At 33.2% G+C, this 72,089-nt stretch overlaps 2 pseudogenes; both read left to right on the forward strand.

Moving 5' to 3' along the window:
• Window positions 1–21,864: 21,864 nt before the first annotated feature.
• On the forward strand, window positions 21,865–48,856 carry LOC149562603 (DNA mismatch repair protein MSH2 pseudogene; annotated as a pseudogene).
• A 624-nt stretch (window positions 48,857–49,480) lies between these two features.
• LOC149562604 (cytochrome c biogenesis protein CCS1, chloroplastic-like) lies at window positions 49,481–58,646 on the forward strand (annotated as a pseudogene).
• The last annotated feature ends 13,443 nt before the right edge of the window (window positions 58,647–72,089 follow it).

Raw genomic sequence — 72,089 nt, forward strand, 5'->3', positions numbered from 1 at the left:
TTGGATCTAGAAATTGTTCCATTAGCCTCACCATGATCTTCTATATCAAGGTTGGGTCCAACTATCTGTGACTTAGGTTCTTCAGACTAAATTTTCATTGGATGCAACTCAGGTGCTTTTGGAGATTTCAAGGACTCGAGAGGTGAAGTTTTTTGACTTCCAATTTAATTTGGCAATTTATCAGGTTTATAGTAAACAAACTTTATGCAATCTTCAGGTTCTTTTCTGCTCTCTTCTTCACTCATTTCTATATTACCATGAGTCCTTACATGTGCACTTTCTATGATTTTATGAGTAGACAAATTCAAACATTTATATGTTTTACTTCTACTGGAGTATCCTAGGAATATACCTTCATCACCTTTGACATCAAATTTACCCTAGTCTCTTTCTGGATATAGCATTTGCTACCAAATAGTTTCAAGTAACTCACATTAGGTTTGTAGCCATACCATATTTTGTAAGGAGTTTGATTTTAGTCTTTCTTTATTCATACTCTATTCAAGGTATGCACTATAGTACTAATTACTTCCTTCTAGTATTTGATTATAGCATTCTTTTCTATCATCAAGGTTCTTGCACAATCAATGATGGATTTGTTTCTTCTTTCATCTATACCATTCTGTTGTGGTGTGCCAAGGGCTAATAATTGTCTTTTGATTCCACTTTCAGTGCATAATTCATTGAAATCATTGGAAATGATTTCACCACCTCTATCTAATCTCAAACACTTCACTTCTTTCCTATTTCCTTTTTTACTCTTGATAGATAACACTTAAAATTTTGAAAACCTTCAAACTTATCTTTTAGATACATTAAATTTTGGTGTAGGATCACCCTTCCAAGAGCTCCCACCAACACTTTTTTTTTTTTTTGAACTTCTTATAAGAAGTATGTAATTAGAATAAGAGCTTAAGATCTCATTTGGTGTGTCTAGGTCCTAGAAGTTCAAGTTTAGTTGGTTACTCCTGGTAAGTGACACAATACCTCCATGAATGCATAAGGATTTCCTTGATTGGTTAGAAGCTTAAGGATAAGTGTTTGGTTTGATTTTAATCATATTTTTTCTTTAGGAGGACCTACAATGGTCATTGGAAGTGTGAGAAAATTTTTCTCAAGCAATAAATGGTTGCTAAAAAGTTGCTAGCAACTTTTTAAAAGTTACTTAGCAACTTTTCTTGTTTTTGTTTTTCCAACTTTACTAAGAGGCTAAAAATCCCTAACCAAACAAAAATACTTATGGGAAGGTTATAAAGGTGATGAGAAACCCTACACCTAGGGTTGGTCAAAGTCATTGTATGGCTAAAGTTCAAAACAATAGACAATATGCAACAATTTTTGAGGAACAATCACTTTCATGACCAATTTAATGTGAATAGAGTGGAGTTTTGTGTAAATTTTCAATACATTATTGCTTAGTATTGTCTTAGCCTTCATTTTTGTGTATTATTTTAGTTTTTTGTAGTTCTGGTAGTGTTTTATAAAATTCTTTTCCAACTTTATAGTGTCCTGCTAGTTTTGGCATACCATGTAAATTAAGGGTTGTATCTTTGGTTTCCACCATGGGAAAGCCATGAAACCTTGGAATCTTGAAGTTTAGGCCCTATTTTGTTTGTAAAAAATTATAGGGCCCTTGTATGCAAATGCAAAATTTTTGTTGAGCTTTCCCTAGGAATATACAACAGTATTCGTTTAGGAGTGGACAACAACAAATTAGCCCTAGAATGCAGATGAGTGGGTTTTAAGCTAAAACCTTTGGAGGGATTTAAGAGGACTGTTAGAAGGTGATATGTGATGAAGGAAAATTTTTCATAACCTTTGGAAGGTGTTGAAAAAATGTTGACAAGAGGCAGCCTTTAAAACCCTTAAAAGCCCTTAATTTTAGCATAATTGTTGTATGGATTTTTGGTGGCCCAAGACCCAAAAAATTCCTTAGAGTTGGTCATTGGAAACAATTTTTCTTATTAATATATTTTATGAAACCTTAAGGAAAAGTTGGTGAAAGCCCTAGAAATCTGTAAGGAGACCTAATAGGGGCTCTTATAGTAGCCCTGTTTATGATGGAACTATTCAATTAGGTATCAACCTAGTTTGACTATCACTTTGATCATGTGGAATAGGTTGTAAAATCTTTATAAAAATCCTTGCAATCCTTGTTAGATCTTGTTTCGTTGAAAAACACTAAATGACCCTTATAAGCATATAGAGAGTTGGTTGCTAGAGAACAAATTTGCAATGCTAAGGAGTTTGAATTCTTGACTTGGTGGGAAGGTTCTTGTAGGTCAAGGGATCCTTGAGTGTGAAGGAATCCTAGAGACCATTAGAGGCATCAAAAGAACACTTACATCTAGTTGAGTATCAAGATCATATACTAGCTATACTATCCCAAGCTTCCTCATCAGATTGCTATCATAGCTTGCAAAGGTGTGGGACAAAGAAAGTGCAAAGCAAGGTGAATGCAGTCACCTAGTGAATCCAATGATTCTAACACAATGGTAACCAATTCTAAATTGGCCAAGAAGGTAGAAGAGAAAGAGGAAGACAATAGGTCTTTGAGAGAAAGATTGGCATAACTGGAATAGTTGTTGAGCAAGGTCCAAGATACCATAGATAAAGTCAAGGAAAAGATGGAGTAGAAAGAAGAGAAGGAACCTAAAGAGAAAGACATTGAGTTGGAAGAAGAGACTCCAACACCAGACCCTATTTTACTAGAAGAGCCTTTTTTGAAGGTAATCAAGGAAATAAACAAAAAAGCCTTGGAAGACATTCCTCTATTCAGTGGCAAGATTGACCCTAATCTCATCATGCAATGGATTGAAGGAATGGAGAACCTTTTTGAATGTGATGGTGTCTCTGATGCTTAGAAGGTCACGGTTGAGAGGTACTACTCTAAATTGGAAATTTGTTCAAATAGAGAGGGAGAAATAAGGAAGAGGTCCTATTGGTACATGGAAAGGAATGGCGGCTAAAATCAAACAAGCCTACATTCCTAAAGATTATGAAATAAAACTGCATAGGAGGAGACAAAATCTAAGGCAAAAAGATATGGATGTACACTCTTATACTGAAGAGTTTCAAAAACTATGCTTAAGGTCTAAAGTGGTAGAAGATGAAAGTATCAAGTTGGCAAGATATTTGAATGGACTCAAATGGTCTATTCAAGAAGACATGAGCCTAGTCACTCCTAAAATAGTTCAAAAATGTTATAAAATGGCCTTAAAGGTGGAAGAGAAAGGAAAATGAAAGAAGAACCGTACTTCTAAGAATAGAGGAAGAGGTAGAGACTCTAGAGGAGGTCAAAGAGGTGGTTCTAGTAGAGGTGGTGAATCAAGAAACCAAGGGGAGAGAAGACTTTTGGAACAAAGTTAGAAATCAGCACAAGAGGATATTTTGGTAGAGGAAGAGGAGAAGGAAGAAGTAGCTCCTACTTTGCCACCATGAAGTGTTATCAATGTGGATAGCTTGGATACCCTGCCTATAGGTGTCCTGATAAACCATCAACTTCAAGTAATGAGAAGAGGGTAGCTTATGCCCAAGAAGATAGTAGTAGCTCATGCACTAATGAAGTCAGCAAATTAGGATCAGAAATGGGTGAGAACTTGATGATTAGGAAGGTACTTATAAGGTAGCCTAATTAAAGTGAACCCAAATAGAGGAGGGCCTTTTTAGAGTCAGGTGCAAGATCCAAGGCAAAGTTTGTAAGGTTATAGTGGATTTAAGGTTAACATATAACATTATATCAGAGGAAGTGACAAAGAAGCTGAAACTTACAAAAGTTTCCCATGAAAACCCCTACAAGGTGACTTGGTTGAATCAGAAACAAAGTGTATTAGTTAATGAGTAGACATGGGTGGAGTTTTCAATTGGAGCTTATAAAGACAAAGTGGTTTGTGATGTCTTGCCCATGGATGCATGCCATCTTATATTGGGAAGACAATGGCAATTTGATAGGAAGGTGATCTATGATTGAGAGGAGAATGCCATTTGTTTCAAGAAAGATGGAAGGACTTTCAAAATTTAGTCGTTAATAGAGAATGAAGGGGAAAATTCTAAGACACCTAGTGTGTTACTTAGTAGTGGTAAAGATTTCTTGCAAGCTTTACAAGTTGAGGAGACTATAGGATGTGCTATTATGGTGAAACCAAAGGAGGAAGATATGAAGTTGCAACCAATACCTATTGAAGTGCATCAGATTCTTGATAATTTCAAGGACATTATTTTAGATGGTAAACTAGTAGTACTACTACCTAAAAAAGAAATCAACCATCAAATTGAATTTGTACCTGGTGCATGTCTACCTAACAAAGCAACCTATAAGCTTACTCTAGATTAGAATAAGAAAGTGGCAAGACAAGTGCAATAATTATTGGATCAAGGGCTGATTAAGAAGAGTATTAGTCCATGTGTAGTCCTAGTGGTCATAGCATCCAAGAAAGGATGAAAATGGAGATTTTGTATAGATTCAAGGGCTATTAACCAAATCACCATTAGGTATAGATTCCCAATTCCTAGAATAAAAGACTTGATGAATTGTTTAGGAGGTGCTATGTACTTTACAAAGCTGGATTTAAAGAGTGGTTATCACCAAATCAGAATCAAGGAGGGTGATGAGTGGAAGACCACTTTTAAAACTATAGATGGATTGTATGAATGGCTTGTAATGTCATTGGGCTTACTAACACCCCAAGCACCTTCATGAGATTAATGACTAAGGTATTGAAGGACTTCACAAGAAGATTTTTGGTAGTGTATCTAGATGAAATACTCATCTATAGCAAAACAAAAGAAGAGAACCTTGAACATTTGAGGTTGGTTATGAAGAGACTCTAGGAAGAACAACTAGCCATTAATCTGGAAAAATGTGTGTTTATGCAACAAGAACTAGTTTATTTGGGCTTTGTAGTGTCCAAGGGTAATTTGAAAACAGACCCAAGCAAAGTGGAGGCAAGATTGGATTGCCCTACTCCTAAGCTAGGGACTAAAGTTAAAAGTTTTCATGGCTTGGCACAATTCTATAGAAAGTTTGTGAGGAACTTCAATGGGATTTGTGCACCAATACTGGACACCATCAAAGGAGGACTTAAAAAAAAGTTCAAATGGACTAAGGTAGTAGAGAAGGCATTTCAAACATCAAAGCAAGAGGTAGCTACAAAACCTATATATCTTACTCTTACCTACTTTTGATAAGTTGTTCACCATTGAATGTGATGCAAGTAATGTAGTAGTAGGGGGTGTATTGAGTCAAGAAGGAAGGCCTATGGCATTCTTCACTAAGAGACTCAATGAGGTAAAGAAGAAGTATTCAACTTATGACTTGGAGTTGTATGCATTGGTACAATCTCTTAAGAAGTGGAGGCATTACCTTGTACCCAAGAATTTTTTTTTCTTTACTAATAATTGGGTTTTAAGCTACATAAACACTCAAGAGAATCTTAGTAACATGCATTTGAAGTGGATGGAGTATCTCTAATCTTTTACCTTCACAATTAAGCACAAGAAGGGGTAGCTCAAAAGGGTAGAAGATGCATTGAGTAGAAAGTTTTTGATTGTCTAAGAAGTACAAGCAAAAAGCATTGGAATAATAGGTTTCAAAGACTTATATGAGGAAGATGAAGACTTCTCCCAAGCCTACAAGTTATTCCTAGAGTTTGAGAACCATTTTCATCGTGAGTTTGTAGATTATACCCTTCAAAATGGATTGTTGTTTAAAGGTAATCAATTATGTGTACCTAAGGGATCCATGAGGGAAAATATGATATAGGAGAAGCATAATAGAACCTTGAGTGGACATTTTGGTATAAAAAAATTGGAGTTAGTACTAAGATACTACTTTTGGCCTAAGCTAGCAATGGATGTACGGAGATATGTGGAGCAATGTGGAATATGCCAAAGAGCTAAAGGAGGTTCAAGAAATGCAAGACTCATTCAACCCTTGCCAATTCCAAATAGGCCCTAGAATGTAATAATTGAATTTTTTGTTGGACTCCTAAAAAAAAATCAGGTATGGATATCATTTATTTTATAGTAGATAGATTCTCTAAAATGAGTCATTTCATTCCATGTAAAACTACTCATATTGCAAGTTATATAGCACATCTCTTCTTAAAGGAGATAGTTAGAATTCATGGTCTCCCTTAGAGTATTGTGTCTAATAGAGATAGCAAGTTCATGGGTCATTTTTGGAAAACCTTATGGAAAAGGATGAGAACTAATCTATCTTTCAGTTCAACATACCATCCTCAAACTGATGGTCAAACTGAGGTCATCAATAGGGTGCTTGCTAACTTGCTAAGGTGCTTGACAAGGGAGTATGGGAAGACTTGGGATCTTATTATATCTCAGGTTGAATAAGCTTATAATGATAGTGTCAATAGGACCACAGGGAGAAGTCCTTTTGAGATAGTGTATGGAAGACACCTTAGAAGAGTGATTGAGTTAAGAGACTTAGGTCCTATGGAGTTAAGAAGTGGACAAGATGAAGGTTTCACTCAAAATATCAAAGAGATTCAAGAACAAGTGAAGAAAAAAATGTTGGAGTCTACCTAAAGACTCAAGGCCAAAGTGGATAAGAAGAGGAAAGAAGTATAGTTTTAGATTGGGGACTATGTCATGGTCCACCTTAACAAAGCAATAATGCAACAAGGTATGCACACTAAGCTCTAGATGAGAAGAGTTGGCCCGCAATATTCTAGCTAAATATGGAGGGAATGACTACAAAGTGGACTTGCCATCAGACTTAGCCATCTCACCAGTGTTTAATGTTGTGAATATGATCAAATTCAAAGGAGATATAAGTCAACAAGGTACAAGTCCACCAAGGGTACTACAAGACATTGACACTAATGCAATGCCCAAGAAGAAGCTAGCCAAAGCAAAGAAAGTTGTTGAATCCAAAGTAAAGAAAGTTACAAGGCATCAAGTCTACATGAAGCATCTGATCAATTGGAAGGATCAACCTGAATCTGAAGCCACCTGGGTTGAGTAAGAACAATTCAAGAAGTTTGGTATTGATCTAGCTCTTCTTGACCCCCAAGTGCCTCAGTTTGTGCTAAGGGGGGGAGTATGGTGTAGGAGAACCCTTCCAAGGGCTCCCACGAACACATTTTTTTTTGTGATAAACTTCTCATAAGAATTCTGTAATTAGAATAAGAGCTTAAGATCTCATTTGGTGTGTCTAGGACCTAGAAGTTCAAGTTCAGTTGGTTACTCCTAGTCAGTGGCACAATACCTCCATGAATACATAAGGAGTTCCTTGACTAGTTAGAAGCTTAAGGATAGGTTTTTGGTTTTATTTTAATAAGCACATTTGTGCTTTAGGTGGACCTAAAATTGTCATTGGCAATGTGTGAGAAAAAGTTTCTCAAGGAACATAAAGTTGCTAGCAAATTTTTAAAAGTTAGTAACTTTTCTTGTTTTTATTTTTCCAACTTTACTAGTAGGCTAAAAATCCCTAACCAAACAAAAATACTGATGGGAAGATTATAAAGGTGATAAGTAACCCTAAACCAAGGGTTGATGAAAGTCATTGTATGGCTAAAGTTCAAAACATCAGACTGTATGCAACAATTTTTGAGGAGCAGTCACTTTCATGACTGATTTATTGTGAATAGAGTGGAGTTTTGTATAAATTTTCAATGCATTACTGCTTAGGAGTTTCTTAGCCTTCATTTTTGTCTATTATTTTAGTTTCTTGTAGTTCTGGTAGTGTTTTATAAAATTCTTTTCCAACTGTGTAGTGTGCCGCTAGTTTTGGAATACCATGTAAATTAAGGGTTGTATCTTTGGTTTCTACCATGGGAAAGGTCTGGAACCTTGGAATCTTGAAGTGTAGACCCCATTTTGTTTGTTAAAAAGTGTAGGTCCCTTGGATGCATGCGCAACATTTTTTTAAGCTTTCCCTAGACGAATACAACAATATCCAACTGGGGTGGATAGTAGCAAATTAGCTCTAGAATGCAGAGGAGTGGGTTTTAAGCTAATCCCTTTGGAGGGATTCAAGAGGAGTTTTATAAGTTGATACATGCTGAAGGATAATTTTTAAAATTCTTTGAAAGGTGTTGAAAAAGTGGGGACAATAGGCAACCTTTAAAACCCTTAAAAACTCTTAATTTTAGCATAATTTTTGTACACCTTTTTGGTGGCTCAAGACCCCAAAACTACTTTAGGGTTGGTCATTGGAAACAATTTTTATTATTACTAGATTTTATGAAACCTTAAGGAAAAGTTGGCAAAAGCCCTAGAAATCTACAAGGAAGCCTAATTGGGGCTCCTCTAGTAGCCCTATTTATGAAGGAACTATTCAATCGGGTATCAACCTACCTTGACTATCAGTTTGATCATGTGGAGTAGGTTGTAAAACCTCTATAAAAATCCTCACAATCCCTATTAGATCTTGTGTTTTTTTAAAACCCTAAATGATCCTTATAAGCTTGTAGAGAGTTGGTTGCTAGAGAACAAACTTGCAACGCTAAGGATTTTGAATTCTTGACTTGGTGGGTAGGTTTGGGTAGGTCAAGGGATCCTTGAGTGTGAAGGAATCCTAGAGACTATTAGAGTTGTCAAAACAACACTTAGATCCAATCAAGGATTAGGAGCATAGACTAGCTAGTCTATCCCAAGCTTCCCCATCACATTCACCATTCTAGAATAATCATCAACAGAAAGAATAAAATATTTATCTCCATCATAGCTTTCAATTCCAATAGGTCCACATAAGTCAGTATGAACCAGCTCCAAGACTTCTTTAGAATGATAGTTTTTACTTTTGAAACTTGTCTTGCCCATCTTACCAATTTGACAATTTTTGCATAGGCCCATATCAGGCTTTCTAAAACTAGGAATACCTCTCACTCTTCTTTTTTCTTATCTTGATCAGATTATCAAAGTTCACATGACACAACCTTGTATTCCATAACCAACTTTCTTCTATGTGAGAAATGAGACATGAACTTTCATTGAGATCTAGGTAGAATAAGTTACCTTTTGTTTGGTTACTAGACCCAACTAGATTTCCTTTTCTATCTAGTAGCTTGGCCTTCCCATTCATGAATTCTACCTTGAATCCAATGTTATTCAACTATGCCACACTTAGTAGATTATGCTTTAGTCCTTCAACCTAGTAATAATTATCAAATCTAAGTTCATTGGGTAGTGAGATACAATCTTTTCCCTTTATGCAACATGGTTCATTATTTCCAAATCTTACACTTCCACCAACATAATGTTCCAAATATTGAAAATTTCTCTTATCACTAGCCATATGATATGACCAACTACTATCAATAATACATGTATCATTTTTGCTAACATGAGAGATAAGTGCTATTTTATCTTAATCATTGGATTCATCTTTTACAACAATATAGATTATTTCATTATCATCACTACTATCTGAATCTTTAGCCATTAAATAGTACTTCTTACCTTTGTCTTTGTAGTCTTTGAAGTTCTTGAAATCCTTCTTGCCTTTTTATTTGTTGTGCTTCTTTTCATATTTTTTCTTCTTTTTTTGGACATGTTGTAACAATGGATCCAACCTCTTCACAAGGAAAATAGATTGAAGGAATTTCACCTTTATATTTTCCTTTGCCTTTGGGATACCTTCTTGCAAGCAATTCTTTAATGGCTTCAAGATCACTATTAGAAATGTCTTCTTCTTCACTTTCAATTTGTTTTCCTTTCTAATTTTTTGGTTTCTTTCTAAGTGACAACTTGGCTTCAAAAGAAGACTCAAGCTTGCTAGAACTAGGAGTATAATTATCATAGCTATCAAGCTCAAATACAATCAATCTTCTAACTAGAGCATCCAAATTTATATTTTTAATTGGATCACATCTCATATCTTGAATAGTAGATAATTTGATTACATAGATAGGAAGAAGGGGATTGAGTACCTTTCTTACCATTGTCACATTTTCATTGTCCCTCCAAAGACTTTGATTGCACCGACAATAGCTTTGATTCTTTCAACATATTTTACAATTTTTTCATGCTCTCATCTTTATATGATCAAACTGACTTCCCAAGCTTTCTACTTCGGCTCTTTTCACATTATCATCACCTCCATAGATGTCCTTTAGTTTGGTCCACATGTCTTAAGAAAAAACACATTCTTTGACCTCATCAAAATAAACATAGTTAAGAGCTGATGCAATGCCAATCATCATAATGCTATGATTTTTATTTTCAACAATCTTCTCCATAGTCAATGTTCTAGTAAGAGCCTTGTAAGTATTTTCCAAATATTTCAAACCTAAATCACTAATGGTTTTCAAGTGCAACTCGATAAGTTCTTGTCATTCCTTGAAGTTATCTCCGTTTAGCTTGGGAATCTCTCTTTTGTAAGACATCATGATCTTTAGCTTAGGTCCTTCAAACCTTTTCTACAAGAACCAAATGCTCTAATACCAATTGTTGAAAATATAAGAGGAGTAATTAAAATGGGAGGGATGAATCAGTTACCACTAAAATAAATCCCACATCCCTTAGATGTCAGCACAAAACATAAATACTACTGAAAAATATTGTCTCTCAACAAACACACGGGCACTTGGTTAATACTAATAATATGTTATAACTTGATAACCACTAAAATAACAACTATAACTTGGAAAATTCTTAACATGAAATCTTCAAGATATTATCTATGATTAACCTTAATTAATTTAGTTGCATAGACATGAAAGAAATAGCATGAACACAAGTGAAACCAGGATTTAATGTGGAAACCCAATTTGGGAAAAACCACCAATGACAACTAGTTATTGGTTTTCACACTTCTGAAGTGAGCCCTATTAGGAGCTAACCATGTTAATGGTTACAAAACACACAGAGATCATTATACAAATCATACAAATTGTAGATGTATATTAATATGAAGAACATACATGTATATGAAAAAATAATTTTATTTGTTGGTTGGTATGTGTTAGAACTTGCACTTACATACATGAACATTGCTCATTCATTAGTCAATATATGATCATACTTGTGCCTGGTTAAGAATGAGATGATAATGGAGAATTATAGGTAGACATTATGTTACAATATAAATAATTCTTTTATGTATAAAAAATGTAGTTATTTTAATTTGTAGATTAAGTTATTGTACTATGAATGCATATGTTTTATGTATAGGAAATTTTAGATTGAGGTCGTGTTTCAAATTCTTTTTGAGTAATCTAGTTTAGGTAATCTTATTTTAATTAGAAATAAGAAAATTTTAACTTTTGTCTCAAAAATATAATATTATATATTTTAATGAATAAACTAACATTTAGGAATTAATTGTTTCTAGAATTAGTTTTATATAATTAAGATTGTGATTGAATGTGCATAATTTTTTTAAATAGGTAATGGGTCAAAGTCTTGATTAATTATTGCGTTGTGTTGAAATTAATTATAATAATAATGTGCTAAGTTTGAGTAGATTCAAATGCAAGACCTTCCACATGAGAGGCTCACAAGCCACCATTGTGTTGTAGGTTTTTTCCTATGTTTGAATGTGCATAATTATGTAAGGTTATGCCTCTTCTTAATAATGTGAAAAAACTATAACTTAATATATGAAAAATATCGCATTCATTATTGAAATGAGAGGATGTAGAAGCAAAATGAGCCTACTAGGGTTAAATCTTTGTGAGTGAAAAATATGAGAGAACTATCAATCGCTAACAACTTTTTAATATGTATATTGAGCTATTTTATGAATATATTTATGAGTAATTCTAGAATTGTTTAATTTTTAAGTTTATGTAGAGTAATAACTACATTTAAGTTCGCATTTGAGTAGTTATATGAAAAGAAAAAAATTAATAGTTGAGATTTTTTTTCTGAATATAATTTATAATTTATTAACTTCAAGCCTTATCATGATAGGATTGTAATCCTTAATTAAATTTAATAGGTTGTTTTGTGTGTCTAATTTTTTTATAAGCCTTCATAGACCTTCATAAATATTATTCAACATATATTCAAATATAAATCATTAGATCTAGCTAGTTAAGAAATTCAAAATGAAAGAGTTAATAAAATTCTATGAAATCATTTTCTTTTGATATTGCTATTACTTACCAACCCAATACCATTAAATTAGTGTTTTTATTCTTGTTTGACATTGATACTTCTTTAGGTTGGCTTCATCTCATTGGAGGCTACACCAATTATCTTTTTATTTTATTTAGTTGTAAAGCATCTAAATTTATATATCTATTTTTGAGATTTTTTAGGGTTATTTAAATTAATGAAAAAATATGAATAACAAAAAAAAAATGAATAACTTAATAAAATTGGCATTAAATAGTGAACCTCACAAGCGATTTTATTCTATGCTTATATTATTCTCTAATGGATCACATAGTGTGGATTAGTTGGTAGGAAAGGCCTTTGATTGAAACCCTTTGAATTGTAAGACATAGATAGGTGGCACATATACAAGCATCCCACTAGATAGACCACCCTATGTTGGTTGTCCAAGGTGCCTACCACTTGTGGCCAAGAGGGTGAGTCTCCATGATTGGAGATTCATAAAATACCACAACCATTCAAAATAAGGACTTAATTAATTCTTAGGGCCAACTAAAATATAAGAATTTGATTATCAACATTTCTTAGTTTATGGACTTACCTAGTTTATTTCAAATTATTTAGGGGATGTTAAAGGAAATTATTCTTTTAAATAAGAAAAATATTAACACATTAGGGAAATAATCAATCATGGAGGGTTATATCCCTTACAAGGGAAATCAGTTTGATGGCAAGTCTCATTTTGGGCATAAACCCATTCTAATAGTTCGCAAGATAGTGCCTACTAGAAGAAAAACACCTCACTCTTTTGAGTTTTTTCCACCTGGTTTCATTTGATCATATTGATATTTTCTATTCTTATCATTTATTAAGTTCTTGCTTGTATTCATTTCTTTTTACATATTACATACTCATGATAACTCTCAAATAATTCATGCGAGAACTTGCATTCATTTAGCTTTCTATAAGAGAGAGAATCTAGGGATTGGACCAAAGAAGTGATTGATTTGACAAACATGTGATACATTTTGATGAATTAATTTGTGGACTCTCCATACTAATTTATATTAGAACAATAATTTTTTGGATAAGTGAGAAGCCTAGCATGTGGTAATGCAATACCTCCAAAAAAGATTTATTAAGCTATAATAAGATATTTCAGGCAACTCAAGGTCTATAATGTCCCTCTTTTCGAAATAGAATTTAATGATAAGTAAGAATAAAATTAAAATATTAAAAAAAGATATTATAAAATATAACATAATTACAAGTGAATGAAATATAATGGAACGTCAATAGACAGGAAATGAAGAGCTAAATAGGGACACTCCAACTCATTATGGAAAAAAGAGAAAAGGATAGTAAGGAGAAATACATTGACCTCATAAATTAATGGCCATAGAATGATTAGAAAAATAAGATAACTTCATCATTGAGTGTCTATCGTTGTAACTCTTGCATCTTCTTTGATGCAAGTGCTAGTTATACTAGAATGAATACTGTAATTTGTATGTAAATATCGTGAAGATGAAATATACTAAGCATGCTTAAGATAATTATCGTCATCCTTCTCTTGATATTTTGAGATGAATTATAATTTATTGAGAAAACTATCTTGTATTACTATAGGAAATTTGCATTTGAGGATATTGTTTAAACTTCTTATGCCTTAATATGGGATCTAGAAAGTGAATTAGCTCCTCGTGTTTGGGAGAAAGTTATTTCTTCAAATTCACTAAATGAAATAATGAATGATTGAGATTTTTAGGATGAATGAGCTTAGTATTGTTTTAGCACATGTCTATATGGAAATATGGTTGTTATTTTTTTTTAAAAGAAATAAATTTATATTGTTCCTTATTGCTTTAATTTAGCAAAGATGTGTATTTATCAGTCACAAAAATGATGAAAATAAATATCCTTTCTAGGATATGAAATATTATTTACTAAAATAAGATCTAAATTTTTTTCTAGCTATTGTATTTCTAATAAAAACAATAAAGAGATAACTACCTAAACTCTAATATATTTCTTAATGACTTAAACATTCCATATTAATCCTCTTAGTTAGAAGTGACTTGGAATAAAGTTTCTATAAATATGATCTTATGTGAAATTGGAAGACAAGTACAACAACATAAAGAAAGAGGGAATAATTAGAAGTGTTGACGAGGTACAACTAACTAGAAGAGAAGAGGAAAATCTAAATAGAGAACAATATAAAGAAATCATAAGATACAATAAATATATAAAGTAAATACTATTGATAAAGAGATCTTTTTAAATAAATATTTATATAAGAATATTAATATCTTAAATATACTAAAGGTATTAATACACATGCATATGTATAGTTATACATATTTAAGAGTAGATTAATTAAAAATGAATGAACAATTAAATAGATATAACTAACAATGGGGAAGAAAGAGGATTTTACTAAATCTAATAAAAACATGGAAGAAAAATTCCACCTTCATTATTAAAGGGTATAGATGGGAAAGAAAGATATGGGATAATTAATGAAAATAAGACTTTACCTTAGATATATATCTATGTACACATTTAATTAAACATATATATTAAATGAATATGTTTAACTATATGTGTACATCTATATATGACTCAATAAAGGGTTAATTGATTAACTATGTCTATGGTTATAACTTATTGTGGAGATTTCTAATTTAGTAGTTAAGAATATGACCTTAACCAAGCCTTTAAACATTTGGGTCTTTTATAAAGAAAATTGGAGTACCATTAGCCCTTGAATTAGCTAATTTGTCAACATATTTATTACCTTCTTTGTAGACTTGATTAAATTTAGTTAGATTGAAGTATGAGAGGAGATCTATGATTCACATAGTTTCTGGTTTGGAGTGGAACCTTTCCTGAGCGCACTACTAATTATTTGAGAACTTCCCTCAATTTCAAATTTTTTTATTCTATGATTTTTACATGGTAGAAATCCTTTAATTATGACTTTCATATCAACAATTTTATTTTTCTTGATTCCACCATGTTTATCTCTTTTATTATAGCTCCATTATTCCAATCGTGTACAATACAATCTATACAAGAACCCTTAAGGTTACCCTAGGAAGTACCCTCAAAATGAAGTTTTTGTTGGAAGTTTACTTGGGAAATTAAGATATTGAGAGAGGCAAGGGGTGAGGGGGGGTGAATCAGGATCTATAAAATGTTTATCCTTTAAAAAAATTTACTACATTCACCATATTGACCATCTCATATCTAGTTTATGTATATCATAACTTGTAAAATCAAATGATGTAATAAATAGATCTAACTATCAATCACATTCATGAAATGTAAGTTCACATGACAAAAAATATTTTGGTTACCCAGAAACCCTCCAAGGTGAAGATAAAACTAGGGTGGGGATGACACCCACAAATCTTCACTACTGTAGTAACAAAGTTAACATGTATGGGTTACAATTTTGATTAGATCTATCCTATTAGGGGTCTACCCTACTAAAAGAATTTAAGACTATTAGGTCTTACCTTGTTAAATAATTTTACAATTTAATGAAGTAAGGGCTATATTAGGAGATTTACAAAGGTATGTTAAAATCGCTTTGTTAAGAGATTTACCCTAATTCAATCTGTTAAAACTGACTTAGTACCCAATCCTTCAGTCTACACTATAACTGTTAATTAAAGATCTCCTCCTTCTAATATCTGATCTAATCTCCAATTTGATATAGCTTTGCTTAGTCCTTCACTACTTCATAAGGTCTCTATACTATGTTCTTCACAACTTTCACATGTAGAATCCAAAACTTATCTCCTTTGCACAATAATTTGCTTCATTCATATAGTTCAGAATCTCTTTTGTGATATCTTATTTCATACTTACAAAAATTAGATTTGGATCTACCTATTTAAAGACTTCTATGGAGTCTTCTAGATGCTTCCCTTTTTACCTCTTCATATGATTGGTTGTTCTTTCATCATAGGGATCGATGATCTACATCAAAACATATAACAACCTCTATAAAAAAATCTATGATCATTAAATGTCATGTCCATGTAGGCTCAAAATGGTTGACCTCAAAGTTTGTATCTTTACACATTTATGTTATCTCTATGTTACTCAATACATAATGTCTTTGATTCTCGATCATAACTATTCTTCATTCTGTTGCTCAACCTTAACTGTACTTGACTCCTTCTATATAACTTGACATTTATGTGCTCTGTCTGCTCAACATTCACTATTCTCAACTTTTAATAAAAATACTCAACAAGAAAAAAATTTCTTGACTCCTATAGAGCTTAGCATATACATGATTATTTACAAGTCTTTATATAAATTGGTCATGTGATGATCAACTGAATCTACCTTATGTATGACTAAGTGTTTGACATTAAAAGATAACAAGGCTTAGAGATACCAACAATATCCCCCTTTGTCATTAATGGAACAAGAACTTTTTCATGATTACATCTTTACATTACAAAGATAATATTACTCCCCCTAAGCCTATGACTCAAATCTTATAGAACTTCAAATTTTTTTCTTTAAAATACAATATATACATGGCTCAAATTAGTTTGATTGTAATTTTGTCATACCTTGTCTTCTTGTTGTCTTTTTGATATCTTAAGCTCATCATTCTCCCTTGATCATTTCACTATATTTCCCCCTTGTAGAGATCAATTATGATCATCAATCCCCATTGTTTTTGACACTTATGTCTATTGCTTTTATTGTTAGGGTTGTGAGGTTGTTGGAATCAAACTGTATTTATCAATGAATGGTTTGTGAAATTTATTGATCATGGAAAGTGCATGATCACATGTGGTTCTTTCTGATTCCAAAATATGAATTTTCAATTCCAAATCCACTGCTAAGTCAATTAAGTTGTCAACAATTGAAATATTGCAATCTCTTTGCACTAGATATTTTGTTGAAATCAACTCTCATTGCATAATCTCCAAATGAGGTATCAATATTGGCTGTATAGAGATTAATTTAGCTTTCATTTGGCTATTTTTTGTATTTATCTTAGCCAACCTCCCTTATGCACAAAATAAGTCGTTATATTGCACAGAGCTTTATTCAATTGACTGAGAGATAGAGCCACTCAATTGCTTTGTATCATTCTGAATCCTTTGAATATTTGATTGGAATTCATTTGTGAACCTTGGCATGTCAAAAAGTATGTTGTATAGATCTTTTAATTTCTTTACAAGTTCTTCCCTGCTCTGTACAAGTGCCTATAATTCCACTTTTCTAATTGCAATTATAGTAAAAAATTTCTTCAATACTCTCTTCTCAAATTTCTTCTTAGAGCATGCCATTAGTTCCTCATTTGTCTCAATATCTTTAGTGTTGACCTTTTCAACAATTTCTACCAACTGAGAGATAATAGGGGCCTCCTCATCAATGCTATGAATACCAAATGCATCAACAAATTTATCTTTGATGGCATGCAATACGTGTTTCTATTGTTGCTCCCTTTTTATTTCTTCTTACTTCTTCTTCCTTGCTAATGTGTCATGTAAGATGATAGTTTTCTCAAAAGTGAGATTAGATAGATCCCATATTGGCATATCAATTACTTCATCTAGATTAATAGTATTATCTAGAGAACTGCCCTTTATCTTCTTTACTTTGTTTGTCCATGGAGTGTTGCTGCTCAACACTGCTAGAGTAAGAGTAGGTGATGGGATGTCACCACTACATTTTGCTTGAACTTCAGTACTTGGAACAAAAATGGTAGCACTAGGCACTACATTATATGTTTCCTCTTCTTCTTGTTTAGTCTCCTTGTATCCTTCATCCCAATGTCCTAAGACATGTGGTCCTTCTTGACTTGTAGTAGAAACTTCTAGATTTTTTTCCTTGACTAGTTAAACAATTTTACACTTCAAATGAAGTAAGGAATTTGTTAAGAGGTTTACAAAGGTCTTTTAAAACCACTTTGTTAAGAGATTTTCCCTAATTTAGTCTATTAAAATTGACTTAATACTTGATCCTTCAGTCTACACTATAATTTTTTATTACAGATCTTCTCCTTCCAATCTCTTAGCTGATCTCTGATTTGATATTGCTTTCCTCAGTCCTTTACTACTTCATAAGGTTGCTATACTCTGTTCTTGACAACTTTCACATGCAGCATCCAAAACTTAACTCCTTTGCATAATACTTCACTTCCTTCCCATAGTTTGCAATCTCTTATGTGATAGATTATTTCATACTTATAAAAATTAGATTTGGATCTTCCTATTTAAAGACTTGGGTGAAGTCTACTAGACGCTTCCTTTTTCACGTCTTCATCTGATTGGTTACTCTATTTCCATAGGGATCAATGATCCATGTAAAATGTGTAACAACCTCTATAACACACTCTACAATCATTAAATGTCATGTCCATGTAGGATCAAAATGGTTTACCTCAAAGTTTGTATCTTTCCAAAAAAAATATGTTATCTTTGTGTTACTTGGAACATACTATCTTTGATGCCTAGTCATAATTGTTTATTGTTATGTTGCTCAACCTTAACTGTACTTAGCACCTTTTGTATAACTTGACATCTATGTGCTCTGTCTAATTGTAATTCACTAGGATCAACTTGTACTAAAAATAGTTGGCAAAAAAATACTTTTTTGATTCCTATAGAGCTCAACATATACATGATTATTTACAAGTCTTTACATGACTCAGTTGCAATGATGATCAATTGACTCTACCTTATTTATGACTAAGTGTTTGACACTAATAGACAACAAGAATTAAAGATACAAAAAATATCCCCCTTTGAAATTAGTGGAAAAAACACTTTTTCATGATTACATCACTATAGTACAAAGATAATAGTACTCTCCCTAATCTTATGACTTGATTCTTATAGAAATTTAAAGTTTTTTTCTTTACAATACAATATATACATGACTTAAATTAGTTTGACTATAAATTTTTCATACCTTGTCTACTTTCTATCTTTCTAATCTCTAAAGCTCATCATTCTCCCTTGATCATTTCACTTTATTTCCTCCTTGTAGAGATCAATCATTATCATAAACCCCCCTTATTTTTGACACTTGTTGCATTGGCTACTTGGGTTGTGAGGTTGATGGAATCAAACTGTATTTATCAATGAATGGTTTGTGAATTTGATTGATTATGGAAAGTGCATGATCCAATTTGGTCCTTTCTAATTCCAAAACAGGAATATTTAATTCCAAATCCACTACTAATTCAATTAAGTTGTTAGTAATCAAAATATTATGTTCTCTTTGCACTAGATCTTTTGTTGGAATTAGATCTCATTGCATAATCTCCAAATGAGGTATCAACATTGACTATAAAGAGATAAATTTGGCTCTCATTTAGCTATTTGTTGTATTTATCTCAGTCAACCTCCCTTATGCAAATAACAAGTTGGTATATTGCATTGAGCTTGATTTAGTTGATTGAGAGATAGAGCTACTTGATTGCTTCATATTAGCCTAAATCCTCTATATGTTTGCCTAAAAATTCATTTATGAACCTTTTCATGACACAAAGTTTGTTGTATAGATATTTTATTTTGTTTAAAATTTCTTCTATGTTCTATATATGTGCCTACAATTTTCTAATTGCAATGATAGTAGAAACTTTCTCTAATACTCTCTTCTCTAATTTCTTCTTAGACCATGCCATTAGTTTCTCATTTTCCTCAATATCTTTAATGTTGACATTTTTAACACTTTGCACCAACTAAGAGATAATAGGGACCTTTTGGCCATTTTTACCCCAAAGTCAGCCCATCACTGATAATTGATTTGAGGGATCTTCAATGGGCTAGATGTTTCATGTGGGTTAACACACTTTTTGGTTGGGGTTAACATCTAGTGTTAACTTGGTCCCTTCATGAGCCAAGTTGGCTCAATTCATTCATTGAATGAGCTAGTTTAGTTTGTTTTTTGACTAAGTTGGCTCATTTTCCTTCATTTTTTGAGTTCATCACAACCGTCCATTGGAGAATGAATAAGATATGCATCTATGTTTAGGTTTTATTTATCTATTGAGGAGATTTTTGTAGCATCTGGGCTATTTATTTCAAAATGAAGATCTACATCAATGACTCATCTTATTGTGGGCAAATAAGATTTATTCCATGTGGGTCAACTCTATAATTTTTGCAACCGGTTAACATTGGGTGTTATCCTATCCTGTATTTTTTGACAATAGTGCAAATTTATTTGTTGTGGCCATGGCACATGATAAGGATTTTTTCTTTAATAATAAAAGAAATTCTTGGGCTTTGTTTGCATGGAACCTTTGCATCTCCATGCCTCATTATTGATTCTAATAATCAAATCTATTGGGATTTGATTTCTTACAACTGGGTTCATTTGTTTTGCCCTTTTTGTCACTTAATTACAATAGATTATATTTTATGATCAAATTTAGTTATGATATTCATTTATTGCTTCTCTCTAAAACTTGACTCCACCTTGGTTGGGGTTTGAACTCCATAGTTTAGGTTTGAGTTATTCCTGAACTCTTTAAAAGGAAGTTGTAAATATTTTTTTCAGCTTCTCCATTTTTATTTTGCAATAGAATTATGATCTAAAATTTTTTCCTTTCATGAAAAGAAAAATTAGCTTCTACCTCATCTTGCTAATCTAATATAAGTCAACCTTCTTCAAAGACTCAACCTCAAAGTGCAAGTGCCACACTTGGAGGGAAGTTCTATGTTACACAAGGTCACTTGAGAGTCATACCTCAAATAGGGTGTTGAATTTTGTGTCAATATTTTTTAGCATGCCTGGTAGGACAATCAACTTCAACTACTCAAGCTACCTTTATCTATTAAGAAATTGGGTACTTTTCTCAATATCATTAGACTTCAAAGGCATTCAATCCAACACCATGGCAACTTTAGTACAATTCTACTAGTTTCAAGATAAAACAATGTTGGTATGTAAAGATCACTCTTGCTCTTTTGTATTTAAAAAAAAAAATTAAAATGAAATTGAAGGTTTTATGAAGCCTTAACCATGGACCCATTTCATAGAAATAGCTACTATTCCTCCCCATATCATGAAATTTCTATTCCTCATCCCTCATATTGCCATTTTCAGTCTCATCCTCAAGTTGTTTATAGCCAATCTACTCAAAGCTATTACTCCCCTCCTATCCCTACTCTACTAGTTCCAACATCCCCATATAAAAATCTTGAAGATACGATGATGGAGCTCCAAAGGAGGATGGACTAGAGGTTTCATGAATGAGATGAGTAGTTGTTGGCCTATGGCAGGCAACTTGATGAGATTACAAGTCAACAAGAGATAGAGTGACAACAATAGGAGATGGTATACTATGCCTATCTCCAACAACAAGAAGAAGAGAGGGAGAAACAAAGACATTTTGAGAAGAATCTTGCAAGGAAAGTTGCTACAGTAAAAGAAGAGGAAATGAGGCTATAATGGATCATTTTCAAACCAAGGAAGCAGAGGCAACCCCTTCTCCAAGGTATATCATTCCAAGCTTTAAGAAGCTCCTTCATCACAAGATCCTGTTATTGTACCCCTAGCACTCCCTACACAAAAAAATGGCCCCATGAACCGTCTGTACCTATCACCATTTCACTCTTTAAGGGTGGATCAATTGTATGGACTCTTGATGGTCTAGCCATAGAATTTTGTGAGAGTGAAACAAAGCCAACAAAGCTTCCATGGAAAGAGTTAAAACTTACCAAGGATGAAAAATATGTAGCTATTGAGAAGAAGGAAGAGGATCCAATCCTCTTATTTGAAGAGCTTCCCTACTTTATTGAGGAAGAAAAGGAAGAGAAGGTTGTTCCTTCTCTAGAGGAACAAGTTATGGCTTTTGATCCTTTAGAAGGGAATGAATATTTTTTGCAAGCCGAGAAAGAGGATAACCATTTGTTGCAGCAGACAATCATCCATGATGTGGAGGATGGAGAAGAGAGCCTCAAGGATAGTTGTGTCCTTGAGGAGGAACTTGCTAGTATGCATGAGGTTGCCCCTCAACCTATACATTTTATTGCAATAGAGTGAGAGGAATTTGATGAAGATGACTTTTGGTATGTGTTGGATATGTTTTGTTCATCCTTGGACATGAAGCAATCTGCCCCTTCATTAGATAATCGTTAGTTGCAACAAGAACAAGTGGAGATTCACACCATACTAGTAGCTCCCAAGGAGGTGGTTCATGAGTAGTAATAAGAAGATGTGAAGATTAATTCTTCACAAGAAGAGGAGGTGTGATTTCCAAACCAGAAGGATGCTACCATTGTAGAGCACAATGATGAGGTTGAGGTTGATTTCTTGGACCTAAAACCATCAAGATAATGCCCCATAAGGCATCTAGCTCTACAACAAATCATCAAGTTTCCTTCAGTCATACTCACTCTTAAGCATGAGGATAAAGATCACAAAATAGGAGCAAGTATGTTTTTCTCCATAAGGTAATGCCCCATTTCTGGAAAGCTTCATTGTTTTCAGCATTGGGATGAAGGTATTCCATGCAACAATATGTTTGTCATGCTTGTTGGTCTTTTCAACTGCCCACATGCATGGAAGAAAAAATCAACTTGTAAGGAAGGGACGTTATTTCAACAAGCTAGTCAATGACTTTTTTTGATTTTTTGTGTAGTAAATACTTGTACACAGTAGAGTACGAGTTTTCTTCTTTCCAAGAAGTGCACTAGCACATTTTCTCTCCTTTCCAGAACTCCTTGGAGTTGTTTTGTTTTCTACTAGTTGTAGAATTTTGTGAAGTTGAAGGTGGAATAACGTGTCAATTCTTATTAGTGACTCCATGCCAAATGGATTTCTTAAGGCCACTAATCTATGCTTAGCAAAAAAACATCCCCTTTGAGTCACCAAGAATGTTGGCCATGTTTGTCCCCAGTCAACCCATCACTGATAATTGATCTGAGAGATCTTCAATGGGCTAGATTCTTTGATGTAGGTTAACATGCCTTTTGGTTGGGTTCAACATCTTGTGTTAACTCGATCTCATCATGAGACAAGTTGGCTCAGTTCCTTCATTGACCGAGCTGGTTCAGTTTGTTCTTTGACTAAGTTGGCTCATTTTCCTTCATTTTTGAGTTGCAAGTTAACACACATTTTATGTCAAGGTTATCATTTTGTGTTAACTATTTTTCTATTTTGAGGAGTGACTTTTCTTGATTCCACAAAATCACAAAATTGTTTCTATCTCTTCAACGATGCATTTGGGAAATGTGCCAACCAATTTTTCATGCCACATGGTAGATCCTTCTTGTGCTAGGGTACTTTTAATCATATGGTGGTTGTATTTTTTCATCATTGCTTGGGCCTCTTACAAAGATATGATGACCATTAGATTTTGAAGCATATTTGGATAGTTTGAGTGCATCACAACCATCCATTGGAGAATGAAGAAGATATGCATCTATGGTTGGGTTTTATTCATTTATTGAGGATATTTTTGCAGCATCTAGGCCATCTATTTCAAAATGAAAATCTACATCAATGAATTATCTATTTCCTTCATTGGTCAAGTTGTGAGTTAACACATATTTTCTACTAGGGTTAACATTTCATGTTAACCATTTTCCTTATTTTGAGGAGTGACTTTTCTTGCTTCCATGAAATCATGAAATTGTTGCTATCTCTTCAACCATGCATTTGAGAAATGTGTTGACCAACAGTTTCATGCCATGTGGCAAATCCTTCTTGTGCTGGGCTACTTTCAATTAGATGGTGGTCATATTTTCACATACTTTCTTGGGCCTCTTGTGAAGATACAAAAACCATTAGATTGTGGAGCATATTTGGACTTTTTTGAGTGCATAGTAGCCTTCCATTTGAAAATGAAGAAGATATGCATCTATGGTTGGGTTCTATTAATCTATTGACGAGATTTTTGCAAAATTTGGGCCTTCTATTTCAAAATGAAGATCTACATTGATGACTCATCTTATTGGGGGAAAATGAGATTTATTCCATGTGGGTCAACTTTGTAATTTTCATGGTGGGTTAACATTGTGTGTTATCCCATCCTGCAATTTTTGATAGTGGTGCAGATTTATTTGTTAGGGCCAAAACATGTGACAAGGATTTTTTTTTAATGTTGAATGACATTCTTGGGACTTGTTTGCACAACACCTTTACATCTCCATGCCTCTTTATTGATTGTAATGATCAAATCTTTTGGGATTTAATTTCTTATGGCTGGGTGCATTTGTTTTTCCCTTCTTGTCACTTCATTACAAAAAAGTGTATTTTATGATTAGATTTAGTTTTGATATTCATTTATTGCTGCTCTCTACAACTTGACTCCACCTTGCTTGGGGTTTGAACTCCATAGTTTAGATTCAAGTTATGCCCAAACTCTTTAAAGGCAGTTGTAAATATTTTTTGTGGGTTCTTCTCTGTTTGTATTTTGTAGTAGCATCATGCTCTATAATTTTTGCCTTACATGAATAGAAAACGTAGCTTCTACCTCATCTTGCTAGTCTTATATATTGTGAATTTTATGCCTTTTAAAGATTATTTCATGTTTATTATGTCATGTTTGCATATCATGTGTAACCTATTCCTAAATGTTGTCATGTGAAGTTGTTTATTTATAACATTTCATTAGTTTTACCTTCATGTGAATTCTGCAAGAATAGATTTGAGCCAAGATATGTGTATATAGGTGATTTATTCATGTTTTGTGAAGTTATAGACAGAGTTGTAACCATTATTTCTATCTGGTGCATTACCCCCCTTTCCCTTTCTATAATTTATTTTAGTTTCCTTCTCCCTTTTCCACTCAAGTGGTAGTATAGGTGCATCTTGATAGTAGGGAATCTAGCCTTCTCTAGAGATTCAGCCTTAGAGCATAAGTCCCACACTTGGAAGTTGTTTCCATATTACACAAGGTTGCTTAAAGGTCATACCTCAAGCAAGGGTGCATAGTTTTGTGTCAACAGGACCTCCTCATCAATGGTCTAAATATCAAACATGTCAAAAAAAATATCTTTGATGTCATGCAACACTTTTTGCTATTATTACTCCCTTTTCATTTCTTATCACTTCTTTTTCCTTGCTAATATGTCATGTAAGATGACATTTTGCTCAAAAGTGAGATTGGCTAGATTGCATTTTAGCATATCAATTACTTCATCTAGATTAACAGTATTATCTTAAGAACTAACCTTTATCTTCTTTCCTTTTCTTTTTTGTGGAGTGTTGTTGCTTGACACTTCTAGATTACAAGTAGATAATGGGATGTTACCACTACATCTTTCTTGAACTTTAGTTCTTGGAACTACAATGGTATCACTCAAAAATACATTCTATGTTTCTTCTTTTTCTTGTTTAGTCTCATTATCTCCCTTGTCCCAAGGTCCTAAGACATTTGGTCCTTCTTGACCTATAGTGGAAACTTCTACATTTTTTTTTGTTGACTAGTTCCTCTTGCTCTCGCGTTACCCTTTCTTTTTCCTTGGCTTATGAGGTCTAAGTTTGTTCATGAAAAAGAGTGTCATGTGTGTTGTCATGGATAGGGGACATGAATCCTTGTGGGATCATCACAATTGAACTTTCTTCATCACTTTTATCATCTTCAATGGTCACATTCAACTTCTTGTTTGATTAATCCAAAAATACTCTTCCATAGCAATTCTTTTTTTTGTACAACAACCTCAATCTTATTTTGTAGAATCATGAATGTTTTGAATTTAGGAAAAAGAAATTTCTATTCTTCTCCAAAAATGTTTTCCTCTTCTTATTTGACAATTTAGGCATAAGTTTGGCCAATGTTCCTTCTCTTATTTCTTTCTCTACTTCTGATGCATGTTGTCATCTTTTATCTAGTCTACTATAAAAATATCTTGGAATCTTCTTTTCCAATTCAATAGGGGCAAGTTTATTTTTAGCCATCATATCTATCATGGCCTCTTATACCTTAGATTTCTCATCATTTCTCAATGTATCATTTTTTACAAATCTTAAACTTGATAGTCGTAGAGTTTCTGATGTTAGCACATATCTTGTCAATATTTCTTGGCTTTGTAGGTACAATGATTTAGTGGTGTCCACATTCATCTGACTTAGTCCTCTCTACATCTTCCTCTTTAATGTCTTTCATCTTTACTTTCCTTCTTCTCTTTGACTAGCTCATAGTGGATGGCATTTATTTCTTTTCTATATTGGTGGCACTAGGTTTGATTATTTTCACTACTCCTCTCTTTACAGTTGGATCAACACTTACTTTTGTCATTTCCCTAGTACTCATTCTTTGTGCTGCAAAAGGAGAGAGGGGATTGGTGTCGACTTATTTGTAACCTTCTTCACCTTAAGCTCTGTGATTCCCACAGTTTTAGCCTTCTTTTCTTGTGGACTGACCACTACTAGGGCTTTGCCCTTTTTCTCTATACTTTATTCCTCTTCCTCATCACCGCTCATTTTCTTCATCTTCTCCAAGATCTTGTGTTAGCTTTAGAGGTTCTTTTCCTTTTCCTTTTGTCTATTTTCCTAGTTTCTCTTCTAGCTCTTCAATCAATTTCTTTCTCTTCTTATCAGTAGAAGCAATCTTGATATCAATTATGATTCTAGCCTTTGCTTCTTTGAAATTGGCAAAGGGCTTGACCTATGTATCAATTTCTTCCTTCAGTAGTGCAATAATACTTTCTCTCACATCATCACTTTTCACTTCATAACCAAAAGTTATAAGCCATGCTTTCCTAGGATGAACTGCCTGAACAAATGTATTATGTGTGTCTACCAAAAAACATATATCATTATAATGCTTCATCACTAATGATGTTGGGATCCTCATTCTCTTTCTCATCATCTATTTTAATTCCTAGAAATATGCATCTAGAAAATCTTCAAAATTTTCTCCCAATTGTGTTATGTACTCACTAATCTATTTTGTAATTAGTTTTCCTTGCTCCCAAACAATATTTCAAGTAGTAGGAAATTAATTCTAAACATAAAATAAAATGCACATAATTAATAATCCAAATTTATACATTGAGTTCTTTTCCATCTTGATTGATGGTAGGTTCTTTGCCAATTGTGACCTTTGCAACTTGTCAAGATCATATCCATGATCCTTCATCACAATCTTCCATGCTTGGTCAATTTCCATACAAGGTACAATACTCAATCTACTTGATTGATAAAATTTGTGAGAGATGATTCTCACTACAAACTGAATCACTATATAAGTGATGGTTGAAATAGACAATACTTGTCCATTCTACTCAGCTTTTGTATTAGTCTCAATTTCTTCTCAGATTAGGCAACACATTGTCTTCTTGTTATCCATTGTTTGATACCTAATAATATTATGAGTGACTTTCTTTGAAATCTTGATAGGTCCTTTTTTTGACCACAACTTCATGTCATGAATTATACTTAGCACAACTTTAATCTATTCAATCTTAAAGTCTTATGAAATCTAGGGCATGAGTTAACCCTTTCCTCTCAAGAATTTTAAACTCATCCTTCAATATACCTTTATCACATTATTTCTTGTGTGCCACACAAATCTCATAATCTTTGACTTCACCAATTTTGCACATATAACATTTCCATACATCATGTATCATAATAAACTTGGGTGCTATCAATGATAACACACCCATTAAATCTCCTTTCAAAGAAATATTTGGAATAACATGAAACCTAGGTGGAGGAAAAGTGTCACTCATCACCAATTGATCATTTCTTACCTCTACTCCTTGATTCTTTAGTATAGATGATGAAGATGCCATATTTTCATGGTAGGGTTCTTAAAATTTTCTTTTTGAATTGTTTGGCACAACTAAAGATCAATACTTGATCACTCTTTCACTACAAGTTCACTTCCAATCATCTTTGAAACCACTTCACTAATTTCTCAAATTTCTCTAAGCTCTCAAAATTTGAATGCAAGGTGTGTAAAGTATCTTTAAATTCTTGATATATATCTCCATTCATTTAAGTTAGGGTCTACATTAGTGCTATATCCTCTATTAGGTGGAATCTAGTTGTCTCGGTCAATATAAACACTTTTAAACTTGGTCTCCATTATACAACTTGGTCAATTCCATCTAACTTGGCCTATACATTAGTCTAACATTGGAGTAATTGATCCATATTGCAATGCTTGGTCAATATAGACAATTTTTTATGATGTTGGCACCCATTGTGAAAATGATTCTTTTGCACTATTCTTTCCATAGATCTGATCTATTGCATTTTTTCTTATGCTAATATTGAATTTTGCACATTTTATGTTAGGAACCGATGTAAGATAAATCCTTATGTGCACAGTTCCTTACACACCTTTCTTGATTAATATGAAGTGGTGTTATCACCTTCTCCATTGGATTAGGTGACCTTGACTTTATTTTCTCCACTATTTTCTTTTTCCACCTTTTCCTTCTAGGTTTGATTCATTTCCTTCTTCTTTTTGTCTAGCATCCACTTTTTCTTTACTCTTATTATGTTCATTATTAGGTTCTAGTGCTTGGGTCCTTCATTTCTCACTCACACGTCTAATCTTATGACAACTAGAACAAAATTTCTAAGGTGCATTGCCCAACCTTCTATTTGTCTAGTAGGGTTTTCTAATTTATGTTCATATGCTCTATGTCCAAACTTTTGACAATTCCAACAATATCCCTCAAATATAGCTACAATAGGTGTATTGTTTATTCTTGATCTACACTCATTTATTTGATGTCATCTCTTATTACAATAAAAACAATAACCAGTAAACTTAGGTTTAGGTTTTGCATACCATTCTTTCTTTTGCAGATGTTTGTAGTGGGTCCAATTTTACCACAATAATATCATATAGGTTTTCTTTTTGATTTTGCATTCCTTATCTCTCCACTCTTGGATGATTCTCCTTCTTTAGTAGATGAATTTTTCTGTGTATGTCCTTGTCTAGAAGTGCTTCCAAATGACCTAGGCAATTTCATCAATTCTTCAAAGTATTTTAATGCTTCACTAGGATTGTTCATTCTTTCCAAAAGTTCTTTCTCATATATTAACTCATTCCTCAGTAGGTCAGTCTATGATCTTAGATTTTCTATCTCTATATCTTTCCCATTCAATTCCTTATTTGCAAGCATCAATTGATTCATCATGTCTAGCTGAGTGTTTGTAAGATTTTGCACATTAGATGACCTTTCTTCAAATCTAGTATTCATTTATCTCTTTTCTTCCATAGATAAAAATATGTCTTCTTTAAATTTCTTCTTTTGTTTGATCACTTCACATAGCCTTACTGACTGAATTTCATATTCTCTCTTCAATCCTCTGACTTCTTTATTTAGGATACTATTCTTCTTGAATAAATTTGCAATGGATGCATCACTTTTATTTGAATCTCTAGTGTCAAACAATCCTTGTGTATCAACTTCTTTAGGTGTTATTTTTTTGAATGACCATATTCTTTCTCTTTCTAAGGGATTTTCTTAGTTCCTCTCTTGCTACTCCAAGTTGCTGTAGTATGAGCTAGATTTCAATCAGTTGATTGTCAATAACCTTTCCCAAATTTTAAGCCTCCATCTCCAAGATCTAAACTCACGTGCTATTAGACTTACATCAAGGGAACCTTTTCTCTGATACCAATTTTTGGAAGTTTAATTGGGAAACTAAGATACTAAGACATGCAAGAGGGGGCGGGGGGGGGGGGGGTGAATTGAGATCTATAAAACTTTTATCTTTCAAAACAACTTTACTCCATCCACCATAATGACCATCTCATATCTAGTTTATGCATATCATAACTTGTAAAATCAAATGTTGTAATAAATTGATCTAACTATCAATCACATCCATAAAATATAAAAATGACACAAAATATTTTGGTTACCCATAAACCCTTCAAGGTGAAGGTAAAACTGGGGTGGGGATGACACTCACAAATCTTCACTAATGCAGTAACAAAGTTAACCTATTGGGGTTACAATTTTGATCACTTCTAATGATCTACCCTTTGAGGGATCTGCCCTACTAAAAGCATTTAATATTGTTAGGTCTTCCCTTGTTAAAATATTTTACACTTACAATGAAGCAAGGACTCTGTTGGGAGATTTACAAAGGTATTTTAAAAGTAATTTATTAAGATATTTTTCGAGATTCAATCTATTAAAACTAACTTAGTACTTGATCCTTTGATCTACACTATAATTATTGATTATGGATCTTCTCCTTCTAATCTCTTACCTAATCTCCAATGTAATATAACTTTTTTCAGTCCTTCATTGCTTCATAGGGTCACTATACTTTTTTCTTCACAGCTTTCACATGTAGCATCCAAAACTTAACTCCTTTGTACAATGCTTCACTTCCTTTGCGCACTTTGTAATCTCTTCTACAATAGCTTATTCAATAATTATATAAATAAGGTTTGGATTTGTGTACTAAAAGAGTTCTTTGGAGTCTTCTAGATGGTTATCTTTTTGCCTCTTCACCTAATTAGTTATACTTTCCTCATAGGGATTGGTGATCCATGTCAAAATGTGTAATACCCTCTATAACAAAATCTATGATCATTAAACACCATGTCCATGTCGGCTCAAAATGGTTTACCTAAATTTTTTAATCTTTCCATACATTTATGTTCTCTTTGTGTTACTCAATTCATACTATCTCTGATGCTCGGCCATAACTGCTCTTCATTATGTTGCTTGGCCTTAACTGCACTCAACTTCTTCTGTAATAACTTGGCATCTATGTGCTCTCTCTTATCGACATTCACTAGGCTCATCTTGTAGTGAAAATACTTGATGACCAAAGACTTGCTCTGCTCCTATAGAATTTGACATATACATGATTATTTACAAGACTTTACATGACTTGGCCTATACAGAGTAGCTTGGTCATAGCAATGATCAACTGACTCTTACCATATATATGAATAAGTGTTTGACACTAACATACAACATGACTTAGACATACCAATAGTTTATACCATTCCTTTTAGGGAGGGGATGACTTACAATCCTTCCTATTTTTGATTGCATCTTCACCATTGTTTTCATATTGTAGTGGGATGATGAGGCCAAACCATTCTTTCCTCATTTCTCTATCCCAATGTAAGAAAATACCTTCTCTTTTATGCTTGTTTCTTAACCTATAATTAACCATTTCTACTATACAAGCTTTAATTTTATTAAGTAGACTATTCTTACACATTTTCTTGTTTTAAAAAATGTTGAAATTTCTTTCTTTCCAAAGTTCCCATACTAAATTGAAAGTGAAACCTTCCATAGATTGTTCTAGAGATTGTTGCCTTTAGGAATAGGAAAAGCTTTTAAATGATTTAATAATTTATTTCTCATTACGGATTAGAAGTGTATTTTTTTAATTTAGTCATTTGCAACAATGTAATGCAAAAGGATAGTTAAGGAGGATGTGGTAACCATTTCCTCATGTTCCTCACAAAGAACACATCTAGAAGGGCCATCAAAATCAATTTTTTGAAACAATTAAGCAATAATAATTATTTTCTGTAGAGAAGCCCATAAAAGCATTCTGGCTTTGGGCAAACATTTTTATCACAACACAAGTGCAAGGGTAGTATCAATTTTTGTCATTGTTGATTAGATATAAGAGCTTTATAGCTATCTTTAACCTAATAAGATCCATTTTTGAAGCCAACCCAAATGAGTTTGACATTGTAAGTTTTTTCAATTGAGCTAATCCTCACCAAAAACTAACATGACCTGGATAACAAGATGTGAAACAAATTAAAATACACAATTATAAACCAAATATAAAAAGAAATACATTTGCAATTTTTCTCAAAAAATTCTCTATAATTCTATGTAATTTTGTTGAGAGAATAGTAAACTTACCTTGATAACACTGCAATACCTCAACATAATTTTTATTATTAAAAATTTCATAATACATGTACCTCCAATATATTATCAAGTCATGTGATACCAGCTATAGCATAAAATGAATAACACATAAGATGCATATGTAGACAAACTATACATACCACAAGACATGAAGCTAAGTATTTCCAAATCCTAACTAATGCATCATAAGTATATTGAAAATTAAAATCATTTAAACCCTATACTAGATAAATAACCTAATATTTTTAAATTGGAACCCTAGAGACATAATATTTAATGGATTTGTAAAAATGTATAGTAGAAAATAACCTTGTCATTAAGATTAATTTTGGATAATTACAGAAAATCTAATTAACAATATATACATAATTTTAGAAATTGAATTAATGATACTTGTATCTAGAATATATATTATGTAGATTGATGTTAAAGTACAATAAAGTACAAAACTAAATGAAAGGGATTTAAGATAGCTTATGGAGAAACAATGAAAACATTGTCTAATGTAATGTAGACTTTTATATGCCTCAATATAGAAAATCAATTGTTCTAATCTTTTACAATACTAAAAAAATTGTGAACTTGAATAATTTTGTAAGTTGATTTTAGAGCTATACATCATTTCCATATTGTGTAAACATGACTTCTAATGTACAATCTTTATTTGATGCATTGTATAAGTCTATTATTCGGTCCATTAGATTCTCTCTTGGTTGACTGTTCAAGACTATGACTAGTTAAAAGTATCATGCCAAGTTCACCTAGATTGATAATAGTTTGTCTTTCATGTGTAGAACCAAGGAAAAAGTAATAGTCTTCAATCATGTGAATGTCTCATAATGATTATATGCAAATTTAAAAAAAAGGTATGTTTATAATTATGAATCGTGTAATACATTATGAAGACTTGAATTAATAATATAAAAATGTACGAGGTCAACTCAAAATTACTAGTGGAATGGGTGAGAGTTTGAAAAACTTTGAGATCTATAATTTCAAATTATGATCAATTTCACAAGGCATGGGATTGATCTAGCACTACATGATTCACTAGATAAAAGAATGTGGCTATATTGAGGTATGAAATGAAGGTCTAGACATTGGGATAATACTAGGTGTAATTATGATGAAAATATTAGAGTATGTATAAGTAGGGATACAATTGAATTCAGAATTATGTAAGTGTAAAATGGGTGATAAATTAAAAAAATGAACTTGACCTTGTTCTTTAGAAAAAACTTAAATAGTTCATAATGTGCTCACCAAAAATCAAAATGTGATGAGTGTTGCCATAAAAAATAAGACTAAAATTATACTCTAAACAACTTCGATAAAATAGATATCTCTGTATCATTAACTTTCATCTAAGAACATTTGAACTTAAAACCCATATTCACACAACCTCTAAATGACAAACTAAAGTATATATCTTATCAAATAGAAGATTTAATATTTTATTTCAAAATTTCATTATATATTTTACATTTTTTCACTACCCTCGTATTGATACTTAATAAACTAGTTGTTAGTCCATATAAAAGAAGATAGAACGAAAGACAAAATGTACTGCCATCAAATGAATATTATTTGACAAGCACGCCTGGCTTGAAATCCCTGGCCTCACTTGCAAAATAGTCCACCTATTTTATTTGAACGACAAAGAGAATATGGGATATATTTAGACGTTTACTACTTGGAAAAAGAAAAGTTGCAGGCTCTTGGGATTAGCATATAAACAAGTTTATACTGAGATATATATGATCCCAAGATTGTCTTTGTTATAAGCAATTCAATTTCTCTCTTTGTTGAAATGCGTACTGTGTATTATGTCTCCAACAAGAACAGCTATGTAAGACATGAAATCTGGATTGAAGCAAATTGGGATTATGCAGTCTTGGGATTGGGAGTCAACGACAGAAACAAGCAAACAATATGAATCTTTTCATCCATGGAAATAACAAAAGCTGTGTCTGTAATATTGTTTGTGGAATCATGAACATCTTTGCAGGTTATTGTAAACAAGTTATTTTTTATTAGTCTATGGATTTTGAAATGCTACATATTATGTAGGTGTTATAGAACTAAATCTACAAAATGAGCTTGACCCATGCATTGCAAACAAAATCTTTAGATCCCAAGGAAAGATATAAGTGGAGAATGCAACTATCACATCTTTTTAGAATCTTTGTAAAGGGAACTCATTGTTTTGTCGTAAATATGCATACATCTCTGTCTTTTTATTTTATTTATGTACTTTATCATTTAATTAGACTACATTATATCTTTAAAATTACAACAAAAAATTGGGTTTCCCAGTTAGTGTACTGGTTAAGTAGTAGCAGTGTTGTTGTTCCTACCTAGGTTTAAACCTTCATTGGGTCATTGTAATCACAGGTTTGTGCATTCATTGATTAATTTTTTCTCACACATTTTAGCCTCAGCTTTGTAACAAGGGGATGATGTTTCTCATTTGTGGCCTTATTGGTTCATAGCTCCAAGTCAAAAGTATTTCATATGGAGTCAGAGGGTGTATCATGCCAACATTAGGAGTCACGTTATTTGTTTTTACCAAACAATTTAAAAACATAAAAATTACAACTCAAAATTTTCCAATCAAGGTTAATGTACAATTATTTGTATGTGTAATTAAAGAAAAAAGGTGGGATGGGCATACACAAGGATAGATGGTCAAAGTAGGAGTTTCATGCCCAAATGTTGTCATCACACTAGAGAGAAATTTGATCCACTAGGATCAAGGAGGCTCAAGCTCTAAGAGGAATCAATTTTTCTTTACTAGAGATAAAAATGACTATGAAAAGGAGAAATGCGAAAATGTGCTTAAATAATGGGAAAGAGGGGTATGTAGACAAGTAGAAGATTGCAAACTTGACTCTAGTACTAAATTTATAAATCCAAAATAGTGACTGATGTGTGATCCAAATTTCAGTTAGGAATGGTATGTACGAGGTGACTAGACTTGCTTGAGACACTTGGAGCTACCTAAGACCTAATAACTTATGATGAAACTACTTCCACTTGTAGTTCTCTTAAATATATCTTCATATATCCTATTTTGCATTTGTGAAACATGTCACTTGCACACAAAAAGTGGGGAAAATATTAAAGAAAAGGAGTATGCATTAGTCAAACCCCTAGAGAGAAATTTAACATGAAATAAAAATAAAAATGCAAAAGAATATTGATAAAATATTTATATATTTAAAAGTGTTTAATTTCTCATGAAGATGTTTGAAAGTTACCTTGATGTTTCCTTAACCTTGGATCTACAATAAGAAGAACATGAATGTCTTCGCTAATGCCTAGATTCAAACATTACTCCTAATCCTCTAGGCTTGATGGTTGAATGAAATTAAACTACCTTTTATCACTTCTTGAATCGAAAGCTTGAGTTTTTTAATATTGAGTTCTTTTCTTGAGGTTTGATTACCAATATGTGGGGAGTACATTTTCTTTTTAATATTACATAGCTCTTTTAGGGCTCGAGACTCAAAGGAAGCCAAAAAAGTTTTAATGTATTGCTAAAATTAAATAAACATTCTCCAACTATAATTTGGACCCATTTTACAATGTATGAGGAATCTCTCAAGGAATTGATTGATCCATCTCACCCTGTGCCTTATGGGTCACCCTATTCTAGTCACTTAGGGATGAAATTTAAATTAGGGGTCAATTAGAATATGGAAATGCCCAAAGCATGCATGGGGTCAAGGCTTATAATTAAAAAAAATACAAAAGGCTACCCATAGTGAAATAATCCTATATATACAAGGGGTGATAAATGAATGGAATAATAAAAAAAGGTACAACTAAAATTAAGGTGTCACATATAAATTAAGCCAATAGAGGATATATATTTAAATACTTATCAAGAAAATGTATATCAAAGAGGACAATTTGTTAGAATATTTAGAATAACTAAGAGGGGGGTGAATTAGTTATCCAAGGTCTACATGTACGAATTGAACATTTAAACACTTCAACTAATCCAGATCAAAGCATCCCATAACTAAGCCTCTATAGTGAACAATTAGCAACATAAAATTATAGTCCATTGTCCTAATACTTATCAACCTTGCAAAATGTAAAGCATTAATGGTAAAACATCAAAAATGACATCCACACAAGTTGACACTAGGATTTAACATGGAAGCCCAATTTGGGAAAAACCACTAGCAACATGTCACCAATCTTGCACTCTTCTGAAGTGAGCTCTCTTAGGAGCCAACCCTATTAAAGGTTACAAATAACACTATTAAATGTGACCTTGTTAAAGGATTTAATCACCTTGTTAGGAGTGGCCTTTTTAGAGGACTTAACAATGTACTTTTATAATTCCACCTTGATTAAATGAATTATATATGACTATTAGGTCAACCTTGATTAAAGGATTTCAATACTAATAGAATGGTTAGAAAGTAATAGCAGGTTTGATCTGAAAAATACAACTAACTTTGCAAATACAGATCATAGTTTGGTTCACATGTTGATCTAATGTCTAGCCTTCATTGTCATCTGTCTCTGATCTTCTCTTCACTCCTTCAAACAATCACACTTTGAATATTTAAAACTCTTCTCAGCCTCCAGCTTAAGTTCGTCAATAAATAGCATCAACAACTGCTCTAACCTCTCTAGGTCTTCACCAACTCTACTAACCTTGTTAAGCTTAACCCTTCTACCTCATTAAATAGGTAATTATAATCTTTTTTTGCTTAAACACCACCATAGATCTTAGGGTTTCATTAGATTCGTCAAATCCTTCCAACATTTTTTCTCCTCTTTTTTCTTTTGGAAACTTTTCCAATCTTTGTCTTGAATTCTTTCATAGAAATGCTCAAATATGGTTTCCCTCAAATTAAATACTTCATGTCATCCATCCTTGTCTTCCACACATTTTACATATTCCAATAAATCAATTGCGTCGGCTAGAAATCACAATTTCCTCTTAATCTGTCAAATGTTGTACCTCGACCAACACTGTATTCTAATGCTCAGTCAATATTTATACTTAGTGAGCACTGTATTTTCTCAGCTTATATTGGCACTTGAATGACACTAGCATCACTCGACATAAACTTCAAGTTTCATAATATTCTACTATTTTTCTCAATCAAGCCTATGTATTTGGTCAATCTTTTAGCACTTCTTGAAGGCTTCAATACAACTACCTTCTTCACTTTTAGCATGTTTAAACAATCACTTTATCTTGTCAAAGTCTAATTAATCAAGTGCCCATTGTAATTCCTCTCATAACTCAACCATTCCTCTAGGTGCTTTTGTTATGTCCTTCTCAAATCCTCTTCATCAATCATCTTGAAATGACACTCAAATCAGATAGAGAATTGTCTTACCAATTAGGTTTAACATGAATGACAACATAACAATTTTCTCAATTGTAGTTTTCAACAATCTCCCTCTTTGGCTTTGATGGAAACACCTCTAGTTACCATCTAATCCAAAACATGTACTACTTCAAGCAATCTCCCTCCATGTTTAGTATCAGATCTTCATTAACCTCCTTAGTTTCATTTTGATTCTCATCTCTGTGTCCAACAAGCTCTTTCTTTTAGTTTCATTATGATTCTCATCCATGCAACTCACATAAGCTCCCTCTATCAAATCATGAAATCAATCATATTCTTTTGTATTGCTGGCAATACCTTGCATAAATTCTTCCTCTTTGCAACATTTCCATTCTAAATAACTCCATCTTCATATGGTAATTGACATACTCTCCCTCTTTCATATTACTTCATGGTAATTGCCGTATTCTCCCTCTTTGACAACAATGCCAAAGACACTACATCTTTATCATGTAGAAATCTTCATGTCAGTACAAAATTCACCTCTGTCATGTGTTCTATGACTAATATAACATTATGTTCTTCTTCCTTCACTACTTTAGGAAACTCCTAAAGTATGACATTATGCATCAATTTGTAAGATATTATATATTTATCTCAGATTGGTTTGACAAGTGAGTGTCAACACACTTAATTCATTTACTTAGTTCATGCTGAACTAGTGATACATGTTGAGCACAACCTGCAAATATTAGACCATGTTGAGTTACAATGAGTGTCAAGCAACTTATGTGCTAAGTCACTCAAGTGCCGAGCACATAGACCATGCCAAGTGATTCAGGTGCCGAGTCAATAGTGGATGCTAAGTAGTGTAGGTTCTGAGTCAAAGAAAAAATACAATGCATGTTGAGTATCAATGGCTTCATATGCCGAGTGACAAAGTTTGGACATATTTGTTTGTAATGGCATAAACAACTATGTAAACCATTTTTAATCCAACTTAAAGATAGATTATGATCTTTTGGAGATAAGGAAGAATCTCTATTTGGATTCCCTATGAAATTACATGCAGCCAATTAGAAAATGGGAAGGTTTAAGTGGCAATATGGATGAATCTCATCCATAGATTCATACCTAATCCTAAGTCTCCTAGTCTTCTTAAGGAGGACAAAACCCTAAACTTGATATGAATGTTAAAGGAGTGTGAAAGGGATTGAAAGAGAGTATAGAGAAGTTTTCATGCACAAATAGAGCATTCATGGAGACTTAGAAGTTATGAAGAAAGAGTAAATTACAGAATCAGTTAGAGAAGAATAGAGGATAAAGAGAAGGATACAACATTGAGACATCTAATTGAGAAGGATCAAGAAGATAAGTGTTTAGAGGTGATCTGTTATCAAGCAATCAAGTGCCAATCATAGGATCTATGCTGAGACATTCTAACATTTGATTTCAATCAAATCTCTTAACAAAGTAGTCCTAGCAAGCTATATGAAATCCTTTAACAAGGTGCTTACTTAGTTGTAATTTGAAGTCCTCTAACAAGGCACACTTCTAATAGGGTGTTGAAATCCTCTAACAAGGTGAGACCTAAACATCTTTGTAAGCCTTTAACAGGGTAGACCTTTCACATGGTAGATCATGATTCATGGTCAAAATATTGTAACCTTAACTAGATACACTTTACAACTATAGTAGTGAAGATTTGTGGGTGTTATCCCCACCCCAATTTTACCTTCTCACTTGGAGGGTTTCTGGGTAATCATATCTAGTGTTATGTGTGTGATTGCTTACATGTTTACATGATTTAGATGTATGTGCTTTACATGTTATTTCAATTTATCTATTAAGTGCATGAGATAGATGTGTGGTGAAAGTTTTAATTGCTATCAACTGAATGAAGCAAGAAAAGCTTTAAAGGGTTCCTTGAATAGAAGGAAAGAAATTGCTATTGTGGAGAATGACACACAAACTAAGCTATTTGTAGCTAGAGTCTCAAATGAATTTGATGCAACAATTGTAGATCTAATGGAAAAGAACAAAATCCAAGTTGAGGAAATCATAAATCTCAAGTTAGAACAATAATCACAAGCCATACTAGTATGTGAAGTATTTGAACAAAAGAAGAAAGCCATGGAAGACAAAGCCATGATTGAAGAAGAAAAAAGAGTTTTGGCCAATAGACTGGAAGAGAAGTCAATAGAACTATCCAACATTTTTAACATGCAAATGGATACTCTAAGTCAAATGATGAATGCCAATTATGAATTGAATGTTAAAGACATTGAGATAACTACATTGAAGTTCCAGAATGACCTAAAGAGAGAGAGAGAAGGAATTTGTTGAAAGTTTAAACAAACTAAATGAAGCCATCAAATACTATGAACAATTACTGAGATCCCCTAGATCCAACAATGATACATCTAGACTAGGATACACAAGCACTGAAGAAGGAGAGTCATCCAAAAGTGCTAAAGAAAGGAACAAAAAAAGTAAGAACTCCAAACATACTTTTCATAATTATGGTAAGAAAGCACATACTGCTAATGTGTGCAAGAGCAAGACTATAAATCAAAATGCTAAGCCTAAGAACATGGTTCATTTCCATAAGTACAACAAGTAAGGTCATCAGGAACATGAATGTAGAACCAAGACCATGCACACACAAAGATTTGAAGGTTATTGCTACAACTATCAGAAGTATGGACATAGAGCTTTTGAATGCAGATCCAAATCCATGTGGTCACCAAACAAGCAAACAAAGGTAAGGCACAATGGCAACTCTTATTATTGGGATTATAATACAAGATATTGGTGTCATTATTGTCAAGAATATGGACATGTTCTTGATAATTGTACTAGGACACACTTCAGTGGTAACTACAATAGGTGGATGTGTCAAACCACATGCTTTAGCTGTTTGAAGGCTGGTCAAATCAATAAATATTGTCCAAGTAGGTCAAAGACACCAAGTTGTGAATTTACTAAAGGAAAAGGCAAGGAAAATGTTGAACACATCAGAGATGAGATGAATAAGATATGCAAAAAGAAAGATGATTGCAACACATCAAATAGAGAAGGGATCACTTCACCCAATAGGTTTAGGTGATCACACCTCATCAAACTAGAGAATCAAGAGGTACGTGGGACTGATATTTAAAGGTTATATCATACATTAGTTCCAAAGGAGATAGTGATGAAAAGTATACATTAGTATGAATAAAGATGCAACATGTTGAAAATTCAAGTTAAATCTTTAAGTTTTTCATGCTATTTCCGAGCATGAAATGTTTTCTATGTATGTTGAGTGGAACGCTAGTTGATGCTGAGCTAGCAGTCTGGCTAGTTGATGCCAAGTTTGTAGTAGCTGTCAAGTGATGGAAATATCAAAGGATGTTGAGTGAACCTAAAATTGGTTGATGTTGAGCTTACATCTGTGTAAGCACTCAACATTAAATGTAAGGTTTTCGAAGGGTATATGATCAATTTTTGCTCATTATTCACCATTTCAAATTCAAGAAAGAGTAAGCAGAGAAGAAGGCGATTCAAAAACCCATTCAAAGTGTTTGCAAAGATTTTAGCAATGATCTCACCCTAGTTCATCAGATTTCACAAGGTATTTATCAAGAGCCGAGCTACACAGTTTCAATTTTACATAAACCCTAGTTTGACAAAATGGAATCTAGTTCGAAAAATGTTGAAGGGAAGGAAATTTTAAATGTTCAACTTGTTAATAATGAAGTAAAGCAACTTGTGTTTAAAGCCATTCTTGACATTTCCTATACACAAGATCCTTTTGGCACATTGTCAATGATCCCGCCAAATGTAATAATGGTGCAAGATAGGAGCACTAGTACATTTGCACTTTATTTTCTACCAAAATTTTTGACCAAATGTATGATTTATTTTATTTTTTGGTTTTCATCCCTGTATTGATAAAAAATGTATTAAGTTTTTACGAGTTGGTCAAAATTTTGACCAACTTGTGTCATAAGGAATAAAAAATATGTTAATCTTATATGTATATAGGCTTATAGTCTATGATATTATTGTTTAATTTTATTTCATTCGTGCCAGTGTAGGGTATCATTTCAGGTAATATTGGGGCCTTGCAGGTGAATTTTTTTGGATATCCATCACTAGAGGAAGGCAAATGATTGCTGGAGGAAGGTGAACAATCACTAGATTCATTCTACGGTAGCAGACATTGGTGGAGGAAGAAAGAAGGAAGCCTTTACACAATTTTTTCAAGTCCAAAAGGGTAAAATTGTGATCAAAGAAATGTTCTAGGCATCCCAAAGTGAATACCTAGGCTGGATTTGCATAGTAGGTGAAGTACGCTATGGATTCTGAAGCCAAGCTTCCCAAGTGCAAGGATTCTCTACCTGCAGTACCTTGAATCTACATCTTCTTGCAAAGTAATTATTGGAGGAAGCTGAATCTGATACTTAGACAAGTTAAATGATTTTCCATTTGAAGGTTATGATATCCTAGTGAGATTTTAATTCCATGTGTCACAATCAATGTAGAAAGAATCTAAATATATCATTTATATGTCCTTCTAGATTTGTGCAATGTGTTCTCCTTTCAACAATAAAGAGTATATGATGTTTGTGCAAATCAATTATATTGACATCTTGAAAAATGATCTCTTAATTTCATGATCATCAGATTTATTCAATCAGTGATCCTCAACATGCGTCAAGTGCTTGTGTCTTACTCCATAGGCTCTTTCAATTTGATAGTATCGATCAAAATGAGATCTTCTTTCCTATAACTTCAAAAAATAATGCCTAAATTCTCTCTTCGTTACTTACTACTAGAAGCAATGGACAAGCTTTGGTTTCAAAACAATGTAGAAATGCAATTCCTAGCCTGTTTGTATGCTTTTGACTCTTGTCATTTATAACTAACTACCTTGCAACTTTCTTGAGCAACAACTATTTGGCAGAAACCTTGGGAGTTTGATTGGGCATACTATACTTTCTAATACATAGATGTAGGTGAATTTTGGAAACTTAGCATACCATGATCCATACTTCTTCACAAATTTCTCCACTCAACTTGATAATCTTGTCAGGAGTTCCTTGTAATACTCTCACTGTGTGTATAGCAAAGGCTTTTTTTGCAATCTTAAACCCATCCCTATCTTGAGTTACATTTGTGGATAATAATCATATATCATGTATTGTCTTGGTCCAATTCAAATTACACCCAAACATTCCAATCCTTTGTACTTGTGTACTCACACAATCATGTAGATCATACATGAGCTCATGTAAAATGTCATTAATTTCATCATAGTTCTTAATTGTATATTTAAGTTGTCATTGATCATTGTTTCCCAATCAAATCTTTCAGTTGCATTAATGATACTCTTGATTAAATAGCTCATCCATGGTATTAATAGTGTTGCTTGTGAGCTTCCAATTGCTTTATTCAATGTAATTATGAGGTCCTAATATCTTCTTTAAAATATTCCTTTGTTAACTTCAACAACTTGGTATTGTGCTTCCTAGATTATAACCATTCATTGTTGACAAGAGTGATGTAGTCATCCTCTCTTTTTTTCAAACTCTTTCATGACAAACTCTCATGTTCTAATTAAGCCATCTTTGTGCTATGAGATATTGAATGGATCCCTTATGTTATCAAGTATGATTGCAACCACAAGACTTCCTTTAGGGGTAAGTACTTGTTTTAATATCATATCTTCTAGTACATTCAGCCATTAGCTTGGGCCATTGCTTGACTAGTGGAAATGCAGCTGCATGAACTATACCACTCTTCAAGATTTTCTTCACCCATGGTGATGAATTGTGTTGAAATGTTCTATCTCTTATCAAATTTATGTTATAGGGAGCAAGTTTGGTGTCATTGATTTTCTTCCATTTGGATGTAAAGTTTGTCTCATGGAGCATGTCTCATAAAACATGTTTGAGCTACACAATACTACATTGTCTTGAATTTATCCCATCTTTAGGTGCCTTTTTCTTTTTCTTTGAGGCTTCTCCTTGATTAGCTCCTACCATTATTTAACCTACCATACTACAACCTGCATTAGGTTTTTTTCTTTTTATATTTCTTTAAATTGATAGGAGTTATTATTTAAGATATTAGAATTCAAGATCACGAACAATTCTAATTCATCCATTTGCTTCTCTACTTAATGACTCTTTAAGAAATTCAACCACACATACTTTGTGACTGCTTTAAAAATCTGATACATTGCCTAATTTCAATGAGATCTCTTAGCTTCAATTTCAAATCTAGAGATGTTTTGAATTTTCACAAGGCATTATTACTTTCAAATTTTACAAATTCAACACACACCTATAGCTTGCAGCCTTTAGTGCTGAATTCTCTACACCAAAATTTGGACTTGTATAATTGAGTAGTCTTAGTTTCAATGTTTACATACCTAATCATGAACATTGATCAACATTGTGCACAAATTTGGCTTCTTAAAAAATGGTTAGTTGCTGATGTAAATAGATTTACTTTGCTCCTTATTTGATTTGCTTGAGCTAACAAGTTTATGATTTGAAATGAAGTGTGTGAATCAAAAAATAGATAAATTGAAATAATTCATATTAATTAAATCATCTCACTTCATTCACCAAATAAAAATTGATTCCTTAAATTTAGATTGTGCTTCTTCATTATTTATTTAAATTGCTCCTCATCATTTAATAGAATAGAATCACAGTTAATCAACATTTATTTAAAATTTAAATCACTCCTACTCACAAATGGTTCTAATATTCCCATGGACAATTAATGTTCCAAATTTTCTAAGATTGGGGATTATGAAGGGTCATACAAGATTAAATGCATAGCTTTGTATTATAAATAAGTGATTTTTTCTTAATCTAGTGTAAGACATAGTGTTGCATAATTACTCATTGTTAATTGGCACTCTCCTAATAAGGAACATTACAAGTTGCTATCCCTAAGCACATTTACTTGATGAGTTATTAATATATACTTAGTCTATCCTTTTTCACTCACTAATATAGTTAAGAGGATAGGTTGGCTTGTCAGGGTTGGAGTAATACCATGTTGGAGGAAGCTTTTAAGCTAGTGGTATGGATGTATATCACAAATCTTTGAGAACATAGCCCAAAAATAGGTAATTCTTATATGTGCCACAAATCCTTTAGGGAGCCTACTTGTACAGGATTTCCAAGGCCCTCTGGAAAGTAATTTTCCATCTTTCTTAATGTTAGTGATGAAGAGTGCAATGGGGAATTGAATGCTTGAATATGTATTGTGAATCGACAATTATTTGTTAATGCAATTGAAATGCATAATGATGAACATTGATCATTAGGAATTGGCATTCTCCTAGTAAGGACTATTTTATATTTCCATTTTTGTGTGGGATCTAAACCCTAGCTGGGAATAGTAGTGTAAATTAGTGAAGGTCTCAATAAGGGACCTTACAATGACATCAATGCACTATCTTGCCATCCTATTGGATGAAAACAAGGAATCATTCTAAGTCAATAAGAAGAAATCTAACAATGTAATGTATTATGTGTATACTTGGTGTATGCTCTGTGTCTTCATGCATTAATGTGTAAACTTTGTGTATGGTTCGTGTCTTCACACATCAATGTGTATACTTCAAGTATGCTCTGTGTCTTCATGCATTCATGTGTATGTTTTGTGTATTCTTCATGTCTTCATGCATCAATGTGTATATTTTGCATATCCTTTGTCTTCATATATTCATGCATCCTGAAGTATGTGCTCCATGTGTGTTTCTACCCTTGGTTGGTCTAGAGAAAGATAATAACTAGGAGGAAACAAAAATATATGAATTTAAGGCATGTTGTTATTCAAACATTGGTTTTTGCAAATTCAATTGACATCATTTTGGAATGACCTACATTCTTGTCTCTAGATAAGAGACAAATGTATAATGATAACATCAAAATTGAACCCTGATAGCAATATTGTAGTTTGACTTGCTGCAGTAAATGTCTCATATTTATTAATATTAGAGTAGCATGGTGCAATATTTAAACAATAGAAATGATTTTATGATTGTTTAACTCCTCCATTCATCACGGTGGAAAAAAATCGATGCCACACTTCATGAATACTCATGATAATGTTTAGTTTCTATAACTAGGGTCATTCCTAGACCCAAACCTTAGCCTCAAGGGTTCACTCTTGCTGATCCTACCTATGTATTCTTGAGTGGGAAGTCAGAGGCTTCATAGTTTATAGTTAGAAGGAGCTCATTCTCTCCTCTTGACGAGATCTCTAATCTCTCTTTAACTATTATTATTATTTAAGTGTAAACTTAGTCCCATCACAAATAAAGATACTGATAAAGATACTCATTGTATTCAGGTGATGGTTCCATCTCTACCATCACCTATCATTATTTGCAACAACTTACACATATTCATAAGGATCAAATCACAAATCACACACATCGTGATTATAATGAGCACCTATCTCATATACAAAAACTTGCTCATACACATCATAGGTACACAAGTTAACTAGCTTTCCATACATGACATACATAGTAAGTAGTGCCAACATACATCAAAAAGACTATAGTGACCTACTGACACATGAATCACAAGACAATAGTGACTAGTTCACATATAATGGCTAATCATTCCCCACCCATGTGCATCCTAAAGGAGGGATTGTTAGTGCATTGTGCACTACACTATGGGTCTCATTCCTTTCCTTGTTGTTAGTACCAATAGATACTTGGAAAGGGAATTCATCCCATGCTAAACCCAATTGGGTGAAGTTTACCATTTCCACTTCAAACCAAATCCAAAAGCATACCATGAGGTTCATCCAATTATCACCTACCTATTCCTCATTAGAAATTCTCTTCCCTCCAGTCCCTCGGATAGCCAATAAATTAATCCTTGAGGAGGTAGCCTCATGATAGGTATTAGATATATAAGCCACAAATCCTTTGAGGGAGCCTACTCAGAAATGGTTTCCAAGGCCCACAAACAAGTAATTCCCCATCTTTCTCAAGGTTAGTGATGAAGAGTGCAACAAGGAACTAAATGGTTGAAAATATATTGTGAATCATCAATTATTCCTTAATGTAATTCAAATGCATAATGATGAAAGTTGATCATTAGGAATTGGCATTGTCCTAGTAAGGAAAGTTTTATATCATTATATCTGAGTGGAATCTAAATCCTAGTTGTGAATAGTAGAGTAAGTTAGTAAAAGTCTCAATAGGGGACATTGCAGCAGTAGAGTATGCTAACATCCCATTTGAGGAAGGTAGTGTGTGGAAAGGAAACCAATAATTCTTAAATGGCAGTAGTTTGACTATATATCAACTAAATATTGGTGAGGGTTGAATAGACAATTATTGATTACTAGAAAAGTATCAAAATATTATACTTTGACTTAAATCAAGAGTCACATATAAAATAGTCATTGGTTGATGGAGGTTGTGATATAACGCTTTAAGATATGAAGTCATCTATTCACCCAGGCATCAAATAAAATTCAACACTCTATCATAGATTATCAAATGATGGGGGCACACAGAGATATAAAGGATATGAAAGAAGAGCAGTCACAAACCTCTACCAATAACACAAAATTTGCATTATTCAAGTTGACAGATGATAAGATGATCATAGAACTAACTAAAGATTTAATCATATCAGGATTACTATACTACTCATGGGGATGATGCACTCTTCATTGCAAATGCTTACTACCACACCACAACTGCTCTTTGTTAGTTGAGAAAAGGACATGATGCTCTCTAAGCATTAGAAGGAATATGTTTGAAACAATTATTAGAAAATTGTTGTTAGAGAGGATTGATCATACTGTGGAGCTTTTTGAGGGAAGTGGATCAAATTGGAGGTTGGCAAAAATTGGAACCCCTGGCAAGCTTCGCAGTTTTGAGAACATTCTCTTTGCTAGCAATGACATGAAAGATATACCAATGATAATCACTCTTCAATATGTTATTCATGAGAATTATTACCTTGTGGGTATGGCCTTTTTTGACCTAACAAAGAGAACTTTATGCATCACCGAGTTTCTTGATGACAACCAATACTCAAACCTAGAATCTACTATGATAGCTCCTGGTTGTAGGGAATGCTTGTTACCTCTTGGCAGTGGAAAGTCCACTGATAATAAATTCCTACATGATGTATTGGCAAGTTGTAATGTTCTCTTAACTAAAAAGAAGAAATCTAATTTCAAGTCTAGTGGTGTTGATCAAGATCTTTGTCGCCTTGTAAAAGGTTTAGTTGTGTCATTAAAGGACATACTTTTAAGTTCAGAGTCTATAGCTAGAGCTTTGGGGGCGTCCTCTCTTACATAGATTTTCTTGTAGATGACAACAATTATGGAAAGTTTACCATTCAATGTTATCACATAGGCAGATTTATACGGCTGGATGTTGTAGCTTTATGAGCATTGGATATTCTTGAAAGTAAAATAGATGTGAACATGAACTTTAGTTTATTTGGATTTATGAGCATGACATGTACTACTGGCATGCGGAAGAGACTATTGAATAGGTGGCTCAAGTAGCCTCTCTTATATGTAGAAGAGATCAAGTGTAGACTGGATATGGTGCAGGCATTTGTTGAGGATGCATCATTACACCAAGATTTAAGACTTCATCTAAAAAGAATTGTAGATATTGACTGACTTGTGTGGAAATTGGAGAAGGGTAGGGCCAATCTACAAGATATTGTAAAGCTCTATCAGGTAAGGACCTTTAAGTTTTAATGTATTTGGTTTTTTATACTATGAATTTGCAATAAACATTCTTTTTGTTTTTTCTCTTCTATGATCACATGGAAACTTTTGCACTGAATTTATGTGTTTCTTTCACAACAATGACATTGTACTTTTGAATGAATGTTGATCATTTTTTTGTATCTAAATTTATTTGTGTGTTGTACAATTGAATTTACTAATTAAATGGTGTATTTCGTCATCTATGATTGTTCTTAGCTATCATGCTAAGCTTGCAATTAGCAGATATCACATCTTTTACAAGATGAGAACTATGGTTTTCAAGCACTTAAACTATTTTTGGATTGTTTTTGTTCACTGTATTTATTGTACATGTGATAGACAAGCATACAACTTCATGTAATCAAAAGTTCACTCAAATGACATCAAGGGGACTTTTCTTTATTGATCAAGGAAAGATATTTGGACACGTTTGACCTTTGGACAAATGAAGAGCATTTGACAAAGTTTGTAGCACTTGTAGAGGCCATTGTTGATCTTGATCAACTTGATAATTGAAAGCACATGATCTCAGCTAGTTATGATCCTAGTTTGACAACACTTAAGAGTGAACGAGATGAAGTGGAAGAAAAAATTTGAAAAGTACATCACAAAGTAGCAGATGATTTGGATCTTCCTATTGATAAGGATTTAAAACTAGACAAAGGCACACAATTTGGACATGTATTTAGGATTACAAAGGAATAGGAACCAAAAGTATAGAAGAAGTTGAATACATAGTATATAGTCTTAGAAACATGGAAGGATGGAGTCAAATTCACAAATGCAAAACTTAAGTGACTTGGGGAGCAATATATTAAGTTATTAGATGAATATTCAAGTAGCCAAAGGCAACTTGTTACCCGTGTGGTACAGATAGCAACAACATTTACTAAGGTAGGTTTTCTTTAGTCTATTTTTTTTACTTTATTTACTATTTAATCTTTTTGAGAAATAATTCTATACATAGTCTTAATAAATTTTTCTTTGATAGTGTGTGTTCTTTTTTAATATATTTATGGCTTTAACTCATACGCCTTCACTCGTGGTTGAGTCTTGACTATTTTTATTTAAAATCCTCAAAGCTTATATGATTACTTCAAATAATAATAGCTAGATTAAGCTATTCCTTTTGCATGCTTATTGAATGTTCCAAAAAGAATGTATTATTGCAGGAAAACTAAATTTTTTGTAGGTGATGATTGATTTGAAATTTTCTTAATGCCAGTTGGATGATTTTGTATGGATATCAAGTAATGTTGTAAAACAATTTTTGAATGAATTGGTTCTTGAACTCATAGGCATTTGATAGCATACAATGATAGTTTATGTTAACACTTAAGTAGTTAACTCTATGCTTCATATTTCTTTAGGAGTCAGTCCCATCTCTTCAACAAACCTATATGTTTGCAAGAATTACAAGCTTAATTGTTTTTTATGTTGCAAGAATTAGACCTCTTCATTGCTGCACTTGGAGAATAATACTTTAATTTTTTAACAAATTAATTTTTTAGCATTGCTATTTATTACACCACTATGGGTATGTAAAAATGTTGAATGCAAGTCATGGACATTAGAGACTTGTTTGTGGAAAGGATGCATAGTTTTTAGTGGAAGAGATGTATAGCTATAATGTGTATATAGTGTCATTATTTATCCTTTTGTTTTTGGCATGACAAGACACATAATCGTCCAACAAGTATGGTTTTAACACATCTTTTTCATAACACATTTATATAATAGTTAATTATAATTAAACTTAGATTTCAAGAGACTTTGTGGATTTTCTCATATCTTGTGTAAGAATTGGCTATAAATATGACATGCTCACCTCAATGTGGACAGAGAAGACTGTTTGACAAATACTTCCAACCTCAGCCCTCTCCTAATTTGTGATTCTTTTGATGGTGAATATCAATTGATATGTGGAAGTTGGAACTAACTGATTTAGTGATTGGGCTATTGAATAAAAGACTAGGGCTCACTTTGATTGTTGCCATATGTGCACCCAACCTATACCTTCTAATTTTTTCACTTTCATGTTATCTAGGCTACCTATTTTAATTTTTCTACTTTGGAGAAATGTTGTGATCAAGCATTGAATAAGATTGAATTCATCTATTGTGGTCAAAATTCAAATAGTTACATGTCTTGATTTTAGCTTTATAGGAAACTCTTGAGCTGCTCTCTATGTGTCTGATTGCTTAATCTTCTATATTGGTTTAGACAAGCTAAAACTATATGAACTATAATTTTAGATGTGTGATGATTCATCTTTCCTTATTGATCTATATTTAGTGTCTTTTCTCCAATTTTTGTATGTTCAGAACTTTAGCCATGTTAATTCATGTTTTCATAGTGGCACAGTCTACTTATGCTCATTATGTACAACACCCTTTTGGCTAGTTTGTCATTATACTTGAGTGCTCTTCAAGGTTATCTAAGACTACTAGATTCAAACACTCTATATAGTATATTACCAAGAGATATTTTTCTAATAATATAGACTATGAAAGACAAAGATCGTTAAGCACCAATATCTGTCATACTACTCTTTATTTTGGGTTTGACAAATGATCTTATAATTCTGTACATTCCTTTAAAACTTTGTTCACGAAGAGTAATTTAATGCTTTAATTTGTTTCCACCAATCAATGCCCATTTATCATTTGTATATGATTCAATCACTTTACTATTAAATAAGCATTTAACAAAAATGGAAGTAAGTTTCTTGACATGAAACAGAGGTGTGTTTTTAATTAGGCTATCTTTATGTCAAATTAAGATACCCGTAATTCTGAAAATTAACCTATTGTTGGGATTATTATTAAAGGTAAGTGTTCTATTCTATAGGCAGGGTAAAAAAATTGGCAATAACCATAGCATGCGGAGTAGTTGGTGGAGCTGTGTTTGCATTATGTTTGGTGGTAATTTAAGTCAAAATTAAGTGCTAAAAAATGCTTGGCACAAGTTCATTTCATAGCCATAAATGGTAAGTTAAGATAATTGTTTGCTATTTTTATTTGATTTTCTCTCCTATATAACAATTTTAATAGCTCCTTTCTTTGTACTGATAGCTTCAATGTTTGGCAACATGTAGATCATTAGGCAGTAGAAATTAGTCCAATGATGTGGTAATGTACTCCTCATATGATGTTGGTTTCATTAGGTGTTTAAACGAGTTAAGTATTAATGTTTGGCATTGAAAGATCTTAGCTTAGAGGTTGAATGGTTGGAAGACTTGGTTCAAGTTTGAAAATTTTGATTTACTTACACTCTTTATCTATTGTGGTTGGCAATGGGTCGTTCTAGTCATGGTCTATTTTTAAAATTTTCACATCCTCAAAGACATCAATTAGGCAAATCTTTGAGAAGTTCAGTGCTACAGGGACTCCATGCCATAGTTAATATATGACTTACAGCTACTTTCCCCCCCATATGCTTCAAGAGAGAGATTTCATATAGCGCATCCACAATACAACCTATAGAGGAAGCAACAATAGTTTTTTGGTATTGATGAATGCTTCTAGATATAATTGTGTAGTGTTTTCGAGCATCAACATTTGAGAAAAAAATGTGAGTGTGATACAAACTATTGATGCTGAAAAAAGTTGCATCATTATATCCAAAAGCATTCACTAGAACTATCATGAACTGTGGAAATTTCATGTCTCTTACAGTTTTCTGATGATCTTTACCAAAATGAGGGATCCTTAAATGCTAGATTTTATTCAAGGCACTATATTTATTATGAGGGGATGCTTGCATGTTGTCTGTATTTAAAATTTGCATTCTACCTTCCCTAGAATTACTTTAACATTGCATGCTTCCAAACTACAGTGTCATGATAATGACATCATAGATACTAGATGGGGAGCATAGTCTACTTAGAAAGAATTTTAAAAAGCACTTGAAAAACTTGAAAAGACCTAATTTAATGCTTGCACAAGGAACAATTAACACTATGTACACTATTCCATCCAACAAAATCCACAAACACTTCTCAATTCACTTAAAAACTTAATAAAAACCAGTAACTGTCAGTGTAATTCTATGCACAGTTTGATGTTCTATACTATAGCCATACAATGACATTTATCAACCCTTGCATTAGGGTTCCCTAGGAAATTTATATCCTTCTCCTCAGCATTCATGAAGTCTAGATCCAACATCCTAAAACTAGAAGTTGCAGAATCACTTCCTAGAGCTCATATTCAAGATCTTGGTGTTCTTCTTATGGGTTCAAGATATGAGGTAAGTTGATTGTGATTATTTGGAAGAAATGATCTCATAGAATTCATCCAATGTTTTGGCTCTTATTGCATGGATAATATGGTCTTTTGTTTTCAAAATTTGAGGCTTGGAGGTCTTCTTCAGCAAATCAGGTCTATATGGATTCAAAGAGCATGCTGGTAGGCTTGCACCTATTGGTGTACTTGTAATGCCCCGCCTAGAGATCCTTGGAAACAAGGATTCAAATCAAGCCAAGATTTTTTATTTTTTACAAGTATGAATGCACATGACAACATCATACATGGATCACAATGATCGCAACAGAAGACTTCACCACAATCCCCGCAACCAATGAATCTTCAAACGCCACTACCAAATAGACACACACAAACAAACCAACAATGACAACACACATGATGAGGGCTCAAGAAATGACCACTCATCAACAAAACACCAAGTTGGGGTAGAATGTAGAAACCTAAAATTTGTCTAAGCCTAAAATCCTGAAGCCCTAAAAATTGGCTAAGTCTGGATTTCTGAAGCCCCGAAATTTCCTAGAATCTTTATCTTATCTTAGAGAGGTCTGAAACCTATCTCAAAAGATTCGTTGCATTTATTAAAGTATATCTTAATTATAAGATACGTCAACTTATACTTAAATGATATATTTTAAAACCCTAGGAATTTTTTTTGAACTAGGAAGGTGTAAAACCCAAAAGGGTGTCCAAAACAAACTTCTGAACTTGCATCCAACAAGCCTGGATAGCCCCTATTTCTCATGCAAGAAAGTACACTGGTCTCGAGTTTCAGGCGAGAAAGTGCACCATTGCGTGCAAGAAATTGAATAGTTTTATGCAAGGACTCACTACACATTGTGCGAGGACTTGCACTCTTTGCGCAAGGACTTGTGTTCTCGCACGAGGACTAGCATGGATTCACATGAAGAACTACCTTCCCACACGAGAAAAAAAAATAGCGTGACAAAAAAATGCAAATGAAAAGCTTCAAAACAAGGAAACCTCCACACTAGGGAGTACCAGGTCCACATAAATCGAGGAATGAACACTCAAGAGCATAATCAACAAGATGCCAAGATCAAGAAGGAGATACATCTATCCATCTAAAACTATAGTAGAAAAGAACGTACTAAAAGAAACATCATAGTGAATTGAACAAACAAACTAAGTATGTGGTTCCTCCCAACTGTCAATAGCATCATAAGACCATTGTGGGTCCTAGCCATCCCCTGTACGTGACATCCCAAGCCACTGATTCAATCATCGATACTGTCATAATAGGGATGTCACTACTAAACATGCTACCAACAAAAACATAAGGAAATCTAACATGCTAGTAGTAAAGCATCAGATAATCCTACAAGTAGATAACATCACCTATTACATGCCGAACATCATAATAAGGAAATCTAACCTACTAAACCCATAAGCAATAGGTACTTTAATACATCAACACACATCATTTAAGCATATGTTAAACATCATAATATGAGAATGCATCATATAAACTAACATCATCTAAACATGATATCCAAGCATTCTAATGAAAGCATAAGTCACAAGAAAGCATCTCTGCAACCCGAAGTAGCAAGTGAAAACATCCAGCAATGGTCGCACTAGGACAAGACCGTCTCTATACACTAGTCGCTAGCAACAGTATAGGTAGCTACACCTCCCAATGACATGGCACCCGTAAGCCCACACCCACTATGCTAATGGAGATAAAGATCCAATCACAAACACACATAAAGCACAACATCCATGGCTAACACTTACACCAGATAGTATGATGACTAAACTCAAGACAAGGAAAAGCATAAACTATAGGTCTTGGTCAGACATCTTAGTGGGCTACTATGTAGAGGCTGATATTGTGGAGAGTCGCTTGGCATCCAAAAGCCCAAGCTTGGATCATATGTGGCAACACTCTCAAGGGACTCCCTTGAAACCATCACACGAATGTGGATCTTTTCATATCTTAAATTTATTAACACTCACACATTTTAATTTAGTTATCACTTACTTAAAACTTCCTATCCTCTGTCAACCCCCAGTGCCATAAACGCTGAGCTGCAAGATAGAAGCCCCCTCCATATGCTACCCTACCCTACCCATGCTCATCCCACGACAAGTGCCTGTGGGTATGCATACTCCCATCCCAATCCTAATGATCATAAATTTTGAAAGTACCACAGAAGATCGAGCCTCGCAAGTCACCCGACAAATGTACGTGCACGTACTTGTGTGTGGCGGACCACCATCACAAAGATCACAACATAAGGACATGATGAGAACACAATGCGAAACAAAACACCCAATCGAAAGTAACTCAAGAGGATGGATTCTACACAAATCCCAAAGCTAATAAAACCATACATCATAAAATCACTCAACCAACCTCAATCCGAGAGTATGGATTCTACCCAAATCCCAATGATGCAACAAGGCAAAACATCATGAACTCACTCAATCAGCCTCAATCTAAGAGTATGGATTCTACACAAATCCTAGCGCTCATGAAACAAAAGCAAAGGTCTAAAAGAAATAATAACACCACGTAAAAATCGCTCAATCAAACACAACATCAGGAATACGAGTGCAACACGCATCTTAATGCAACAAAAAGTACAATAGTGGTCTGACTGATGTCCAAACGAATCATCCAAGTCCATGACCCACATTGTGCCAAGAAAACTCGAGAAAACAAAGGTGGCATGCAAAACGAGGTAAAAACCCCAAATTTTGAAAAAATTGCAGAATTAAAACCCATTTGACCTTTGGGCACAAAAATCCCAAAAATCCAAAAATAATTGAAAACAGACACCGTATGCAAAAACAGCCAGCATATCAATGCAAAATCCCAAACCCTCATCCCGAAAAATAGGGAAATGTTCGTACCTTCCCAACTGGGTAGAACTAACATATAAAAATGGAGGGAAACACTAGTTATTAGCCTCTAAACAAATGACTACCAAAAATAGAAGCAGAAACAATAAAACAGGAAAGCCCTACCTCACAGCCAAAAGGGAAAAATGAGAATCTGAACCATAAAATAAATATCCCGCAGAAGTAGCTAAAAATCATAGCAATCCAAGGTTTCTCCGAGCTGGATCCAACGAGCCCAACCTTGCGACGATCCCACGCCCGTAGCTCCCATAATGAACAAAACAATAAATCCTCATGAAGAGGATTTTGGGTTTCACTCTCCAACTTTCTAATTCAAAAGTGAGAAGTGAGGAATTAAATTCCTTTTTAGATATTTATTCACTTTTTGAGTGAATAATCGATTAGGGCAAATAACCAGCCAACCTAGTTAAACCCCAAATTGACCCAAATGAAAATAGGCTATTCTTATAAATACAAATTCATTTATGGAAAAGCTTCTAGAAATTAAAATAAATCAATTAAAAAGCCTGAAAACTCAAAAACACATAAATCTCCTTAACAACTTTTGCGACAATGCGAAACTCTAAATGCATAGACATGCTCACTGGTCAAATCACATAATGCAAATGAGTTCGGATTTAATAATCATTGAAAGGTTTAAATTAAACATTTAATTAAGGATACATAGACCATATAAGGACAACATTGGTAAAATATGAATGGCTGAATCACTAACTCCATGTGCCACTGCCAGGGATATAAATCATGCACACTAAACAACACGATCAAGTGCAATTGCATATAATAACATAGCCAAAGAAATAAATGCATTAAATCACCTAATTTAACCATTTATTTAATTATATTAAAATAATCTATTTACATCACTCATGTTTGCATAAAGCATAACAACACAAGAATGAAGTAAATAACCATAGCATTAAATCCATCACCTAACATAATTAGAGGTATGTCCAAATACCAGATAACCAGATATCATCATAAAATACACTATCATCTCAAAATGGCATCATCATGCAATATGATTAATTGAACAACATAGTAGTCTAATATCTATGATACTGAAATCAAGGTATAACATCTGACCCTCAGGTCATCTCAAATGTAAAACATCACATAAGTAACAAATATCTCTCAGATCAAAATATAACAAGGTAAATGACCGCAACACATAACCAAATAATCCAACATGGCCAATCCATTTCTAATTGTTTAAGCATTTAATAAAGGTTTTCAATCACAACATAAAGATGCACTTATAACAAATAAGTGAACATAGTCATAAACATGACTAACCAGTGCTATAGGAACCCAGTCCAGTGTAGCATGGTAAAAAATACACAGTGCAATCTCTGAACACATCTCAAGGTAATCATGGAACAACCTCATGTTACCACATCGATCCTGGTAACCATTGGCACAAACCTCAGTGAACCATAAATCACATCATAATCTCAAAGATCAGTTAAAGCATAATCAAAGCAACTGATACAGAAACATAAATCCAAACACCTCAACGATGTAGACCACTCAGGGTCACAATCATGATCCCATCACAACAAAAGATCAGCAAGGTTGCATCCATCAGGATGACTTACAAAAGTCAAATGGGAGAGGTACTACAGTACATGTAGCTCTTTTGCTCATAATGGTAGGGTAAAATCTAAGTTCTATGGGGGGCTATCCTGGTTCAATTATAGTTCCTCAAGACTTGAATTTTATGATGGGGGATGTGCTTACTCCAAATGGGATTTTGTCTAAACCAATTCCTAGTTTTCAAACTGAAGTTCATGTTGAGAAGTTTTACATTGATTACTATGAGAATGGTAGGGTATGTATATATTTGGAATTGCAATCTAGAGCTTTTTTTCTCCTTCACATAACCAATCACATAAAGAAGAAACAATATTATAGTCACCATCTTACAACTCTTTGCTCTTTTTTTGTTCTCCTAGCTACATTTTTCAGTATGATAATCTCAAAATAATCAAGTCTCTTTCAAAAACTGTATCGAGATGTTAACATGTATCTTATTGTTATTCATTTTTCTCACCCATCTTTACTTAGGTATTCCAATTTCACACCAACCTTTCTTTATGTGATACAAATGGAAAAGAAGTTCTAAGGAAGACTATCAGTGTGAATAACACTTTACGATTTGGGGGCATCACAATCTATCAAATAGATTGGAGCATCTTAGCTCTTCAGATACACAAGAATGGTGTAGGACCATTCAATCTTGCAATGGCTACATTACAGAGTGGAGATAATAAACTTTGTGGTACATTCTTGCCACTAGAAGATGATGGTAGTTCTACCAATCCTAAAGGAATGCAAGTATACATGGGAAATCTTTATTTCTAAAATCTTTAAATCTCTCTTTGAAAGAGCCAAAAAAAGAAATCATCTTGAAGGATATTTTTGTCATTTCCTAAATTTTGGAGCTTCTAAACCATTATATTTGATTCATTTATAGACTTCTAGAAAATATTGTGTATAAGTATTTGAATCAATGTTTTAGATCATGTTGTATGTTTATCATCAAGATACAAGAGAGCTAAGAATGCATTGGAGTGTGCACTCCAAAATGTTGATTCAAATTCTTATACACAATCTATTCTAGAAGTTTGTAACTGAATCGATTATGGTTTGTGGAAAACTCATATATTTAATTTATTATATTTGGTGATTATTTCTTTGACACCATAGATCAATTTTGGCTCGGGATCTGTAGTCTATTGTGATGTATGATCAAGAAGGGAAGTTTGTGGGAGTTAGGCAGCCTGGGTCAAATCGCCTAGTAACCATTGATGGCATGGAAGTTGTTGTGGATGATGTGCTTGGTAGCATTGGCCTAGAACTAAAGGTCCATGCTTTTCCTCCATTGTTTGTTTCTATTTGATAGTTTATTGTGTGAACCTATAAAGAATATAATGGAGATAACTCTATTTTGAGTGGAATTAGATTGATTAATCATGTGTACAAACTTTAACAAAAAGGAGATTGTTGTTAATCACAATGAGTATGCTAGACTCACTGATTATCAGATATGACTACACTTCCTTTTATAATTGTTATGGAAAAAAAATGACAAAGTATAACTGAGATATGAATTCTTGTTTTAACCATATTTTCCCTACTTCTAGCTAACTATTTTACCTAATCTCAGTTGGATCCAGGGGTTCCTGTGGTATTTGCTAGATTTGGAGCACTCATGTTCACAACTATTGTTAGCTTTTTTATCTCATTCACAAGTAAGCCTAGATTCAACAAATTTCTACCTTCACAAAATTAATTTCAAGTTTTGGTTATTTGTATTTTGCAAATTATCACAATTTGGATAATGACACAAAAATTATGTCTAATGTGCTAATTTACAAAATAAACAATGGATGTGTAGGTATGGGCTTTGAAAGATGGAACATCTTTTGTCATTGGAGGAAAGAGTAAATAGAGATAAACTAGGTTATCAAGAAGAGATGAATTAGATATTTGATTCAGTTCCCTAAGTAGTTAGTAATAAACATATTGCAAATGGTATATAGAATTACTATTAATATCCTACAATTTCTTTGCTATAATATTTGAAATTGATGTTCATTAAATTAAATCTCATTAGATGATTGGCCAAAATTTTTTTGCCAACAACATTTGTTCTTGTATGTTAAGGCTTGCTAATTTGGTATTATATTTTCATAGGTGACATAGCAAATAAAATAGGGACATATAATCTAGCACTCTTAACTTTCCACCATCATATCCCATTTTATGTAGCTACTCCTCTGACCTCAGTGGATCTCTCAATTTCCTTTGGTGAGTATATAATAATTGAAGAGAGGTCACCAAAAGAACTAAATCATGCTCTTGGTGGCCAAGGTCAACAAGTAGCTCCATTTAGGATTTCTATTTGGAACCTTGCTTTTGATATTACCCTTGCAAATCTTATCTCAGCCATTATAACTAAAAAGGTGCATTGTCATATCTACTCTTTTGCGAATAAACTATCATTTCAAAAAAAATGCAATTTGATCTCAAACTTGGTTTTCTTCATTTCATACATTGTACAATTGCAACCATGATATATATTTTGGCATATAATAATTAAAATGCGTTGTGTAAATTAGGGCATCATTACAAAGAAGGATCCAACTTTTGTGTTTGATGTAAAGGAGTTCATAGAGAGCATTTCTTAAGGAGTAGACAAAGGATACATTGGACAAGTGCAACTATGATTTCCATAACAATTTAAGAAACTGAAGTACTCTTCAATCATTAAATTCTTAAAAAGAGAAAAATGAGTGCACAAGTAAACTTCAAAAGTAGTTGTTCCAGTGCTGAAGTTCTTGTGGGATAAAATGCATAATTTTCATATAGTGGTGTTTAGTTTAGGATACTTCTCTTCTTCAACTTATATAATGTATTGTATTATACTTTGAAAACTAACTGTCATGAATATGAGATTCCTTTGCTACTTTGATTATATAATATATCATTATTCACAGTTGAATTTTTTTTTGTCGACTTTGGCAATATCAAGAGTGCATAGTGAGGCATGTTACACTTCAATAGTTCTACTTTTGCTTACATTCTTGGATGCTTTCATTTCAAAGAATACATGTCCATGCTATATGTTTATGTTCTTCTTTGTTCCATGCTTTGCAATCAGAGGACACCTTTGAGAAGAAAAATTCTTCTGCTCCAACTTTATCTTTACAAAGATTTAAAAGGTTGCAAATTAAATGGCTTGTATAAGAAACAATTGCTTGATACAACATAAAAATTTTTTTGACCAAACATTGGTGGAAATTTCAACCAATTCTTGATAGTTTTCTACCAAGAATTGGTCAAAATTTTCACCAATTATAAAAAAAATTCAACCAAACATTGGTGGAAATTTCGACCAATTCTTGATAGTTTTCTACCAAGATTTGGTCAAAATTTCCACCAATTATTTGAAAAAAAATTTGACCAAACATTGGTGGAAATTTTGACCAATTCTTGATAGTTTTTTACCAAGAATTGATCAAAATTTCCAACAATTCTAAATTTTTTTGACCAAACATTGGTGGAAATTTTGACGAACAATGACAAATTAGAGCTAGCAAAAATTAATTTTTTTGACGAATGAATTGGTTGAAATTTTGACTAACGTGTAGGTTGGTCAAAATTTTGACCAAAATTTGTCAAAAATTGAGTTCAAATTTACTAGTGGAGGCATTGGTGACATGAAAATTAGGGATGCATATAACAACCCATGTGAAAATGGCATTTTGTAGGAAGAATTTCAAATCGTAGAGAGAAAGGGTTTAACACGAGCCTTAGATTTTCCTGATGTGTTTAAAACTGAGTGGATACAAATTGTGTTGAGCTAAATTCATGATGGTTCCTTATGGCTAGAGGGAGGACCTATCAAAATATCCAAGAGAATAATTCATAGGGTTACTGGCTACCCAACCCTAGATCGACCAAAGACACTCAGAAGTGATTCCAAGGAATTAATTGAGAAGAACACTGGAGCAAAATGGAATAAGAAAGGCATGACTATAGACACAATCACTGATCCATTGCTAGACTTTTTTGTAAGGGTAATCTCACATAAATTCTATCAATCTAGAAAATTGAATAGTGTACCTTGTATAGCTTTGGATGTTGGCTACAAGATTGTAAAGAAAGATCATACATATGATCATGCAGAGCTACAATTGCAACAACTAATGGAGAACCTCAGAGCAATCAGGAAAACCAAGAGTGCACAATGCAAGTTTGGTTCAATATTGGTTTTCATATTCTTTTATGTACAAAATATATTTCCCTCATTTGGTACTATAGGATGGAAGACCAATAGATCAGTAGTGGTGCAGATCAATGAGTACATTGAGCAAATGGGAGAAAACTTTGAAACCTTAATGACAAGTTACTTTGAAGATTTTAAGAAATTAATGAAGGAAAGAATGAGGATACCAGTTTCTTTAGTTGAACAACACTATAATGATATATGTTTTCTTTTTGATGCTTATTACACATTTGTGCAAGATTCCACACCAAGGGTAAGATGGTTGAGACCACTTGGGTATGCAATTAATGTAGGTGAAGTCTCAACAACCATCAAAACACTACTAGCAGAGGAAATAGATAAAAATGCAAAGATATTTGGCAATTATGAGATGGTAAAATCAAAGATTACCATGGAATTGAAAATTGCATCATCTATTAAGAAGAAGGATAAGATAGTGAATAAACTAAAAGCCAAATTTGGAGAGGGTATTGATGAAGAAGAAGAAGAAGAAGAGGATGAAGAGGAAGAATAAAAAAAAACACATGCACCTCTATCATTGACCCAAGGCATGGGAGAAGATAAGGAAGATGAGGAAACTGAAGTTGCCAAGGGAGAAGAAGCCAAGGAAGCACCTATTCTTGCCAAGCCAAAGAAAAGAAAGGCTAAAGGACAACTTGTGGCAAGGGAAAAGAAGATTGTCAAACCTAGCCTAGCCAAGCCCACTACACCTACCACTAGAGCCACCACATGTACAACATCTCAGAAGGCCAAGGAAAAGAAAAAGATAACAAAACAAGGAGGCCAAGTGCAAAAGAAACGAAGGAGGAAATATGTGGCACAACCAGATTCTAATGAATAGAAGACTGAGTCAGATGACAACAACCAATTCAAGGTGGTGATTCATAATCCTCTTTCAGATCTTGAGAACTTATGTTAAAATGTTAAGAATAATGCAAACATGTTAGGGTTTTCACATGTTGATTTTGATAAATTGGGAAAAGTAGAGAAAAACCAAGTGGAAGAGGCATTATATGCTATGATGTCAAAGTTTAAGACAACTCCACTAGAATTTTCCAACTCTATACCTAAAAGTCTATATGACATACTTCAACAAAAAAGGCATTATTGTCTAAATTTGGAAAGACAAATCAGGGAGACATAATTAGCCCAAGTAGTACCAGAGTTGACTAAGGGATAGATTGCTAAGGATGTTAAGAAATATGCAGTTAGTTTCACACCTGAATATAGAGCCTTTAACATTCTTCAAAATAATATTGAGGATGTGGTTAACAAGTCAACCCAAATATGGAAACTCATCTATGGGTTAACCACAGTGAAGAAAGGATAAATTGATCCTTGAGAGGCTAAGGATGATGATAAAGATAATGATAAGGAAGATGATGACAAAGATAATATAGTTGGAGGAGAGATAGAATTGAATGAAGATGACAAGGCAACATCTAATCTTGGGCAGCAAGAAGAATAGAGTGTGCATGACACACAATTGTTGAATGTCAATCCTCCCCATGACACAAGTGTAACAACTGAGACTATAATTGTTAAGGATGTTTCTAATCCATCATCTCAGAACATCAATCCACTTACTATAGAAGACTTGAAAAAGATTCTAAACCAATCTACACTCCAAGCTAAATTCTATGAAAATCTAGTTTTGGTTAGTGTAGAAGAATATCAAAAGGCAGTAACTGAGGTCATAAGGGAAAAGGTGAATCCACAAGAACCACCTTTTGTCATCCCTTTAGTTACTAATTTACAAACTTTGTTTCTAATGAAAAAATATACATCTAATAAGGTTGATACAATTGTTAAAGTTGATATTGTTGAGAAGAAATCAGAAGAGAAAGAAAACACTGTAGGATAGTAAGAAACATGACATATAGACTCATCTGTACCTACAACATAGGAACAAGGTGCTAGTCAAGACATAGTGATAGACCAAGGTAAACCTAAAGAGAGTGAAATTACACCAAAGGTGAAGGAACATGTGGCCATCCAAGCACCAATAGCCTCACCAACATCTAGCACTCCTTCTACACAAGCTCTTTAGAAGTTAGGCATAGAAGCCATTCCTTTGCAAATCTCAGTGCCAAGCCCTAGCTCATCAAAAGTTGGAAAAGTAATACATTATGGAGATACAACTCTTGATGAATAAATTATTATTCCAAAGTACATGACTATGATAATATGACATTGGAACAAATAGGCATATTATATCAAGCCTTAGAAAATAAAAAGAATTAAGAAATGCTTAGGAGAGAACGCAGGCATTTAAGCAAGCACTTTAAGACATTAAGGACATCTTTCTAGATGCATTTAGTCTACTGACTCCTAAAAAGACCAAGCCACTGATAGAAAAATTGACAAATATAGTGGAGAAGGTCAGAAATTACAACCTTGATACAAATGCAAAACTCTTAGAATGGTTAGAAAAGAAGTTTCAAGGTATGGTGAATGACAGAATATCTATTGAGATAACACTAACTCAAGTCGCATTGACAACTAAGGTTGAAGAGGTGAAGAAAGTACTTGAGAATATATTCTCATTGTACACAAAACTATGTGACCCTACACTCTTCACTCAAGAGACTAGAAGTCACATTCTGACTCTGGAATATAGAATTACTACATCAGGTGCAAGCCTACCTACAAATCCAGCTAAGAATGAGAAGCATTTTAGGACATTGCTTCAGACACAAAGTCAATTAGTTGTATTGATAGTAGATGAGGCTAGTATAAGAGCCAAATTGACATGTATATAGGAATCCCTCACCCCACTCATGGAGATACTTCACAAGGAGTTAGGCTATGCTAAGACTCTACTAAATAAAGATCCCAATCTTTCTACTTTAGATGGTTAGGCTATGCTGAGACTCTACTAAAGGAAGATCCCAATCTTTCTACTTTAGATGGCCTAGTGCACCTTGCTATCAAGTTTGCAATCCAAATCAAATCATTTGATGTTGCATGTGACAACTAGGATGCAACCCTCAAGATCATAATGGGTGTCCATAAATCCTTTTTGGACAAACATACTATACATGTATATCCCATTTGACATAAGTGTCAAAAAGGGGGAGAATAAAGAAAGGGGGAGATAGAAACAAAGGGAGATAGATAATATAGGGGAGATACATTTTGAGGAGAAAAGAGAAAAATATAGAGATATTAGAAGGGAGAGCATGAAAGAACATCAATGCATTTGAAGTCAAAGAGTATCAGTAGAGACACATTTACTTTGAGAGGAGCACCAATTTTGGATATAGAATAGACATATTAACTTAGAGGAAGTTATCAAATTTTTAGGTATATAAGTTATTGCAAAATTTTGAACTTTTGAAGTTTTGTATATAAGCTTGGTCATGGATATGTTATGCTCAAGAAGATTAAGGTTGATAATGTATATTCAAGTGTTTTTGACACTCATGTCAAAGGGGGAGATTGTTGATCTAAGATTTGTTTTGACAAGTGAGTGTCAACACACTTAAGTCATTTACTTAGTTCATGCCAAACTAGTAATACATGTTGAGTACAATGTGTAAATATTAGATCATATTGAGTTACAATGAGTGTCGAACTAGTCATGTGCCGAGTCACTCAAGTACCTAGTAGATAGACCATGTTGAGTGATTCAGGTGTTGAGTCAATAGTGGATGCCAAGCAGTGTAAGTGCCAAATTAGAGTAGAAATAAAATGCATGTTGAGCATCAATGACTTCATATGCCGAGTGACATAGTTTGGACATTTTTTTTGTAATGGCACAAACAACTATGTAAATTATTTTAAAGCTAACTTAAGGCTAGATTACACTCTTTTGGAGATAAGGATGAATCTCTATTTGGATTCCCTATGAAATTACATGTAGCCAATCAGAAAATGGGAAGGTTTAAGCAGCAATATGGATGAATCTCAGCTGTAGATTCATACCTAACCTTAAGTCTCCTAGTCTTAATAAGGAGGACGAAACCATTAACTTGATATGAATGTTGAAGGAGTGTGAAGGGGGTTGAAGGAGAGTATAGAGAAGTTTGCATGTGCAAATAGAGCATTCATGGAGACTTAAAAGTTATGAAGAAAGAGTAAATTGCAAAATCAGTTAGAGAAGAACAGAGGATAAAGAGAAGGATACAACATTGAGACATCTGATTAAGAAGGATCAAGAAGATACGTGTTTAGAGGTGATTTTTTTATCAAGCAAGCAAGTGCTAATCAAATGATCTATGTTGAGACATTCTAACAGGTGGTTTCAGTCAAATCTCTTAATAGAGTAGTCTTAGCAAGTTGTATGAAATCCTTTAACAAGGTGCTTACTTAGTTGTAAGTTGAAGTCCTCTAACAAGGCACACTTCTAATAGGGTGTTGAAATCCTCTAACAAGGTGAGACCTAACAGTCTTTGTAAGCCTTTAATAAGGTAGACCTTTCATAGGGTAGATCATGATTCATAGTGAAAAATATTGTAAACTTATTTGGATACACTTTACAACTACAGTAGTGAAGATTTGCGGGTGTCATCCCCATCCGAGTTTTACCTTCTCACTTAGATGGTTTTTAGGTAATTATATCTAGTGTTACATGTGTGATTTCTTACATGTTTACATGATTTAGGTATATGTGCTTTACATGTTATTTCAATTTATCTATTGAATGCATGAGATGGATGTGTGGTGAAAGTTTAATGGGTTCAAGTTTAAAATATTGATTCACTCCCCTCCCCCCCCAAAGAATTTTACCTTTCCTATTATAATTCCAACACATTTGATGAAGAGATCCATCTTAGCTTAAGTAGCCTTGTCTAGGGGAATCGCCCCTAATTTACCTCTTAGATATTCATCAGTATCCCTAGGTAAAGCCTTAGTGAAAATATCATCTATTTTATCCTTAGTGTTTACATACTCCAATCTTATTTCTTTTTCTTGAACTAGCTCTCTCAAGTAATGATACTTGATAGAAATATTCTTGTCACAGGGTTCTTTGACAGGTTTATAACACTTGTGTTATCACAATAGATAAAAATAGGATCAACAATCTCTTTTTTCATCTCTTTCAGCAATTGCTTGATCCATATAATATTTGAACAAATCACTATTACTGCCACATATTCAACTTTAGCTATTGATTGTAAAATATAGTTTTGATTATTTCTTGTGGCCTCTTTCCTAGAAAGAAAGCTCCACCACTTGTACTCTTTCTTTCATCAACATTGTCTTCCCAATCAAAATCATTGAACACTTTCAATTTAAACTTATCATTCTACTTCTAATATAAGCCATAGTATTTTGTTCCTTTCAGATATCTTAATATCCTTTTCACTACCATCATGTGATTTCTTTAGTGTTTTCAAAAAATCTTGCAACAATCCCAACTCCTAGGGCAATATTAGGTCTCTTGTGAAAAGCATATTGTAGTTTCCCAATCTTTGATCTATATAATGTCTGGTTCACACCAGTAGAATCATCATTCTTAGATAGCTAATTTCATGTAGCCATAGGTGTACTTACTAGTCTTGAATCTTCCATTCCAAAGGTTTTTAGTATCTCTTTGATGCATTTTGATTGAGTAATGAAGATACCTTGATTCATCTAATATACTTGCAAGCCAACAAAGAATTTGATCTCATCAAATGTAGACATTTTAAATTCTTTCCTCATCTCATCTACAAATTAGTTGCATAATGCATCCTTTCCTCCAACTATGATATCATCAACAAAAATTTCAAATAGAAATATCTCATTGTTACCTCCAGTCTTCAAGTACAAATTGATGTTATCATTAGTTCTTGCAAATACAATATTCCCCAAATAATGATGTAGTCTTTCATACCATGCTCTAGGGGCTTGTTTCAAACCATATAGAGTTTGTTATAGTTTATATACCATGTTCTTCTTGCTAGGATCTCCAAATCCTTTAGGCTATTCAATGTAAACCTCTTCTTCAAGTATTCCATTTAGAAATGCATATTTAACATCCATTTGGTATGCTTTAAGTCCTTTATAAAAATAATATGCAAGTAGTGTTCTAACTCCTTCCAATCTTGTAACTAGGGAAAATGTTTCCCCATAGTCAATTCCATCTTCTTGTGCATATCCTTTGCATACCAGTCTCACCTTGTTCCTTGTGACTTCACCTTTTTCATTCATCTTATTTCTGAAACCCCACTTTGTTTCAATAACATTTGTATCCTTTTTCTAGGTACTAATGTCCAAGTTTTTTTCTTCTATACTGCACAATTTCTTCATTCATTGCATAAATCAAATCCTCATTCTCCAAAGAATATTTTACTAATTTAGGTTCAAACTCACAAAGTAAACATAACTCCTGAGTCTTTTCCTTGTCATAACTCTAGATTCTTTATTTTTAATAATTTTCTCAAGTGCATGGTATCTTCTCACATACTTTTATAGCATAGGTTCTTTCCTTCTTTCTTCTTGCACATGTTTATCTTGAAAAGTGATTTCAAGGTCATTTTGTCTCTCTAGTTCAGTTTTTGCTTGCTCGACATTATCTTCCTAACATTTGAAATCTACTATATGTCTCTTGGCATCATTCTACTGATGCTTGACACCTACATTACGTTGCTTAGTAGCCTGTTGTTGCAACTCGACATTCATTGTTTGTTGTATCTTACTAGCTTTATTATCTTGCTCAAGTAAGGTGTTGGGAATGCCTTCATCCACATAAATGAATGTGTTGTAATATTTGGGTTCTATCTTGCATTCAACTTCATTCTTTTCTTCATATTCATAAACTTTCACATTTGCACTTTCCACAACTTTGTTAGTGTTAGAGTTAAAACACTTATTAGCTTTTCTCTTAGTTGAATATCCTAGGAATATTATTTTATCACTTTTAGCATCAAGTTTTCCATTTCTTATCCTTTATTATATAATATTTTCTTCCAAAAAATTTAAAATACTTCACATTAGGTGCATACCCATACCATAATTCAAAGCATCTAACATTTGTACCTTTCTTGACTTGTACTCTATTCAAAGTATAAACTGATGTACTTGTAGCTTCTCTCTAGTATTTATGTGACACATTCTTCTTCATTATCAATGTTCTAGCACAGTCGATGAGTGATCTATTTCTCCTTTTAGCTATTCCATTTTTGGGAGGGGTCCTAGGTGTTGGCATCTATCTTTTGATTCCTCTATCATTGAAAAATATATTGAATTCATTAGAGATAAATTCTCCTCCTCTATCAAATCTCAAGCACTTTAGGCTCTTACCTATTTATTTTTCAAATTTGGCCAAATACCATTAAACAATTGATAAACATCATATTTTTCTCTAAGAGACATCACACTCATCATCTTAGAATAATCATCAATAAATGGAATGAAATACTTGTCTCCATAGTAGCTTTGAACACCAATAGGTGCACAAAGGTTAGTATGAACCAATTCCAAAATATCATTAGATGTGTATGTCTTGCTTTTGAAACTAGACTTTTTCATTTTTCACAATTAACATTGTTTACGCATAGCATTATCAATTTTCTTCAATTTTGGTAACCATCTTACTTTTTTCATCTTACTAATGCTTACCAAACTATTAAAGTTCACATGACATAAACAAACATGTCTCTTCAGATAAATCTAGATAGAACAAGTTACTTCATCTCTAATGACAACTTCCAATTAGTTAACCAGTAGCATCAAATATCTCAACCTTCCTATAATGGAATTCAACTTTGTAACCTAATTTGTTCAACTGTGGAACACTCAACAAGTTATAGTTAAGTCCTTCAACCCAATAAACATTATCACACTTGATCTTATCAGGCAATTTTATTGATCCTTTATCTTTCACAAAATATGGTGTATCACTACCAAACATAACACAACTACCCTTGTATGGTTCCATGGTTTCACATTTACTTTTATCGCCAACCATGTGATGTGAACAACCACTATCAATTAGTCACCTATCACCTTTACTCACATATGAAATTAATGCAGTTTTCTCATCTTCATCAAAATCTTCTTTGATAGAAATATAGACAACTTCTTCATCTTTACTTTCTGACTTAGTATCAGTTTCCTCTTCAACAATGTAACAAGATTTCTTACCTTTCTCTTTTTAGTCCTTATTTCTCCTATTATCTTGGTAATCTCTTCTTGGTCATCTTTGTGTTCTTTATGAGGACACTTTACAACAATATGACCAACATTATTACATGAAAAATAGATTATAGGAAGTTTACCTTTTTATTTTCCCTTGCCTCTTGAAAGTCTCATTTCCATCACTGCTTTGAGCTCATCAAGTTCATCATTAGAAGCATCAATGTCACTAGTCCCACATTTTCCTTTTCCTTTCTTACTAATAACCAATTATGATTTGAAAGAAAATTCAATAGAAGTAGGAGTAAGATTATCAAAATTTGACATTTCAAAAGTAGGAAGCCTACCAATTACACCTTCCAAGGTTAGGTTATTACTAGGAGTACATCTCAATTCTTTTATTGCAAAAACTCAAATAGCATAAATAGGGAGTAGAGTTCTCAACACCTTTCTGATCACAGTCTCATCATCAATCTTTCCATTTACTCCTCTTATAGAATTTATCACCTCTTTGTTTCTTCAACAGTATTGAGAAATGTTCTCACATTCCATCATTCTCATTTCATCAAACTTACCTCTCAAGATTCATGATTTTTCTCTTAAAACATTTGTCTCACCTCCATAGATGGTTTGTGATGCATTCCACATTTTCTTTGTAGTAGTGCAATATGTTATTTCATCAAACTTGGAATAGCTAAGGGCTGATGCAATCTCCAACATAGCCTAGTTGTATTCTTTATTCTCTTTCATCCACTGATTTGTTAGATGAACTATTGTTATTGCCACATATGCATTTTTTGTATAGTATATTGCACCAACTATAATTGAAGATAGATGTAACTTTATCAAACTCTTTCATGCAAGGAAGTTCTCTTTGTTCAACTTTGGCACCTCCTTTTTGTATATCGTTATCATTAGGTTCAAGTACATTCAAACTTTTATCTACAAGCACCAATTCTCTGATACCAATTGTTAGAATATTTAGAATAACTAATTGGGGGGGGGAGGAGGTGAATTAGTTATCCAAGGTTTAGATGAACCAATTGAACATTTAAAAAATTCAACTAATCTAGATCAAAGCATCCAATAGCTCAGTCCCTATAGTAAACAATCAACAACATAAACTTGCAGTTCACCTTCCTAATACTTATCAAACTTGAAAAATGTAAAAAATTAACAATAAAACATAAAAAATGACATCCACACAAGTTGACACTAGGATTTAACATGGAAACCCAATTTAGAAAAAACCACCAGTAACATGTCACCAATCTTTCACTCTACTAAAGTGAACTTTGTTAGGAGCCAACCATGTTAAAGGTTACAAAACAAACTATTAAATGTGACTTCGTTAAAGGATTTAATCAAACTATTAGGAGTGGCCTTGTTAGAGGACTCAAGAACATTTGATTAGAATACCACCTTGATTAAAGGATTTCAATAGTGATACACTAGTTAGAAAGTAACAACATGTTTGATCTAAAAAATACAACTCACTTTTCAGATAAATATCATAGTTTGGTTCACATGATGATCCACTAGTTGGCCTTCATTGTCATTGTTGGCGCCTGAATTAACAACTTTCAATAACCCAATGATAGGAAAAAATACATTTAGAGAAAGGTAATTCCCATCTTCAACCTACCTATTCAGACTCTGGGGCCAACTATAAGGCTATACTCCTTCATAGGCTCTGCAAGAATTAGGTGGGTGAACCTATAGATTCATTCATATGGTACTTGTTCCAAAAGCATATAATTTGAATCTTATTTAGTAGATGAAAACCCCAATTCTTATATGCTTATGAAAACAACATGGACATGAAATAGCCAATAACAAGACCTATGAACTTGACAAGCTAAGTGAGGGAAAATAATTTGATTAATGTGTTGATTATCAACAAAACCAAGGTATAAAGAAAAAACATATAGATCTTGTAGGTGATCAATGCCTTATCTATCGAGAAATTCCACAAATTATTAACACACATCTTTGGAAATCATTGATACATATCATATATCAAGACTCTAGATCTATCCTATCACTTGGTGAATCAAACATCTATATCAAGACTGAACCTTATACTTGACCTATCCTTCTATGAAATCTACAACCCTGTCAAATATATCAACAATATACTTGGCTCTTTGTTCTAACAACAAAATATAGAGACTTACAACTTTAAGGAGTTTCAATTGGGTTTAAGCTCTTTGTTCCAAAACCACAAAATCTTATAGACAACATAGATAAGAGAAAAGAATTAGATTGAATATAAAACTTAATTCTTGCATTTTGTTTATTTCATTGATATAAATACATGAGTATGCATGAAAATAACCTAGAAAATAGTTGAATAGACTAGAACTATCTCTATAATTCATTAATTTTTGTTTATTACGAAAGAGAAATGTTGAAGAGTGTTGGAATTATAGCTCTGGAAACTTTCCAAAAGACTAGAACCAACCCTAAAGAAAGAGAAGAGAAGAGACTAAATAGAATGGAAGCAATACCAAATCTAATAGTAAGCTTCCATTTGTCCACTTGAAGAACTTCCACCTGCTAATGAAAAACTTCTCTCTACTCTCTTCTTGCAACTAAAAATCTGATTTTCATCATTCTATTTGAAGATTGGATGAAATTTTCCAAATGATGGAAACATTATTAACCATAAAAGATGCCAAATTTTTTTCTAAAACACATGCCAAAATATCTGCCAAATCACTTTAGAGGCAAAATAATACACCTAAGAGAATTTTCCCCCAAATTTGGAGTCAACAAACTTCACTATTTTCTTCATAACTCATTCTGATACTCAATCATGAAAAACACCTATTCTGCTAAGAATGCCCCTGATTTTACAAAACTGCTTATAACTATTACCATTGAATACTTGCACATATTATGACGGCAAAAATAGAAAATTCACTTCCTCCCCTTTCTAATGATATAATGCACTCTATATTTTAGATAAAAATGACCTCTCTAGTGTGCATTTGAAAATTCTAGGCCCATGACCATGAAAAAGCTTTTTAAAGTTGAAAATTTTAAAACTTTGTATAGTTTGAACCATACAAATAGTCAATTTTATTTCAAATTTTTTAAACTTTGAATGTGAGTGCTTACTTTGAAG

The sequence above is a fragment of the Cupressus sempervirens genome, chromosome 4 (genome assembly GCF_028749045.1).
Source record: "Cupressus sempervirens isolate cs-2001-9-10 chromosome 4, ASM2874904v1, whole genome shotgun sequence".
NCBI lineage: Eukaryota > Viridiplantae > Streptophyta > Pinopsida > Cupressales > Cupressaceae > Cupressus > Cupressus sempervirens.